The sequence below is a fragment of the Epinephelus moara genome, chromosome 2 (genome assembly GCF_006386435.1).
Source record: "Epinephelus moara isolate mb chromosome 2, YSFRI_EMoa_1.0, whole genome shotgun sequence".
Classification (NCBI taxonomy): Eukaryota; Metazoa; Chordata; class Actinopteri; order Perciformes; family Serranidae; genus Epinephelus; species Epinephelus moara.
Window position 1 is genome coordinate 11,759,925 of NC_065507.1, and position 72,089 is coordinate 11,832,013.

At 40.8% G+C, this 72,089-nt stretch overlaps 1 protein-coding gene across 1 annotated transcript; it reads left to right on the plus strand.

The window, feature by feature from the left end:
• Positions 1 to 1,567: 1,567 nt before the first annotated feature.
• Positions 1,568 to 48,593, plus strand: pcp4b (Purkinje cell protein 4b). Its single transcript, XM_050072252.1, has 3 exons — positions 1,568 to 1,725; positions 32,872 to 32,923; positions 47,872 to 48,593. Exons 1-3 carry the CDS (start codon positions 1,717 to 1,719, stop codon positions 48,000 to 48,002), a joined length of 192 nt encoding a protein of 63 aa, XP_049928209.1. The 5' UTR covers positions 1,568 to 1,716; the 3' UTR covers positions 48,003 to 48,593.
• Positions 48,594 to 72,089: the final 23,496 nt, after the last annotated feature.

Here is a 72,089-nt window from a genome sequence, read left to right on the forward strand (position 1 = left end):
TTACATGTGCATTTATCCACACATTTCCTGATACAGATTCTTTTGAACTGAAGCTGCTGATTGACAATATTTTGCACAATGTTCAATATCTTTAAACATGGTCACAGTAAGTATTCACTGTTATTTCAGAGAACTGTATTCTAGTCAAAAAGCCTCCAAAGCAGAATATGCATTGTTTAACTTGCTCCTGAAACCTAGCACCTCTTAGTCAAGTCATCAAGTGGGCCAGATTGGACCCTTTGGCGGGCTGGTTCTAGCCCATGGGCCGTATGTTTGACATCCCTGATCTAGCTTGACAAATAGCACTACAGGTAAGAGAAAAAAAAGTGTTTTTAATTTGGGGGTGGACTGTCCCTTTAAGCAGAGGAATAGGACTGTTTTTGCAGAACAAGGACCCCAAAGCCATTCTTCAGTGCAAATCCACTCCAGCTTGTCAGGCGCATTGACAGTTACCCAGAGACACACAGGTCAGGTCAGAGCGACAGAGATGTTAGGCTTCATTTGTAATCGGTTCCCTATTCTCCCATCCATCAAGACTCCATCGGGACCTTACTGGTGCTCCAGTGACGGTCTGTAAGGAGGCTGAACAGCCTTCACGTTGCATCCACATCAGAGCTTTGTGAATATTGGTCCTGCTTCTCTTTGTCTGAAACCATTTCCATTTAGATGTGCATTAACCAGATAGAAGTTTCTCTGGATTTTGGATTGGCGTTGCTGCTTGCCATTTGAATGCTCAATCTAACAAACACAGCCTGTATTGACTTTTACAAATGGATGTATGGATTTAGGACAAATGATAATTACCCCCCTCAGTTTGTGAAATTGATGTTGAAGGGGATGAAAAGGAGGGAATGGAAGGAGCTGGGTGCCATTAGATTGATGCAAAAGGATTATACAAGCCCGCTGGAAATAGGCACTGTTCTGTCTGGGAAAATCCCAATTACTTTTTATTTCAACTAAGAAATTTAATAAAGTTAAAACGAAAAGCTCGGTCTCTCTGATGCAATAAATTCAACATGCTGTTGTTTGGGAATTCACCAGAGAAAATCTAATTAGCTTATTATACCGCTGTAAACCTTTACTAGATATAATTAATCCTACAATAAATGTGAGGGGAGTGCCTGACAACACATTTCATAAAATATAATAACTATAAAATGTAATGTAGAGACATTATATAAACATTATAGTGGATTAAAAGGAACACATTTTGTTACAGTGAAGCACCAGAGGCAAACGGTAAACACCCGTTTTTGAAAAGGGAGGATAAAAAGCCAGAACATAATTTTACTTTAGAGCTTTTGTTATGAAGCTCACACCCACGCACTAGTGCACACACTCAGGTGGGAGTCACTATGGCACATGTAGCCCAGTGAAATAACAATTTCCACTGATGACATGATGACTGGTGCATGAAAATGCCTCCCAACGCTCACATTTGTTGTTCATCAACAGGAGGCAGAAGCTCCGTTTGGCTGATTCTGATGAAAAGGGCTTACACAGCGTATGAATATTTGAAGGAGTTGGGTGGTGACTTGGGAGACACATTTGCCCACGGCATTCCTATTGGTTTATTGGTGACGTGATGACACGGAGGAGTTGGGCTTAACACTTTATAAAGCTTCTCTGTCCGCGGCGAGCCACTCTGTTAAAGACCACTGCTGAAACTTCTCACGTACTGGAAGCTGCCGAGAAACCTCGACGTTACCGGCCATCATGAGCGAGGTAGGACTATTTTATGTTTTAAAACAAAGACGCGTCGGGATTAACCCAATTACGCACGATACGCGCGCGCTAATGCGCAGAGGGAAGCACCATTAATGAGAGATTTTACAGCCAGGCGAGCTGTCGCTGTCTACGGATTTCTGTTAACTGATGAGATTTCTGATCCGACATTTACTGATGCAGCGCGGATACAATTCATTACAGTGTGTCAGATGCTGCACAGCTGCTCCGTCAAAGTGTAAGGAACACCAGGGCGCATCAATGTGCTGTGTACTACTACCCCTGGAGCAACACTGGGGATTTACGATAGATAACGGTGTTTATTTTTTACTACAATAGTTCAGACCTACTTTACGCACAGTCCTTATTTAATACTGTGTGTTTTGACAACAAATGTGGCTAAAATTGAGCGCAATATGAACAGATTCTACTTGGAAAGCATAGTAATGTAAAGTCTCATGTATTGTAGGGACACAGAGAAGCGTCTGTGGATGATAGTACATAGTGGGAGCGCAGGTGGTTACACACGCACCAACTACACTGTATATCACTGTAGGTTTATCTCTCAGTATAAATAACCCAGCAGTCTCGGGTATCAGAGATCTGTAGGGGGGTTACAGCTTGCAATGGAAAACTGCTGTAAGGTTTTCCCACAGCTCGCTCCCCTCTGACTCCATACAGTCACAGATGTTCCTGCTCCATGCATTTAAAAGTGGATGGAGGAGGATATTAATAGCTCCCTATAATGGATAGTTTTTACTCTGCAGCAGCTCTAAAGTTCAATGCCCTGGAGTATTCTGCTAATGTCACTACTAGTATTTTATGTTTTCTTTGGAGGGTACTTGGGTACTAATTTGGGAAATATCATGCAAAATGTCAGCAGAGTGTTTATTTTACAAAATATCATGATAATGTTGTATCACTGACATGAGTACCCGAAAACGCTGATGATGTCTGGCTGATGCTGTGATCTTTTCTCCACAGACTCATTGTTTTTCATTTGCTTGTCAGTTGAGTGACACAGTCATAAGACTTATCTGCGTCCATGTGGCACCTAGTTGTCAGCGTTTGAAATATTCAGGACACGTCAGCAGGTTGTGGGACATCAAAGATGTTCAGCAAACACCTCTCAGTTGTAAGCAGCAGGGACGGGGGCTAGTCGCGTTCAAGTTCAGTCAGTCAATGCAAATTGTGAATTACAAATCAGCTCACAGAAGTCAAGTTTGATCTATTTTTGAGAAAATCTTTATAATTGCGGTTCTCACTCTCACTGATGCGCCCCATTGTTGTGACACTTGGAAAGATGGAATGACTTTGACTTGCGATTCTGCTCTGAAATTCTGCTTTGACATTTTATCAGACAAGCACAGTATAGCGTACCCTGCTCCATGTTAGTATTGACAGAAGCTAAGTGCATTTCTGGGAGTATTCTTGTTTGCGCACTTATATGTGGGTAAATATTTGCTTTTTAACAGTGTATATGCTTACATGCAAATTGGTGTTTGTGTATCCCTGTGCATGGAAAAACACAGGCGGATATGTATGCACAAAGGGTAATTTAGGAGCCTGAGATGTTGAGAGTCATTTGGCTCCACGGAGTGAGTAACAGCAGCAGTAAACCTCCTCAGACCTGGCACTTCAAACTCAGAGGTATAAAAAAAAAAAAAAAGAAAAAAAGTCCACATGCCTTCAGGTAAAGAAGGCAGAGTTATTTGAGTTCAATCCTGCAGTCTGGCGGGTATACAGTCTGTCATTCCCTCAAATGGATCGGTGGCAGACATTACCGTACTTCCCTGCGAGCTGTTTATAACAAGTCATTCACCGGCCGCCTCAATAAAAGATGAATTCAGGGAGCGCACACAACAGGAGCTATAACAGCTTTTAAATAATTGAATCCTTCGCTGGGAGCGAAATCACCTGAGCCTTTTGTTTGATTATAATGTGCAAAGTAAAGGGAAGCTGCCATCTCCTGTTGATTAAAAGATGTGTAATTTTAGGGAGAACATGGCCCTGGTGCAAATGTGAGGAGGAGGAGGCAGCGGAGAGGATGTGAATTTTTCTGCTTAGTAATAGCTTATGTTTTGTCAAGTTACTGCGCAGGGTGGAGTTGTTCTCAATCAAAGTCATGAATGTATTCGGTCGCCAAACTTGACTTGAAGCCAGAGTCTGAAGCAGAGCAGCTCAGCATGTTCTGGATGGATGAGTCTCGCAGTGGTCAGCACTGCAGCACCCTCCCTCATCCAACCAACCACACTCTCTGCCCTTGTTCTCTGCACCTCCCTTTTTTTTACTCCCTTATCTACACAAACCTGCTCAGAACAAGTACAATACTCTAAGGTAATGCTGTTACACAGTTTCACCCCCACATCTCAGACTTTTACCTCTTACTCCCTCTCTCTTTGCCTCTTGGCAAATGAACCAAAGCTTTCAAGGGAACAATCTAAGTCCCCAAAGCTTCTGACTTCTGTCAGTGTGTTCATGTCAAGGAGGAATGAACAAGCTGACAAGAGAGGCTGAAAAACTGTCAGGTGCTCCAGATGGTGGAAAATGGCTGACTCAGACACTTTAATACTTTTCTGTAATACTCAGAGTTTAGCCACTGACACGGTTACTAACTATCATCACAGCCAGTCTTAGTTATAACTTGCTGTTTGTGTTTGTTCCCTATCTGTGACATTTTTCGGATTATCCAGGATTACAGAGCAACATTGTGATATTTTAGAAATGTGACGCAAAGTCATTGAAATTAAATAAAGGCAGATGCTATGTGCACCCAGGTGTCTGTAGCCAATAATGCTATATGCACCCAGGGTGGAATAGCCATTGTAGCTATTTACACCCTGGTGTATATTCCTGGGTGTCCTAGCAGGGTCAAAATATGACGTTAACACAAACGGGTCTATTCAGGTATTCTGTGTAAGTGCATTCAGCAGCTTTATACATCCTATAAACTGAATTTCATTGGTCAACTAAATCTAAAATTTATAAGCCAACATTGACTCACATGGGACTTAATTCTAGTCTCCTGTGTGAAAGTCCTGTGCTTAACCCACTCACCCACCGTGGACCGTGTGGCTCTTTATACTACGTCACCTGACTTTCGGACAGTAAATCTGAGTATCTGAGACTAACTAGTAGCCCCCCTGTGACCCTGAAAAGGATAAGCAGACACAGGTAATGAATGAATGAATGAGATTGGCTTGTACAAGCCCAAACCATGACCCCTTTTGCCCTAATCCTAACTGCTTCTGACCTTGGGGTGTTAATTTGACAAGTACGAACCTATCATAGCACGCAATGGGATTTATAATAATACATTGTAGGGTTGGGTATAAATAGTTGAACAGCTGCAGTGTGACGATTCTCACTCAGGTGCAAATAGACACTCAGTTATAGAAAACTCCACAACCCCTCTCAGAATAGGCCATTTCACAACAGACAGTTTGACTTGTCCTAATAGGAAAAGGACAGGTGTTACCAGGCCAGCCGTTGGGAAATATGGGCAGGGGGGCTACATTTTCCAAAGTGGGCCCCTCTTCGACAACCATCAGCAAATCACTACACATATCACGATGCAAAATGTTATGCTTTCTGCAATGACAATTCAATTTATCATATTTCCACATGTATTTTATTATTATTTTTTGCCAAAAAAATGCCCTCCAATGAATGATTAGAGAAACGTAAACTCAAACACTGACTTAAGAAATTACTACAAGGTTAACGTCATATAATCAAATCATGATCTGACCCTTCTGTCAGATGGACCGCACCATTTCACAATGCCTGCAGGGGGTGGGAGCATCAGATGGCATGTTGAAATGTGTTTTAGTGATAGAAATACATTTATCATGTAGATACATATAAACTGTATTGTCGGTGATATAAGTCAGTAAGTAAATTGTTGTACTTGATCCAATTTAAATGTCAACCACAGACCATTTTATGGGCTCCCCATTGGCCTTGGGCAGGCATCATCTGTATCACCCTTTGACCCCCCCCCCCCGACGGCAGGCCTGGGTGTTATTAATAACCTTTATATTCCATCCACACAATGTTGACAGAATGAGAAGAACAGAGGAACCTGTAGGAAACACTCACTGGGAATGCATTCGTCCAAGATGTTCAAGATTAGCAGCTTTTGCGGGGTGATGCATTAGCAGCAGTTTGTTAACATGTGCAGCCAGATATAAACGGTTTATAGATCCTTTTTAATTTAGCTGAATCAATTCATATTGGACTTAATCTACACATAACTGCCAGCAATGGTGGCTTTGCGGCCAAGTTGCCAATCGTTGTTGACCCTCCCTGTACCTCTTTCCATTAAGTGAGAGATGCTGTCACTGTCCCTCTGACTCTGATTTCCAAGTCAGAGGCTGACTAATGTGTTTTTCCAACTTGGTTGCTCGTAATTACAGTCTAAATGATTTGAACGCAGCACCAGTGAGACAACACTGGAAGTGGGCATGGCACACCTGAATGCAATGCACTCATACTTGATGATATTGCTTGCACCTGTGCTTCTCCTGCTATGACAGCTGTTAAAAGGTCCCATTGCACTCAGAAAGGTTTTCTAAAAAGCACTCAAAAACAATTAAAATCAAACCCAAACTCTACGGAAACATCCGCCCTTTGCAGCAAAACATTTGCTCAAGACACTAAAGATGGATGTAAAGATGGCATGACTAGCAGTAAGTTTCCTGTAGGTGGTCAGTGTGTTTCTGTAGGTTAGGTAACTTTGCACTGAAAAAGCCACTGTAAAGAATTACAGCACATTTCATGGAACATTTTTCCAAGTATGCTTGAACTCATGTTGACTCACAGGTATTTTTGGACAAAAAAATGCACTCTGTTATTTTCCAGCAGTCACTGACTCACAACAAAGCCATCTTCAAGCCCACAAAACTCATACGACAGCAGCCAATCTTGAGTTTCTGCAGCGTCCTGTAAGAATTAGTTTGTCTGTCACTGTCACATCACCTCCGTCAGTGTTGGTGAGTGCAAGAAAAAGAAGTTTAGCCTTTGGAGACAGTGTCAAATTAAGTCAAAGATATTCTTAGATCTTATTGATCTTACCTCGACACCTCCCATCCATATTCTGCTCTGTGCCAATTAACATCAAAGGAGCGTTGTTACGTACTGCTGTAACTTAATGCACCATCACAGATGTGGTGGGTGTGTTTATGAGCAAGTATAGGGAAAGTTGTATGTATGTGTATGTGCATTTGGGAGCTGATAGGTTTTTTTTGCTTCCAACATTAATTTTATGACTTGTAACATTTTTGAACAAGTTTGCCCAGCTGGGAATGGACAGAAATGCTAATTAGCTTGATTAAAAAATTAGCATAAACTTAGCCTTGATTGGCTGCCAGATCATTACTACAAGTACCAGCTTCTTTGGGAGACTTCTTAATGATGATAAAAAAAAGCCTTTGGTTATGTCGGTGACTGCAGTGGGGAATCGTACACGGTATTCAAGCTACGCTGAATAAGCTCTGCCCTGCTTTAAAATCCAACAGCCCATGGACAGGAAACATACATTTGACAGAAAAAAGCTGCTAATCCACTTTAAGCAGAGATTGAAATTTCTCTAAGTACTTAGACTGAAATAACCCCGACCGGGGATGTAACGATGAGGTCATCACATTAATAGTCAGCACAAATCAGGCACTTCTGAATAGCTTTTTAAGACCTTTGCTTACTGAGCAAAGTGAGCCTATTGTACTGCGCTGCACTCTATGGTAAATGGAGAGGCTTCAGTTTCATTTTGTTGCTGAACTTGTCTCCAGTAGATCTCCCTTTAGCTTCAGCATTCTTCAGCAAATGACTTTCTCCTCACACGACACTGTGCAAACACCATCACATAATTCAAGGCAATGACTCTCCATCCTCTAGTCGTCTCCTTTAATGCAGGACTGACACCCTCACACATCTTCACCCCCACAGACCTCAGATTGGATTGTTTTATGTAAGTCAACACTAAGCTTTGGATAGGAACTGCACCAGGAGGTGTATTAAATCCACTATTGTAATGTCTCCACCAGAGATGGTGACTCAAGTCAGACTCAAGTAGCAAATTTGAGGACTTAGGACGTGATTGACGAAAACTAATGGAAGACTTAACTTGACTTTGACTTGGGTATTCATGACTTGAGACTTAAGACAGATGACTCAAAATGACTTGACTTTTTTAAGTCTTTCTAGATACTGAGAATTTAGCCTACATTTTACTTTTGAAACATGATTGGGTGATTTCCAGAGACTGAAACCCTAACCCTATAGAATAATGGACGTAGCTACCGTGACATCAACCATTGATCTCTGGACTCCTGTTGTTACTCCTCAGTTTGGACAAGAGGGTCAAACTGTGGAGGAGCAAGGGGTGGGACTGAGAACCAGACACTATCCACAGACAACCTGTCACACAAAGTGGCCACACCCTTGGTCATGCATAACATGGGGGTCTGTAGGGATAAACCTGCTTCTGGAGCCAGCCTCAAGTGGCCATTCAAAGAACTGCAGTTTTTGACACTTCTGCGTTGGCTTCATTTTTAGCCCTAGAGATTGCTGCTTGACAATTTTTAGAGCAATGCGTGCAAACCTGGCAACCTTCTTGGATGCAGCAGACCAGCCGAGCCCATCACATGAAGCAGGTATCATGGAGTGGGCTTTCGTCCAAAAATAATAGCATTTGAAATAAAATACAGGAATGTCTTTTTTTTTTTTCTAACTTATTAGCTAATTGGCTGGTCAAACATTAGAAAGTTAATGTTCGACCAGATCATCAGAATTTCATTACTTGACTTGTGACTTGCTTGACTTATAGCAGGGATACAACTTGACTTTCTTGATTCCTACCACAGTAACTTGTGACTTGCACATGTGTGACTTACTCTCCAAACAAAATTGGATGCATTTTCCACTACAGTTTGATGCCTCATGTTTAATAACCTAAAGTGAGACTAATGGCATCCATTTTTATTCGGGGTCATTATCTGGGGTAGCTGTGGGGATGTAATTTAGAGAGTGATTTTTTTCTCCCCCCCCCCTCTTTGGTCGCTCTCAACACTTTTCATCAGCATTTGTTCCCAATCCCATTTAAAAACTGAGCTCAGCAGGTTTCACCATGAGTAGCATGAGGTGCTCAATCCTTGAAATGCACGCTGCGTCGCTGTGGGGAGAAATCAGCATTTACTGTATACTTAGCAAAAGCCAAATGATAGGTCTGTCCTAGTCTCTCCAGATTGGCGAACCTACAACAGGAAGTCGTCTGTCCCTACGTTCAAATATTAAGCAGCTTTAGAGCATGTACTGCTGGATTAGGGGACTTTTGTGGATTGTGTAGATCTGCTGTGTCGCGGCCTCCAATGTTGTCGGCCAGATTCTTGTTAGCTGTCCAACAGACAGATGGAGCTCACTTGGAGAGATTGTTTTTCACCCTAATGGTACACGGGGTTAAATTGGCTTGGCTTTCTAAATGGACTAAAATTTACAGAAATAAATACATACTCAGTTGTGATGATTTATTGCTGTCAGTCTGTCATTGTTGTAATGGACTGTCTGCACCAGCAGTGAAAGCATTTTGATGACATTTTGCCTCTACAGATGTTTGTATTGTAAAAGTAGTTTTAATGTCATGGAGAGCTACATCTGTTTGGTGAGTACCACATGGCTGTTGGTTGGTTCATCACTTTTGTCCAAACTGAAACATAAAAACAACTCTGTACATGTATTCATAGTCCCCAGAGGATGAATGCTACTGACTTCGGAGATCTCCTCCTTTAGCGCCACCATGGCATTGACATTTGTTTTTGAATAACATGCCTCTATCCAACTATTGCCAGAAAATCTGGTACACACCTTTATATCACCCTCAGGATGATTGTAATAACTCCAGTGACTCCTTTAACTTTTTCTATAGCTGCATCATCATGTTAAATGTATTGTATGTGTTAATAACTGATGACCAGTACTTTGGTTCGAGACCAGATACCTGCTAAATAAAGACATTCCCATCAGCCTCAGCTGTACTTTGTGTTTAGTGCTAATTAGCAAATGTTAGCCTGGTAATACTTTAAAATAAGAGAGTGAACATGGTAAAATTATATCTGCTGATGTTAGCATTTAAACCCAGTTCAGACCAATGATTCAGGACGAGACAAAACCATTTCAGAACGTTGCAAAGAAAAGCTGCAGCAGTGTGAACTGACCGGTCTGAGCTCAACTCAAGCCGGATGATGATGTCCCCTGCAACTTAGCTGGTCAAATTGCCAGCGACTGGTTTTAAAAAGTAAAGCACATCACCTGTTTCAACAGCCAATCGGCTTGTAGTGAAGTCCACTGGTCAAAACAAAATGACCGTAGACAGCTTTGCCAAGCCATCTGTAGCCAGCATCTCCAGTATTTTAAGAAGCTACAAATTATATTCAGCAACAAAATAAGCTTGAAATGCTGGAAATTAGAACGGAAGTACAGAGAGTTGTTGCATAGAGATGATAAACCATCTCATCTAGTTGTATTGGTGTGAACTGGCAGGTTTATAGAACGTTGCAGAATGGCACATTGCAAGTAGTTGCTAGTTTCAACTCATCTCGTTGCGAATCTTTGGTCTGAACTGGGCTTTAGCTGACCTGTAGACTCTAAGTCTTGTCCAGCAGAAAATAAAGTTAAAATCCATTTAAAGAAAGAGAAGCAAAAGTACTCAGAGCTTAAAAAGTACTTTCTCATAATGTCAGGCTGTACTCTTTTTCTAAAAAGTGCTGGTAATGTAACCATTTACAAACGACAGTCACTTTGCAAGTATTTTCTAAATAAGAGCTTTAATCTTTAAATGGTTTAAATAACTCTATTATTTCCACTTCAAAACAATCCACAACCTAATAGTATTAGCGTATTTATTATCTTCATGTTGATTCATATCAGGTTTCCCTCGTGAGTCTAATCAACAAACACTCCATCAACTAACACGATCTTTATCAACAGCAAAGAAGATATAAATGGCAATTTACTCAACCGCAGCATCATAAATCACTTGGATTGCTGCCGAACGCACGATGAAACTATTACACTCTGGGTGGTTAAGTGACTTGGATGAAAGCAGTTTTTGTTATGCATGTGTGGCTGTTGTCTGATTATTATGCAGCCATAAATTCACAAGCTGTGTACACAAGGCTGACGGGCTCCTGTTCCTCAGATTCACAGATTGTAATGTAAAGTGAATCAATAAAATAAATTGACATCTTTATTAAGCCTGTTGCTTTAGTGAAGTGCTTTGGAAGGTGTTTACCAAGCTTGTTTCATCCTGCCGCTGATGGATGTGCTGCTGTCAGAGTAAACCACATGTATGCAAGAGAAAAAAATCTTCTTTAAGTTTCTACATTTCATGTGGATGAAAAATTATAATGAAAAATGAACACTAAAGTATGTTGTTGAAAATTACTCTACATCAGCATCCAAACTGTAACACAGCAGATCGGGATGTGAAAGGACAGTTTGACAACTATAAAATGTGTTAATGTATGATAACAGGTGTCATCTCTGTGTAAAACAAAACACATCCTCTCATCTTTGCTCCGTGCGTACACCCACAGTCATGAAAATCACACATTCCAGTGATGTCAGCAACAGCGTGCCATGTGTGCGTGCTGGTGTGTATGTTTCAGTCATTCACCTTACGAGTGGAGTGGGTGGGGAATGGCTGAATTAGCAGAGCGACATTACTGCTGCACGCTGCAAATTTACCTCCCACAAAATCATTACAACATCACACTCCACAGATTTGAGGCTGAAAATATCACTTCAGGGACTGCGGGGCTCTGCAGGCCAATCTAATAAGTAAGGAGGTTACAGAAACAGGTTTGTGACTGCAGGGTCCCCAGTATAGATATATATGGATGAATTGAAAAATCTTGCTAGAGGCACATGAATGTCCCTCAGTCATCACTATCAATGTGATCTTGAGCATTGAAACCTCAATTACAAATGAGTAAATATGTGTTACTTTGCCCTCCCCATCCTCTCCCTCAGGCTCTAAATTAGACTGTGTTCTTGTTGTTAATTTGCTTTGGTTAAATAGGATTTTACAAATTGTATTAATAATATTAGATGTTCCCACAACAGTGATTAAGATATCAAGTAATACAATATACAATATAATACAATAAGGTGTTATCCTTCAGCTGTTTTCCTAAAATGTAAAACCGATACCAATTATTTGTAATCAAGGAGACCCATAAGTGATATTTGGGAATGATATAGTATTAAAAATGAAAATCAGTAATTCTGTTCATTCACTCTAGGCATTTAGTTCTAGTCCAGTTGTTTGGGCAGTTTTGGCGTTTGTCAGCCTGCACCATCACATAGGGAAATCAGATTCCTGTGATTAATATTAGTTTACGCAGCACTTTTATGCTTCTGATGTGTATATTTATGTTCTTTGGTGTCACAAGGAGCTCACAAAAAATAAAAGATTCTAATCACTATTGGTACTATTAGACTGCGAATCAACTGCATGTCGTGAATAATGACTAACGGGGGGAGACAGGGAGAAAAGAGGGCTTCTTGTACAGCTATGATTTGGGGCTTATTACTGCGGGATCACTGTCACACACTTTTTAATAGACTTAATGAACTGACAACTGAGTCGGATACAAGCACAGCAGTTTTAACAGCTTTTTAATCAGGGAAAATACCCATGCTGATGAGCATACATGTTGCCATGGTTACCAAATGATGAGCATAAATAGGTTGGCCTCATACAGATCACTTATAAGACTGTGGACACATCTCTGAGCAGCAGATGTTATTTATTGATAGTAAAGCTTTTGAAATTATGCTAAAATCACATAACTGCAATCGTAAAATTTTGTGGTTGGGTTTGTTTACTTTCACACAACAAACAAACTGCACCAGAGTCCGCTTGATGGCAGACTGAGAACAACTATTAACATGCTCTTGGTTCGGTTGTTTGGTCCACACCAAGGTTTAAGTGACAGCTTTCACACCAGGTCAAATGAGCCATAGTAACCGGGAAAATGGACCCGAGTTTGTTCTCAACTGAATAAAAATGATGAAGTGTAAAAGCCCCCTTAGAGACAAAATTTAGAATAACACAAACTCCATCACGTAACTTTGTTAAAATGCCTTTCAGTACATTTTTAATCAAATGCTGCCAAAGAGCTTTTCAACATTATCTTGAAACCCCCCCCCCAAAAAACAAAAAACAGATGGTGATCTTTGATCTAATCTTAATGTGCAGTTCTCTGGTTTATCAGTTAAATGTATGAACTACACTACAGACTTAAGTCTCTACTTTTTCCAGAACAAAATGTCTACACAAGCCACTGAGTTGTGAACAGGTGAACTTGTTCCAGATGCGTGTTCTGGGCTAAAAATAAACCAATGTCCAGTGCGCTTAATCTGTCTGGATTTGTTGATCCATTTATTCTCAATTCAATATACACACTCTCACTATAACACACTACATTATGGCTCCAACATTACTCACAGTGACAAACAGAGTGAAGGCCAGGTCAACAATCGGTTGACTCTTATTGTAGATACCACTTGAAGCTCAATGAGACTACGTCTATGCAAGTCTATGCAATCTTACAGGACGAGCATAAGGTGTTGACAGATTTTCAAATTTTCGCTTTCTTAAATGTTTTTTTGTCTGATATGGTAGATGACGCATGAACAAGACATTAAATGTGGGTGAAAATACTTCTATGCACATTGTACAACCATGAATCACAGTGTTAAGAGTTCATACTTAGATTTGTGTGTTCAAGAAGAAGAATTAAAGTTTGAATGGTTCCCATTTGTCTTTATGGAGACTTGATACAGCAGCTTAGATTTAGAGCCCAATTGTATGGTTTTATGATAATGTTAAGGCTCAAGTCATGAAGACAATTTTATGTTTGATTTCCAGGGTCAATCTTTTTTTTTTTCGGGACATTTAATACCTAAACAGAGGTCATGACTCGTTTGTTGTTATTGTGATAGAAGCCTGTTTGAGTGTCTACCATGGTACCCTTGGTAATGGTAAAACGCAGATCAGTAAGTGTATATATTCTACGTGGAGGAGGTTGGGGTGGCTGCTCATCCTGTTTACATTTACTCCAGTTAACTTTTTTCTTCAGCAGGACTCCTCTGTTAAATTAGCAAAATACCTTTGACTCCACAGAACATTTTTAACATTTTACCCGACAGATTTTGGTGCTTAATATCCTGTGTTTTTATTGTCATGAGCTGTGGAGCACAGAATTGGAAGAAGCTGCAATAGATAGAAGCCGAAATACACTTATTTGTCTCCATTTTAAGTTGATACTACTTAAAATTCTTGACTTTGCTGAACTAAAGAATTGATTTTAGTGCAAGTATGTTTCCCTCATTTGGTGGTGGGTTGAATGTCTTTATATGACGACTTAAAAAGAAGGTCAGGACAGCTGCATTAGACTGGTTAGGCCCAAAAGCATTAGTTTTATTGATGCTATTCTGTGCTCTTCCCATTATGGACTAAATGGAGCCTAACTGCTGTGCTCATTTCTAAAGGAGCTCATGTGGAAAAGAAAACCTGCTGCTCACAGTTAACATTGTGTCTCTGTGGATGTTGGAGTAAGAGACAAAGATGAGACAAACTGGCAACATGGATGGAGATTTGTAGCAGTTGGCAGTGAGGTGAGACATGGATTTACTTGACAAGCGGACATAAATCATGAGCTGACAGTGAACGTCTGTCATCGCATCTCGACACTCGATTAATTTGGGACTGACCTGCCTCCTGAGAGCACAGTAGATCCATATGCTACTGTTTATGCTCCTGGATATTGATGCCAAAATATAGAAACCTCTTCTGGGTCCATTCCTGATAAACACTAAGGCACAAACAGTGAAATAAACAACACAAAATCAGTTCACTGCTCATTCTTAATGAAGTTTAACTGTGTTTTTGGACAGATGTTGAACTAATATTTAACATGTTATCACTCTGAGAAAGTATCAGATGGAATCAGCCACACTCTTTCTTTCCCCATAAATCCTGCAGGACCCTCATGTCCCGCAGGTCTTTTCTATCACCGTCTTTCCTCAAAGCGACTCTGTCACAAACCCCTCTCGTCTGAGCAGGCACACGCCAGAAGCCAACACATGCCCTCTGCAGATGTCACTAGAAATTCACTGCAACTTTTGAGGAACTGCTTTATAAGACACTGCCTCAGAACCACATTTAAACACGAGAGGCAAATCGTGTCTGATGGTCTCATTACTTTGAAGAAATTTGGAGCAGTCGGTCTGGTTTCCTGCAGGTTTTTTTTTTTAGCTTGTTTCCTTCGCACAGAAATTAGCTGGAGTGAACCCTTGATGTCCTGTGCGTGATCCTGAGCAGGTGGTTACTCAACAGATTCTCCCCTCACCGGAAGACCAGCAACTCATTTTTTTCTCTTGCCTACGCTTGAAGAACAAAAAGAAGAAGAAGAGGCTGTTTGGCCTTATGTTCTTTCTGCTTGAATTGTCTCTGGCCTACTTCTGCTTTTTTAAATTCTTAATGGCCATTGAGTGTGGCAGGGAACTCTTGGACTCTGCAAGCTGCCAAGTCTTAAAATAACCCCAGAGATGAACGAACAGCATTATTAAATTATTTCCCCGATTCCTCACCCTGCATTTTCCCCCACCACTTTACTTTGATTGAAGTTACTAAGCTCTACACTAAAAAATTTTGTTTTGATTAGGACCTCACTAAGCATGGAGAAAGCATCTAAACTATGAGTCGATCCTGATTTCTTACATTATTACGACATCAAATACCTGGCTATCTCTTCCCTGGGAGGTTGTTATAGAAGATGTTTCCACTCGACAGTCTCTGGTGGGACAGCTCAAGCAGAGGACAGATTCATCATTCCTCATAATTAGGGTCTTAATTTGAACACCTTGCTCTTTTCAGTTCATTGCAAAGCTACTCTCCTGCTGCTTGGCCCACAAAAGCAGACTGGAGAGTTATCTGGGTCGCCTGGTTACGTATAGCGAACGCTCTCTGTGTCACGTGGACCCCCCTCGCAGCTGATGGGCGCTTGGCAATGGATGGAAGCAACAGAGTCGTCCGCCAACAAGCTGGCCTTCCTCTAAACAAGCCAGTCTCTCCGGGTCTCAGCTCCCGAGCCCAAAATGGTCAGTGTTGCTGAGCCAGATGAAGTAGCGGAAGCCAAAACATCAATCATCGCATTATGCCAGCCATGCTTATGAATCAGCTACTACAGATTAACAAAGTAAGAAGCTTTCGGGATCCACAATATTGATTTTCTCATTCTAATCTGCTACGAATAGTGAGATGCTTCAATGTCCCACGCATTAGAATGAAGCCAAGAAGCTACAGGAAGCTGCCATCTGACAACAACTTCAGCCTTAAAATATAACTTCTCTGGAGGAAGAAGAACCAACACAGTTTTTTGAAGCAGCAAACAGAAGCGAGAGAGAGTGGTGATGAGCACAAAGGCCAGGTAGGGCTGAATTCAAATCCAGGATGCCACAATGTGATGCAGTAGATACTAATGGACTCAATAGAAGAAGTACTGGTACTAAATCTCAGGCAGCCTGTACGTATACCTACCAAAAGTAATACACCGCAATTCATATATAATGTACATAACTATGAGCCAGGAATGAGCCACATAATCTGGAAGGCTGTTATCATGTGACCAATGCACTGACAGGAGTAAAGAAACAAGTCCTATTACGACCAAAAGCTCGTGTAGGGACGCAGGTTGCGTTGATAGATGGATCAAAATACACAGGACTTTCCCCACAGGAGGCTGGTGTTCGGAAATGTGTGAAACCAAGTAAACTTTGAGTTATTTTAAGGTACATCCATACCATGTTTCTTTTTCTAAAACTACCTGTGCAACTTTACGTTAAGTATGTAGCTTTACAGTAAGTAACGTCATTCATAGGGTGCTAATTTGTTAGATATCATACGCCTGTTGTATGAGGATACGTTGAGGCAATAAAGGTGGTTGTTTTTTCGCTGGACAATAACTTTAAGAAATTTAAAAAGATGATATACTTTTACACTTTGAATATGGCGTTTTCAAACATGTTAAACAAGCAAGATATCACATTTAATTAATTAGCTTTAGAGGTGCTGGTAGGCGGATTTTGTAACCTTTGGACACTGCTAAGCTAGCTGGTCTGGGCTAGCTAAAGGAGGCTAGCTAAAGAAAGCGAATTGCTAGCTAAAAGGAGATAATGGCTGCCTCTCATTTCACTCTCAGCAAAAAAGAGAAGACTGCAATCTGTTGTACCAGGACCTCGTAAAAAACCTACCCGTGACATAGGAAAATGGAACAGACATTCAAGTCAGAACTCCAAGTTGGTAACGAGATCCATCTAGCCCGAGTTCTCCGACATAATCAAACCTGATGTCACAGCAAAAATGGTGGCGCACACAGTAAACTTCTTATGTAGTGCCTGTGTTGTGAAACAGGCTATAGCAGCAAAAATGGATGCACACAAGTGCTCCAACTTCAGGCTGTACACAGTAATATACTTCATTTGCACAATTTTGCACAATTTTGAGCTGTTGAGAGAGAGCTGCCTTATTTTATACGCCATTTCTCTTCGATAATGTGCCATGGTAATTGGTAAAAGGTCCTCTGTAGATGCTTGTGAATCTCAGAAACTTGCCATACAAACATCAATTTGCTGTGAGTGTCCATGTTTCCCGAGCAGATCCAGTGGGACGCATATAGATTAGAAGTTGGGAATACCCACTCAGAATTATCAACTTCCAATTTGCAATGGATTGCAGCATCTGTGTATCTTCCAAAATGTCGATCTGTTCCTTCGAATCAACTGAAATCCTGATGTCTGTTGAGTCCATCTCATTTCTGTACATTCTTGAACTTGCTCTGAAAACAAGTGTTGCTGTTTCGACTCACTGGCAAACTGTTTTTATTGTGATTTAATTGAAAAACAGATTCTCGCCCTCACCACACGATTAAATGCGTTGCAGAGAGGAGCACTTTAACCCACTGCACAGCTTCTGTAAATCAGCTGGCTGATTGAACCAAAACCCCGGATGATCACAGGGAACTCCCTCATCTATTTACTGGCCTGCTGGTTAGTTTGTTGCTCCTTTCATCACTGCAACACGCTCTGTGGCAGCACGCTTTATAATCCCAAAGTGAGGAAACCAATCCCCAGAGATTGGCGACACCCCCACTAATGAAAGGAACGCCGAAAAATGTAATCTCGCCAATTTCAAGGCTCATTAAGTTGTGTAACAGACGGGAGTTTGAAGAAATAATTCGAAGAGGAGCTGCAATGTGTTTCTTCCCCCTCCCCTCCTCTCTCTCTTCTCCTTTTTGCTTTTTCTTCACTGGAAATTGCTGTTAATCAAAGTATTTTTTAACCACAGCACCAGCTGTATTAAGATGAAAATAAATGATTTTTATTCTAGAGGTCCTTTATAGTTTTGTGATTTCAGGCTTTTCTGGGGCATGACGGCATTAGTACTTATTGGCTTGGTGTCGACTGCATTATGTGAGCAGAGAGTTTTACTGCTGCACTGCAAAAATCCCCCCCAAATAAAATGTTAGGTTTAACAAAAAAAAAAAAAAAAAGTTTGTGAGTCAGTGTGAGTGGTTTGATCACAGCTTTTCTGGGGACGGCTCCTTGGTTGCATGACAGCTGGCCTGCTTTTTGCTTAGACTCATAATTTTACCAAAAAGCTCAGAGGAATACAAAAGAAGCAAAAACAACTAAATGCGTGTCTCAAACACTGACAGGCGCATGCAGCGTGTGGAGGTGGCTTGACAACGGCTGCAGAAAGAGAACGGTGGAGAAGCTGCGACTGCTTTGGAAGGAATACAGCTAATATGAAAACAGAAGTGTTCGTATCATCTTCAACGTCAGGGCCTGACAGCTGTTCACCTCAGCAGAGTGTCACCTCAGGAGTCCTGGCTGCCACAGAGGAAATGGAAAGTGTGCAGCTGAGTTTCTGTGCCTTGTGGTTCGCCAGGCAAGACCGTGCCAAGGTCCCAGCGTCGCCAGTCACAGTCAAACAGCTGATGTTTATGACAAGCAAATCAGCTGCTCTTCCTCTCCCCCTGCTGACTCGCTGTACTTGTCCCCAAGGCTCCGCTGAGGAGAAAAAAAACCATCTCCGCACTCGACTTGTAGATAGTAAAAGATACCAACCCACCTTCATCTCAGTGTCATTTCCACACCTACGCTCAGCGTGGGGATTAACACGAGCCCTTGTGTTGAAAATGTCATTATTTCTGTAAAAGGCAAAGTAGGTGTATTTCCTGAACAGACTGTGGAAAGGATGTGAGAGCATTTAAGGATATCAACTGTTATAAAAATGATTTAATGAGAAAAATCAAATGACATGAACGGTATCGTCATTTAAATGTCATTTTCTCAGTTTCAAAGGCTGCAGAATTTTTGAGGCGCATCTTTGGACTGGGAGTTAAGATACATTTCGACCTTAATTCATGCTTCTATTTGCCTTTCAATTGGCTTTCTTTATGTTCTAATTACTGTGGTCAAACTACTATCTGCCTTTTCAGAGAAAAAACGTCCCAGGGAATGTCACTAATTATGTTTCATGGTAATTACTGACCTCTCTGTTGCACTGCAACAATACGAACCCACCCACTTCCTCTTCATTTTTACCCAGACGTGGACTGGCTGCCCAACAAAGAAAAGAAAATCCAAAAAAATTCTGCAGCAGGGAGTTATTGACCCAGCACTGATTTGGCAGTGTTTCAGTATGCCCTGTAGCCTTTATGACAGTATGGTTTATGTAACTGCCAATGGAGCTCATACAGATGAGTGGTCTGTAGCACACAACCATGTGCACACACACACACACACACACACACACGAAAGCCCTCGTAGTAAAGAGCACACACACACTCCCACTGCCTGCACTGTGAGGATGAGCAGGCTGATTTCTGAAGAGCTGAAGAGGCAGGAGGAGAGTGAGGTTAGAGGATCAAAAGGGAAACAGTGTTTTACTGTGCAGGCTTTCAGCTGAGCAGCGTCCTCCATACGCTGAACGTCGCCAGAGTTACATCCCGTTATGAATGATACCTACACAGATAGATTGATCGGTAGTTTATTTGCCCCCTCGGAGGGAATCCTCTTCCACAGTAGGTGCATACGCAGACATACAGGCTTGTAAAAAATATATATGTATACAAAGAAACAAAGACATGGAAACACGTACATGTATCTCTTCATATCAGTGTGTTAAATCAACAGTGCTGATATGTTGCTATGCAGCAGTGCAACCAGGACATTAAATCAACATGGTGACTTTGATTGTGAGGATGTCTCACAGGATCAATGTAAAGCTCTTCCTTGATTTACGCTCTGTTAGCTTAGCATAAAGACTGAGAGCAGAGGGAAACATAATTTGCCTATGAGCACCTCTAAAAATCAGAAATCAACACACTAGATCTTGTCTGTTTAATTGGTACCACTGACCGTAAAAATAATGGATGTAGCTTCCGTGATGTCACTCGTTGGTTTGTGGACTCCAGTTTTGAAGCCATTTTGACTGTTGCTATCTTGTTTTTTTTGTTTTTTTTTAAAGCGACTACATTTAGGCAAGAGGGTGGCGCTGTGGAAGAGTGAGGGGTGAACCTGACTGAGTAGCCGGGGTCACTATTGCCACTCAGAGTGGTCCCGCCCTTAATTATGCATAACTGTAAGCCTTAATAAAATGTAAACAGGTGAGTTATATAAAAAGTCCCCCCCCCCCACCCTATCAGTTGTCATGACGGAGGAAATTAGCTACAGAGCCCAAATCCGTTTTTTTGTACCAGGCTGTAAACATGTAAGTTGGGCGTTTTAACATGGGGGTCTGTGGGAACTCACTGACTTTTGGAACCAGCCTCAAGTGGCCATTCAAAGAACTGCAGTTTTTGGCACTTTGGTGTGGACTTCATTTTTCAGCCCCACAGGTTGCTGATTGATCTGTACTAAACCCAAAGTGTAAAAGTGACATGTTGTGTGGTCACCATGAGTTTCCAAGGAAAGTGGTGGAGACTGCAGTAAGTCACTCTGTATCACCAAAGAAGGGAGAATTCACCACCTTTAATGTGGATGTCCAATCTGTGCGGATGGTACATGTAGTCGATTGAAGCAGTGGTTCCTCGGCATGTGCTATACTGATGGAAAAAGCTGAGTTTGCAGCTGCAACATCGTGTTCCTCCTGCATTCAGTGCTGTCATTTGACATGACAATGATGTGGTTGGACACAGGAGGAACTACAGGCTATTTCAGCTTGGTTTTTGCCTCTGGTAGCTGGAGGGGGGCTCTAGATGCTGCCCAAACACAGATCTTCCATATTGTCTTTGCTTGTACTGCAAACTGACAATGTATACAAGAGTGAAAATGACATCTGAAACATGAGTGCAGAGGATGTTTTAGACACAAATAAATTTGAAAGCATTTTGGCTGACTTGGATTCAGCCATATTTATTTGAGCCAGAGTTTTTGGGCAAAGAAATACAGGTTAGAGAGGCTGAAGTTCACAAGAGATGCATTCTGGTACATGTAGGTGCTGCCAACACAGCTCAACGAGCAGGAGAACTAAGCTTTCTCTATCAGTACAGAATGCACTGAGGAATTTATTGCTTCAATTAAATGCATTTGCCATCAGCACTGACTGGACACCCACATAAGAGATAGTGAATTTTCTCTTTAAAGGATAACTTCGGTATTTTTCAACCTGGGCCCTATTTCCCCATGTGTATGTGTGCGTATGATTCATNCAGTGTCTGGACAGGAGTGTTAGCATCCATTTGTAGCACAACTAGCCACAACTTCAGCATCTCACCATCCAACAAAAGCAGCCTATGAAAGCTGTACGGGGTGTTGCGTGACATCCTGTTCTTGCAATTCGGATAAGCACAAACACGAACCATTGTTTTCAATCGATGCAGTAAAACTCTCAAGTGTACTCCGGGACAACCAGCGCCACTCGGAGCGGCGCTCAGCATGGCTCCTGTGTTTTCTTCCTGCAACAAGCAAAGCTCTCGCGAGATGACGTCACAGCCCAGAGCAAGTGAAGGGTAAGAGAAACGCTTAGTATGCTATTTACAGAGATAACACTGGTGATCTGAACCGGTCAGTGGCGAAAAAAAGCACTTTTAATGCGCAAACTTATGCGGGACGCATTTGCCCCGTTACGGTTTTAGCTCATTTCACGGCTCTCGACTCCCTCAATACTGAACCAATTTTAGAACGAGTTGTACCTTTAAAACCTTACGCACACATACACATGGGGAAATAGGGCCCAGGTTGAAAAATACCGAAGTTATCCTTTAAGAGGTGAAGGTAGGAGTACAGATCCAGGCTAGCTTTTTTCCAGTTTCCTAAGCTAAGCTAACTTGCTGTAGCTTCATATTTCCCGTATACATGTAGACATAAGGCTGGTATTAATCTTTTCGTCAATGCTAATAATCCTGTTTCTGAAAATGGTGAACCTTTCCTTTAAAGTGTCTTTTTATTAAAACATGAACTCTTCAAATTGGTTGTTAATTGTAGCATGACATTAGTACATACTGTTGAATGAATGAATCATGGTGATTTTGTGCAAAACAATAAACACAATGCAAACAGCAGGAGAGATAATATAAAGCAGAAAAAATTACAATACAAAATACGAAAAAATGTATAAAAATATATCTGTTTTTGAAGTGAAAGAGCAGCATAAGGCTCCATGTCCGCGTGGATCCATCTGCTTTATTAAGGCGTAACCGCATGAAGATTAAATTTAAGAGTGCAGGCTTGATTTTTGGGCTTGAATGCACATTAATCTCCACATCCATTGAAATAGAAAGGGGAGCTTAATCAAAGTCGTTTTCACTCATATTGACCACACAAAAACTGAAAACGCTTGCCTCCAGCATCCTATTCTGCTGGGCAGATAACTGTGTTTGGCTCGGAGTGAAGAACATAAAGGCTCGCTCTCGGCAGAATGAAAGGAGGTGGATGTTTTGAAAGGATTCTCTGTGAAAACCTCCACATACTCTCTCTCCTCTCCGTGCCCTGATGAATGTGCCCAATCGGAGATAAAACATATTTACATTTCTCTGATTTGCAATGCGCTTACAGTATATGCTCACTGAATCTTCTGTTATTCTGCTTCACTGTCCCTATGGTTATGTGTATGTGAGCCTGTATTCTTGTCTGCATGAATGTGTTTGTGTGTGTGTTTATTTTTTCTCCTTGAAGTATCCTAATTGAAAGCCTGAAGGCAGAAATTCTGATGCAGCCATGGAGTTTGCCGGCAGTGTGCTACAGTAGCTCTGCTGTTTGTGTGTGTGTGTGTGTGTGTATTCCACCTAAAGGCACACAAAAACACACACATCAAAACACTGTTTGTTGACCTTGTGTCCCTCAGAGTCTATTAATGATTAATGAGAGGTACAATATGTATCTCTCTGCTCTGTATCTCCCTTGTCAGCGTGACATAATTACTGTTTCTCTTCTCTGCTTTTTTGGTTTCTGCTTGTCTCTCCTTCTCCCAGTGTGTCTCTGTGCAATTGTGTATGTCCTGATGTCTCCACAGGTGTGCGCATTTGTTTGCCAGTGTTAGCGTGTGTGTTTTCATATGCGGGTTTATCTGCAGAGCGAGGATAGCCCCCTTTTCCCCCTCAGTAATCTCACTCATCGAGCTGCTGTTATTGCAGTTTACATTTGGCTCGGCCCCAGAGCGGCTCAGCTGTAATGGTTCCTCCTCCCTCCACTGCCCTCGGCAGTGTGTTATAGTTTCTCATCACCTCTGCACCGAGCTGAGCTCTCTCGTCATAAACAGAATGACCTCAAGTCATGTCTTGTATTCAGGCCAAGTTGTGACCTGTGAAGCCCCGCAGAGCGTGTTCTGAGTGTAACATCGTGATCGTCCTGGCCGAGCAGCGCCCACATCAACAGTGTTTCTATCTCAGAGGAGAGATTCAAAGCTTTGTATTGGTGTGGACATGGTAAAACCAATAATTCTGAACTATTCTGAAATGAAGATCATGAAAACATTTCAAGAATTATCTAGGGGTGTTCAGTATAAGAACATAACACCACAGAAATTAAGGTTTTACACTTGGGGGAGGTGGAACAGTTGGCAAATCGATAGAAGGTTAATGTGACTAAGTGCAATGGAGATTGATTCAGTGAAAAGAATGATGACAGTCAGGATGTACCTTCATTGCAAATGCCATTGCAACCTCTCTTTGCAGTCTTTGGATGACTATAACACACTCATGCACACAGGGCTGTTACCACAACTCTTCCCAGAACACATAGCTGTAATATTACTTGCTCAAAACTCTATTTCCATTGTTGAGTGTGCTCTCCGTTTTTATACATCCACTGCTTTCCTTCATTTGAAGTTAGACTGGTGCTCTTTTAATTACGCCATCTCATTGTGCCTTTTTCATCTGCACTGGCAACTGCCTGACTTGAGACTCTGCACCACTTCCTGCTTGTCTCGTTCATTCAGCTCCCAATATTCCTATAACATTAGTGGATGGAAAAGCACATACATTTGTATTTTCTTTTGCCAATTTTCTGAAAATTCAGTGAAATTTGTGCTACCTTGTCCTCATTAACAGTGACATAGAAACTTGAGCGTTTCAAAGACAGACTGTCTTTAATGTTAATGCACATTTGATGTGGTTTTCGTATGTTTTTTTTAATGTTTGTGCAAACCAAAATGCTGCTAATTTTATTTGTGGTTTTCAGATCTTGTTGAAAATTATTTCAGTGTGTGCATCACTACTTTTGGACATTTCTAACACATGTAACAATACCACAATAATACTGATAACCGTGATAATTTTGGTCAGTATAATCATGATATGAAATTTCCATGCCATTGCATCTCCACATACAGAGCTGGAATGAATAGTCAATTAACAGAAAAATAACTAGCAACTATTTTGATAATCCATTAATCATCTCAGGAATTTTTTTAATCAAACGTGACTGTTTGAAATTGTGAGAATGCTGCTTTTCTCTGTCGCATGTAAAACTGAACTGAATATCTTTAGGTTTCAGAGCTTTAGTTGGACAAAACAAGCAATTTCATGACATCATTTTGGGCTTTAGGAAACTGGAATTGGCAATCTCACTATTTTTCTGACATTTTAAAGACTGAACTATTTATTGACCGAGAAAATAAGCAGATTCATTGTTAAAGAATTGTTAGTTACAACCCTATTTGTTAGTGGATTGATGTCATGAAGTAGAATCACTGACAAGAGCTGAAACTATAAGTTGATTAATCGATGAGTTGATCTGAAGAAAATAAATCACCACCTATTTTGAGAATTGATTGTTTCAAGCAAAAATGTCAAACATTTGCCTGTCCGGGGCGCTGGTGGCTTAGTGGTAGAGCAGGCGCCCCATGTACAAGGCTGTTGCTGCAGCGGCCCGGGTTCGACTCCAGCCTGTGGCCCTTTGCTGCATGTCACTCCCTCTCTCTCTCCCCTTCACGCTTACCTGTCCTATCCATTAAAGGCTAAAAATATCTTTAAAAAAAACAAAAAAAAAACAAAAAACATTTGCCTGTCCCAGTTTTTGAAATGGGAGATTTTGCTGCTTTCATTTGTCATTTATGATAGTAAATGAAGAATCTTTGGGTTTTGGACTCTTGGTTGGACAAACACAACAAACCGAAGATGTCAGTAGCTATGTTTCCATCCAAAAGTGATTCGAATCATTGGGAAATGCGCATTACAAGAAATACGAATCCTGTGTGTTTCCATTAAATGTACGGACTTTGGTGAAAACTATGAACTTGTGCGAGTTTTCTGCAGAACCGGAAACAAAACAAGTCTTGCATTCTTCTTCTTCTTCTACGTTTTCTGGCGGTTGGATATCACCACGGAGAGAGGTGCGCTACGTCAGACTTAATTCGAACATAACTGTTTCCATCCCCCGTTTTGCAAATCAACATTTTTTCAAATCAACCAAAACCCGGTTAAAGCGAGCATGTTTTAGTTTGTGCGAATCAGGGGATTTTAATTCAAATTTTGGCGTTTCCATCATAATTTTCCGATGCGATACTTCTAGATGCGCATCTAAACAGGCTGATGGAAATACAGCTGGGTAATTGTGATCAGCATTTTTCACATGTTCTTGACATTTTATAGACTAAGCAAGTAGTCGATTAATTGTGAAAATAATCAGCAGATTCGTCGACAATGAAAATCATGAGATGCAGCCCTGTTGCTGACTAATATCTGTTTGAAACATAATGGCACTGAAGGCTAAAAAAGAAGAGGAAATAAACAACATCATCAGCAAATTGTCCCTCCACCTCTATGCACACTGAGGTATAAACTGTGAAGAAATGATTAGTTAATTTATTTTTTTAGGATTAAGAGATTTTCACCAAACACCTGAATTAAGACCTGATGTATAACAGTCAAACTAAAATGAGAGGAAGGTGATTCAGGTTTGAATGTATCGTTTGTTACAGACATACAGTGTCTCAAATGGATTACAAGAATCAGAACATGAAGAACATTTGTCCATAAGTTATGAACCAAGCTGGTTTCTCGTGCCTTTGAATCTCCTTATAGGCCTATGGGACTGTTTAAATGATGCAAAAGCCTATACAGCCCTTGCAGCTGGCCTGTGTGTAATACAATATTAATCTTATTGCAACAGTGCTGCAATATTACATCAACATTATATCTCTAAAAGCAAACACAAGTAACTCAACTAGATGAGCTTGAGGGCAGTTTTGTTTGCAGAGAGCATCGATGCAGTAAAACGTTGGGTTTCCTCTCTCACACCCAGCTGGTGCTGTAGTAGTTTTTGGGCGCCACATTAGCGTGTTGTGAAGGAGCGGCTGCAGCAGCTCCAACGCAGGCACCAGTTCATTTCATGGCCATTACGAGAGGCTGATGGAGAGACTCAGCTCCTCTCTTTGAACTGGGATTAGTAACAGGGAAGAACAAAACTGTGCTCTTATCTGGCTCTGATATTTGTTTGGAGCTGCAGGGGGGCCGGAAGAGAGCTCAGCTGTGAGACGGTAATGTGAAACACCACAAAGCAATTCGATAAGTCGTTTCACTTCGGGTTTTTTTCCTGACAGACAAATGGAAACAGAGGGCAGGAATCATTCTGATTAGCTTCACAGGTAAACATAAACTGTAGTGTTGTAAGCCCGTATCGCACACTTCAAGTTTTCTTTCTTTTTTTTTAAACAAAAATTCAGAATTTCATCAAAGACCAGCCTCAAATTAGACATTTCTTCCCAAAAGGGATGGATATGTTGTGCTCTGAGCTCGCACCCCTCACCACCCATCCCTCCCCCCAGCATCAAAGCACAGCACACGCTGTTTGAAATTCATTGAAAGCATTGGATTAATAATGCAGAAAGAGAAGCTCAGAAAAGAGGACACATTGCACGATGCCTTCTCGACTCCTCAGCTATTAAAGCATGGAAACCCTTCTGACATGACCAAATGGGAAACCTTTGAACGAGCGAGGGAATAGCTGTGAAAAGGTTGCGGTGAAAGTAGCTGGAGCTAAATCTCCCAGGAGGCAGCCAGATACACGCTACCTAAATGAAACCATTTCCGTGCTCTGTTTTGTTACTGTGCCGACTCCCCCGTGCCTTCCCTCCGAATGTGTTCAAGATGGAATAAAAGAATCAGTCTATATGAAATGCTTGATTGAAATACAGTTATAATAAATCTTATTAATACAGCAATTTTCTTACACAGGTTTTGCAAAAACAAAACAATGCTTTAAAAAGACAACTTAAATATGAACAGTATAGGAAGTATTAGGGTGCTTTCAGACCTAGAGTTCACTTGCTCTGGGGTGACTAATTTTGTTACGAAGCTGCATAATTGCCTAGAGTTGGTTCGTGTTTTCATGGCAGCATTTAAGTGGACCAGATAAAATGCCTTGTGTGAGAAAGCTGCTCTTGATTGGTCAGAATTTCCATGTGGGAAAAATCCAGGAAGTAAACAAAACGTTGAAGAAGAGTACACTTGCAAGATAAATGTGACACTTTCTAATGTCACAATGGAGGGACAACTACGCAGGTTGATTTTAGCGCTGCTCATCGTGGACTATATTGCTGTCATTGTTCATTTTAGTCAAACCATACAGTTTGAAAACGAGGCGCGGCTCCAACTAGAAAACAATGTTTTGATGCATTGGATGTGCTGAATGTGCATATTAAGGCAGTACAGGAGGAGGTGCACATTAATAATCCTCCAGGACTGTAACATGCTCATGTTTAACCCAAACAATGTGTCATGTGACTGCAGTTGGTTCAGATTGAGGTCGAAACACGTTCTCACCACAAATGAACCGCACCGTTTGTTTGTAATCAGACCAAAACCACCTCTTCAAGAAGGTCTCGGTCAGGTTGTTTTGGTGTACACCTAAGTGTGATTACTGTGTTCACACCTGCCCAAACGAACTGCTCTTAGAGGGCAAACTAACTTGAGTTTGATTGAACCGAATCAAACAGGGCAGGAGTGAAAGCACCCTTAAAGTGTGTATTTCACGTCCAATTATTTGCGCGAATACGGCCACTGGAGTATTTTGCAATTAGCAAATATTTACCCTTAACAGCTGTGCTAAGATTTTTGCTTATAACTAAGCAGTAACTATGGTAGCAAAGGGCTAACTTGGTTTGAAGTAACATACTACCAATAGCTGTCATGAAGTGTTGTAAACATGGTGAACACAGAGGCTCTTTGCTCTGAAGCCGGCAGCACTCTATTATTTTTCACACTGTCACAGCAACATGCTACCGCTTCACTCCTTCCGTTCTTTATTTTACGCAATAGAAAAACAAATTAAACTACTCACAGCATTTTGCTAAGCAGCAAGTCAGCAAATCAGCTTACACAAGTCCCAAATACATATTATCAGAACTTACAATGTAGCCCTGTGGCTTCTCTAACTAATCCACGAGCCCTCTCCTTGTTTGCTCTGTCTCTGTATAGTACTGAAGTTGAGTCGTAGAGCTCCAGGTGACCACAGACACATCCTCCATTTCTGGTTCTCGGTAAAATCAGGAGAATCTCTATTAGAGCCCAACACTGATAGGCTGTCCCAATGGCGTCACATGAATTTCTCGCCAAAGTTGAAAAACTGCAACTCCCGTAGACAGCATGAATTTTTTGTCTTTGCGTCATTCACATCGTCATGTCTGCGCTTTGACTTTGTGTTGAAGGCATTTGAAGGTATGATAATTCGTCTCTGGTCATTACCAGGCTCCAGGACTTATTTGACTGCAGAGACCAGAAGCCTAACTACTGCAGTCCTAACTCTCCCTCCCTATTTTCTTTTTTTCCTGCAGACAAGAGCAGGCAGTCAGAGAGTTGATTCTGGTCATTTATCTTCCAAATGCCAATGTTGGTAGAAGTACGTGTTAACTGCAGAGGGAGGTATTGATCCAGCTCTTCTCTCTTCATCCTCTGTTACTTCTTCACTACAGGAAAAAAAAAATCCCATCATCACAGCCCCCACCCAGGCTGTGCATATGAACACACAAGCTGACAACTTGTCTCCCAGCTGGCAATAGACTGTGCAAGTTAATGATAAGAAGAGCGACACTGTAAATGGTGCCATGATTTCATATGACGGTTTTTTGCCCTGCACAAACATGCCCAGGTTCAAATTGACACACATTAATTTATTGGACTCTCAAGACAGACAGAAATCAAACATGACAAAACACATTATTAACGACATCATTTTTAACTCACTATCTGGTCTTAACAGTTTCTGGGAGTTTCCATCAGGGAGTGTTTCCTCCACAGTGTCCGATTTTAAATTTATGTACATACTGAATGTTTTTGTGAAGTTTGTGACAGTGACAGAGTGTTGGACTTTGGAGTTTTTGCACTCCTCTCAACTGAATCCCACCTGCTCTTTAGTGGTGGCTGTGAAGATAAATGGGCCACCAAGGCGGCCCAAACACTGCACCAGGGACATCAATTATAACAGGCAGAGCTAATGCTGAATTAATTAGCAATGGGCTGATATGGAGGGGCAGCAAACAAGAGGATCATTTGATGTCAGATTTTTAGTTGCATTAGCACTGAGGTGGATGGTCCGCGACGTATACGTATTTACCTCTCAGTAGTTATTTTACTTGTTCCATCCATCTAATCATCTGACTTTCTGCAAGTGAGCAATAGTTAAGTTCACAAAATATCAAACTATTCCATCAAGAATCGCTATGAGGTGTAGTTTAAAGATTATTTTTCTGACTACAGCATGAAGTTTCTATTCAAAATCTGCATTCAAAACCATTCAAAAATTTTGTTGCAGGCACTAAACCTCTCACCACAGCCCATTCCTCCTCCTTCCCTTTCCTCAGTCTTTCCTTGCTCTCTCTTTGCCACACTTGCTCTGGCTCCTTTATCATTTCCTGTGATACCCCCTCTCACTCTTGTCCTGATGCAAGTTAAAAGCAGGATTATAATACGCTTCTAAGAATAGCTTCCCCTAATCTGCTCTTTGTGATGGAGTGTCACCCCTCTCTAACACGATATCTGCTTTTCCCTTTTCACGCCTCTAATGCTGTCGGCACCTGCCCGAACCCTGCAGACCTCAGCGTAGAAGTACTGAGGAAGGATTTATGTAGCCTTTTTCTACTTCAACTTTTGAATTAATCCCCTAACATAAAAAAAAACAAAAACATATATAGATGACCAATTATTTTTATTTCCACCATCATTTTGACATTTATATCAGCAGTCAGGCAGCGGACATCTCGTTATGAAGCGAAACTCTTTCAGCTCTCTTGTGTTAACTCTGTTTTTAAGTGTACATTGACAAACTCACACATCACGTCAGAGGAAATGGGGGAGACCTACATTAACACAGCCACTCTGTGTGTTATTTCTCTGGAGATCACTGCCTATTTGCAGTTTAACATGAGGAAAGAGTGTGTTTGGAATACAGGAGTAATATTGCAGTGGGAATGAATGGCTGCAGGATAATGAAAGCTGACATTTAGATAAATGTTACTGCATTAGTATGTAAGAGTATAATGATTATGTTATATTGGCTAAGTGTGGCCGTGTACCGTTATGCAGCATCGCATCTGAAAGTAATTTGTCGAGTGAGAGAGAGTGTACAGTACCTGGTGAGACTTTGTGCTTCAGGCTGTGTAGAGATGTTTGGTTCTACAGTAGGTGGTTTTCTCATTTGCATCCATCAATCTGCCCGTTTCTTACACTTGTGAGTCTTGTGGTGTGGACTGACTTTAAATGAGAGTGTGAATGTGATTATGACCATATGGCCAAGAACAAACACCGTATAATCAGTATGAATTCTCACAGTTGGGTAGTTTGAGATGTGTTTTTCTCTCTCCTTCTTTATAATGACTATAGACTGGTATATGGAGAGTTTCATTCAACAGTCTATAGTCCTGTCAGCTACCAAGGAAACTATAAAAGAAGGAATGGCCATGACGACAGTGACAGCGTTCGAGGAGCTAGACTTTAGCGTCAATTACATTGGAGTCAATGGGGCAGGCACTGCAAATCACACTTTAACCCAGAGGTTTCCAACTGGTAGGGTCATGGGCCCATCCTGAATGGACCACAAGTGACTTGCAAATATGTCAAGTTTTTAAAATACACACTTTATTTTGACGTCTAGTGAAGTCTAGTCTAGAGTGAATGACTAACGGACAGCTACTTGACAGAGACAGCAAACTAGCTTGACGACATGGCCAAATGCAAGTATGATGCTGAATGTATTAAACTGTGTGGACCTTTAACTAATGACTAAGGAGAAATCTGGACCCCGTGGCTGGACCAGTTGGGAACCACTGCTTTAACCAATGATATCCATGTTGTTTCAACTTTGACTGAAAAATCCTTCCACCAGATTAAAAAACACACAGCACGTGATGTTGACTGACATTTTATATCTAAATATCCACGTTACTTTCATTGTGATTGGTCCCCAAACGGATCATAGCTCTGTCCAGCAGAGGCTGAAACACAGGCGCTGGACAGAGCTATGATCTGTTTGGGGACCAATAACAAGGACTGTTCTTTCTTTTGTATTTTCCTTATCTGCTACCGAGGTAACTGTAAAAGAAGGAAAGGTCATTACGTCAGCGACAGCATTCAAATTTTACATTAGTGCCAGACTTTGGTACCACTTTTATTGAAGTTATTGGGGCAGGCATGGCAAGTAAAGAGACAGACATTACGTTGTTGTTTACGTTTTATGTTGTTTGGAATGGTCTAAATGCTGAATCTAATTATTAGATCAATGTGTAATATATATTTTAAGCAGTATATATCAATGCCACTGCATTATTTTGTAAAATTAGATTTAATTTAGAGGCACTTTACACTCAATAAAGTACACTCTCGTATGTATTATTAGGGCTGGCACAATATCAGATTCTGATTGCACAGTTATCATGTATCAGTAGTCAATATTTTAATTATCACGGTTGTCGTCAATTCTGGTATATTGCAATATACCCACCTGACACAAATTAATCTCAATTTGTGTAATGGAAAAACACATAATGATGCATTTGACATCTAACAGAACTCTCTGCTTTTGGATCTTTTAAGCTTTCTTTGCTTGAAATAAGCACAATAAAACATAAATATGGGAACAGTGGCAACGAGGTCATTTTCTCTGTTTCATATTAACATGTTTCTGACCTCTGTGGTGTCACAGTGCCAAACTGTAGAAAACAGCAACACCTCTGGCATCGTTTCACTCGTGGTCATACCGTATATTGTCCTCAGGCCTTTATACTGTCACAGGGCCCTCCGCCTGCCGGGTCTCCTCTGCCTGGCTCATGTGGTCAGAACAAGGGGAACCCACTGGCTAAAATACTCCCGAGTGGAAGCTTTAGAGAGCGTGCTAGCAGATTAGGTGGCAGCTTAGCCCCCAGTAGATGTCAGAACAATCATGAGGACGGGGCTTAATTAGTAAAGGGCACGGAGCAGTGGCTTGTATTCAACTCATTTGGATATGATGACAAGATTGTGGGGAATTCTCTATCGTTTTGCTGAAGTCCGGTGGATTTCATGGAAAACTGCAGTTTGACAGAAATGTACTGTGAAAAGAAACGTCCATCTGATTAGTTTTTTCTTTCTTGTTGTTTTTGCATCGCAGAGACAAGGATCCGGAGCAGCTGCTGGCAACAACAAGACATCTGGAGCACAAGGTAAGGAAAAAAAGGCATTTATTTTCAAGACATCCATCCGCAGCATTAAGTTTAAGATAAACTCTAACAGCCCCAAAATTAAGCTTTTAAAAATGTGGGCTTTTGCACCATTTTTCAAAATAAAACCACCAACTGGATTTACAGTATGTTCGGGGAGACAGAAAGCGAGTCAGAGGATGATTGAAGTGACGACAGGATGAGGGGGAGGGAGGGTAAGTGGGCCACAGTTTACAGTACACGTGGGCCCATGTATCTAAGATCTTTAAAAGGCACGTCACATCATTGACAGTAACGGGGTCTGAAGGACAGCTGCCATCAGAGTCTACACACACACAACCTCACCTCAGGGCTTTGCGTCAGATCTCATCATGATCTGACATGAGTTTAGGGTGCCATGTCATCGTTTATATGACATGGAGAAGCTTTTATAACGAGCATTTGAATTAGTTAATTTGTCATTTCTTATCAATTTCCTTCATCTCGGTCATGTTATGTGATGCCCTCGAGTCAGGACTGCACTTATTCTGAATTTATACATGATTGTTCATCAGTAATGACTCACTTTCCAGAACAGGAAACTGAACTGAATCAGCGGATCAGCTTTGCTAATAGTTTGGCGTTTCACAGAGGTTTTATACCACACCACTCTACAGTTTCCCTATAAATCTCTTGACAAAGCTGAGGATCGCTCTCAGCTTTAACGTCCTGACTCAGCTGGGTAAAATAATACAGACACCGGGAGACAAAACTGAGATGACCATCAGCTCCTGTAAATCCAACTCTCTGATGATTGCCTCCCTGAGCAGAGATAGACTGCCTGCATCATTTCTGTCCTGGGGGAAATAAAGATCAGCTCCACGCACCAAGTGCATTACAAATCATGTTTATTGTTGAGCTTTCGGTCATTAAACCTATCATAGCGAAGCAAATAAAAGCTTCAACGAGAAAACTAATATCTTCCCTGCTTTCACCTCGTCTAAATCATGGCAGTGATTTGGTGCGTTGCCCTGACTCAGCACCACTTCAGTTTGAGATGGCTGCAAGAAGAATGAGGCTTGTGGTCTATCTGCCTTCCTGACTTACTGTATTCCCCCTTTTAGCCTATAGATCAACAGGAGATCAATGTTGGCACTGCACCTTCAGAAACTTCACAGACTCTCAGTCTGAAGAGGTCAAAAAAGGCACAGCTGACCCTCCCATGGCCGTGTTGGTTTTACATGCAAGTGACAGGCAGGCCGCTGTGACATCAGAAATATGACTATAAAAATGTGATAAAGAAGGGAATAAGCATTAAAGGAGTACTTCAGCTACAAAATGATTACTTGCAAATCAGTTAGTTGTGCCGTGTTGCCTTGAATTCCTGAAGGAAACTTTATTTTCTCACATGCCTCCATGGCAAACAGATTGGGGATCATGCTTAACAAGAGCAAAACTTTAAAAGAACATCCATTTACAAACTCTCACACAACTTGAACAGTATAATCCAAGTCTCATTTGGTAAGTACTGACTGTACGAGTAGGTTAAATGAGACTTTGATTATACGGTACGAGTACAGATGTTTTGATTAAGGGTGCTTTCAGACCTACAGTTGTCTTGCTTTGGTCCAAATCCAGGACTAATTTTGTTATTAAGTTGTATAATTGTCTAGAGTCAGTTCGTGTTCTCACGGCAGCATTTACAAGCGGACCAGATAAAATGCTTTGCACGAGAAAGCTGCTCATGATTGGTCAGAATTTCCATGTGGGAAAAATCCAGGAAGTAAACAAAATGTTGAAGAAGAGTACACATGGCATGGTCAAGGCATGAGAGCAAAACAAAGTTTACTTCACAAATTCAAGGTAACTAACTAACTGACTTACAGACTGTCATTTTGTGGATGAAATATTCCTTTAAGAATAACCTCAAATAATCTTGGTTGATTTTTCTATTTCTTAAAACAGTCCATCTCAAAGGGTGAGGAATAATCCTCTATCTTTATAAATAGCCAGTAACCACCTGAAATGCATGTTAGATAAATGCCACGTTATTCATGATTGAAGGAAGATTTAAACCCGGCTTAGACCCTGTTTGAAAAAAAGAAAATAAATCACCCTGTTAAAAAGTGTCACCTTTCAGCAGTATTATTCACCAACACCAATTAATGGGATCCAGATTACTTGGAGCAGTTGGCTGAGTTGAAGCACTGTGCTGCAGGAGTCTAATTTTTCACTGCCTGTAGGATTCAGGTCCACCTTTCTGTTCACTTAATAAAAAGAGTGAGGGGAAGTACACAGCCTACAGTACACACACACACACACACACACACACACACACACACACACACACACACACACACACAAAGCACTCCTTTGTTGTCTGACCTTGACAATTAATTTGATGCCTGGAAAAACTGCTTTCCCAGCGTGTCTGAAGCGTGCCTCTCAATGTGGAGAGAGATTGGGAGAGAGAGAGCTCTTAGAGTGGGCGAGGAGGGAGTAACGCTGCTATTGACTCTCGCCCACTCTGCATACCCCCAGCACACAGTCTGTAGAGACAACCTCTCACAGGCTCAAGGACAGCCACACAGAGATGTATTCATATTCACTCAAACTCTTTGGTAAAGTACAAGTACATGCAACCGTGATGCACCTGAGTGATGCTGCACAGGCTGTTTACCTGACAACAGCACTAACAGGGCAGCTGGACAATGGCAGTGTTTATTGTAAAGATAACGGCACAAGATTGAATGTTTATCAAGTGGAAACAATTGAATCAAACTTTTTACGCTCTGCTGCATCTTGCTGTTTATTTCCAGACACAAAATACAAACCGCACTGGGGACATTCAAAGTCAGGGGACATTCAGCGTTCATGTTGATGATGTTTATTTTGTAATTAAGAAAACTTGGATCATTAAGATCCTTTACTTTAGAAGCAATACTGAAGTGTAAAAATAAACAAGTGTGTTGTTTCAAAGAGGAAAAGTACAGAAGAATTAACAGCAACAAAATAAAGGTGCTTAAAATGCAGAACAGCCTCTGTTACTGTGTTTTATTGTGTTTAATTATTGGATCACTACTACCGATGCATTGATGTATTGAGGTACTTTAATGTCAGAGCTGGTTGAGGTGGACTTAATAAAATATTACTTTAGTGTAAATTCTTTATTAGTTAGTGCAGAGACAACCAGACCTTTATTTGAAACTGGTATATATAAGGGACAGACCTCTATTTCTGATTTCCTGTGTTTTCTAATCATATTTTATCATATTTTGAATAGAAGCCTCCCTGTTTTTTTATCTGCTTGTTATAATTTGTTACTAAGGCAATCTCAAAACTTCCTGTGTTTATCTGTATAATGTACATTTCCAATGACAACACCGATTCCATCAACAACAACAACAACAACAACAACAGGCATGTCGGAGTTTCTCTTCACCAACACTACCATTCTGAATTATTTACTCAATTCTTGCGCATTAATTTTGCCGTTTTTCATCAGTGGTCACATTTCCATGTAATTGTCAAGTGAAATTTAAGTGAACTTTTTAATGCCGCAAAAAAGAAATGCGATTAAAGACCCTTTCCATCAACTGGTTTGGGGCAGATAAACATAAGAAGCTGGTGGTATAGACTACACTACACATGGCTATATTCTGCCAGTAAACAGGGTCGAAGAAGTAGAGGTTGTGAATTGGAGACAAAGCAAGTTGCCTTACCTATCTGCGGGAGAAAAAAAAGTGCGTATTTTCATTGCTCCTTCATGTCAGCTATTACTGGCCCGGTTTCAAGCTGCCTGGAGACAAAGACAAATCATGTCGTTATGGGAATATCCAGGAAGACGAGATAGCTGATCAGTTAAATGTTTGCTACATCAGAACTTAGTTGCTAAAGGTGTTTTCATATCAGATTTCGTGCATCAACTCGTTTGCAACAAAATGCAATAAAACCACCCCACTGAGGAGGTTTTATTGCATTTTTCCATTTCCATACAGCTTTTCTAACATGATACTTTAAAATGTGCATAAGAACACATGTATGAAAAACACAGCTAGTTAAGCTCAATGCAGGAAGGAATATAATGTTTAACATTAAAAGTTTTCCAGCAGCTCAAAGGGTATAAACCCTTTCATTCCTTGGAGAAATTTAATTTGGAAAATCTGAAGGATGTGTGGAGCTTTATCGACAGTAACTTAACAGCTCTCAAGGAAAAAAAAAAAAAAAGAAATACTCGATGCAACAGTGAATCTAGCTGAATAAGTGAGTGGGTGGTGGCTGTATTTGAGTTATAAACAGAAACTCGTGGCAGCAGATTGGTGATTATGGAATGACTCTATGTTGTTTTGATCGAGTTAGTGCTGGGGCAATGAACATAAAGTTAAATATAACATGAGTTATCAGAGTGCTGGTAATTCCATCTCTCTGCACACCAACAACACAGTCTCACTCCGAAGTTGTTGAAATCCGGCGCTTCGTCAGTGACTTGCGGCATCAGACACCAACAAAAAAAAAGCCATCCTTTCATGCCTGGCTGGTAGCATCAGGGGGAAACGCGGCAGGACAAAACAAAATTTAAGGCAGTGACAGTCCAAGTAGGGTAGGTGGGACTTTCACCTACTTTCACTTGGTAGGTCGGTGTTTGCTACCCGTAAGATTGTAAAACCAAACTCTGTTCTATTTTTCCTAAACCCAACCATGTGCTTTTGTTGCCCAAACATAACCATGTGCGTTTTTTGTTGAAGGAAACAACGTCAATTTGCGGTCTTGTACCGACATAGTGCATTTATTTTGAAAGAGACAGATGCAAACGGTACATTTCCTGTGAAAATGGAAGTATATTTTGAAAAACTACAATGCATGTAACAGACAGAACTTGACATGCAGCCCAGAACATCAACGGGAACTGCCCATTGGTCCGACATCCCATTGTTCCGACCATATTAAACCCATTGTTCCGAAAGTCCCGTTGTTCCGAAATCATCATGATGCCCTGTGGTTAAGGTCTGGTTAGGTTTAGGTACAAAAACCACTTGGTTAGGGTTAGGAAAAGATCATGGTGTGGGTTAAAATGAAAAAGAAAGTGACAAACACATAAGCCGTGAGCCTGCTTCGCCTCAAGCTTTTCCCAGCTGACCCAGAGCCGGTCACGGAGCCGCCGGGAGCCGTTCAGCACCGCGGAGAGCTCCCCACACAACCCCGACCCCAGAGTTAATAACAGGAGGTTATGGTGTTTCACTCTCTTCTCTCTATGGCACTTGTATCTCGACCAGTAGCCTACTTTTGTTGCGTTTGCTGATCCTCTGTGGTACACAAATACAGTATAGCCTAGTATAATCACATAACGGAACAACGGGACATCGGACTAATGGGATGTCGGACCAATGACATGGACCCAACGTTAACAACCAGCGCACCCAGGGTACCTTGCACGTCAGATCTAGATGTGGAAAGTCCACGATCAAACGTTGATATGTGACGAGGTTGGAGTGAGAATGTGTTGCACACAAATACAGTCATATACCGTATACCTGGGTGAAATAATAGGAAGATATGAAAAAATATATAGTACCCAGGTCTAACTGAATAAAGTTATTTAAAAAGAATAAATAAATAAATACAAAAATAGAGTTAATGTCCTTTGTCACATTCCACCACTGATTGCAACATGCTCAAAGGCTCAGTCCCTGCCCCTTAAAAGTCGTCTTATATGACATTGGTCCACATGGTTGGAGTCCAGATGTTGTGTATTTGGGCCATACACTCCATATGTTAACTGACCTTTTGAATCTGACCACAACACAGACTGTCCCGGTCATGTCAACAGCCAGGGCAGCATCAGCTTACTACAGCTTTACATCAGACTGTATAAACAAACCACACTGACAGGAACGTTAAGGCATAGCACTCAGTAATCCTTTGGTATGATGTTATCATATGTGAAATAACCATCTGCCTGCTCATAGATTAAAAATGCTCCATTTCCTTATGTTAATGTTAAGCCTGAACAGTATTGTCAAAGAACAATGTGGAAACTGCTACGCCAACAGCACCTCCCCCCTCGATTCAAACAGGCACAGGCGTAATTTCAAATTGGCTCACCTTAGAGATCAAAGTCATCCTTTTATAATTAGCTGGCGACAAGCTCTCAAAAGTGAAGATGACCCATTTTCGACACACTTTTTTAATTAGCTTTACTGTACTCAATTATAGCCATAATGAATTTGTCTTATTCTGTCAGATATTGTTAGTAAATCACACCATATTGCTGTTTCAGAAGCATTCAGTGCTAGAAAGAGCTGAAACCACACATTTCCTCTGTAGGTCTTTGAACAACCCACGTTTTTTTTTTTTTTTTTAGAATGCATGATCACATCCAAGTAGGTTACACAGACACTCCCTCGGCAGAGCAAAATAAAAGTCGACACACACAATGGAAAAACCGAGCACACAGTAGCAATCAATAAAGAACCAGTCCTTCATGAGCATTTGTGTATTGATCGCCGTGGTCCCTCTCACGCTTTGCTACCCCTCTGGTGTGTGAAGGCCTGAGGGGTCGCTGATACTTTCCTTTCAACTTTCACACACTGACTTTCAGCCACAGACGGACACAGTGTGCACATACACACACATTCCTAGGCACATAAATACATACACTTTTACACCACACACACACACACACACACACACACACACACACACACACCGGACCGGACTTTCAGCTTTGAATGATGTCTTTTTACATGTTTACATTCTTCTTACATGTTTTGACCACTCCAGTTACAGCAGTGCCTCAATCAATATGGCTTCAGTAGCTTTTTTAGAAGTTACATGAATGACAAGATGGAAGGCAATTATAATGAAATTTAAAACAGTGATGAGAAACATAATTAGTTTGGAAACCTGTGAGTCCAAACAACAGATTACAATATCCACCAATTCCCCCCAAAAATCAGGCAATCAGAACTTGGGTTTCTCAAAACCTCCCTGGGATAGAGTAATTTAAAATGCAAATGCAGTGCGTGTGTCTGTGTCACATNCGGGATCATGGGGAGTACCACCATACATATATATATATATATAGTATATATATACACACACACACACACACACACACACACACACATATATATATATATATATATATATATATATGTTAGGGATGCATAATTTTGTATTTTTTTTGCTGATATGCCATATGCTGATATATAACATCTTATTTAGCCGATAACCCATACCACCATCGATATATCCACTTTTTTCCCCTCCTCCACCAATTTTAGTGATCATGAAGTCCCTTCTGTAGTGGAATTACTATCATATTATGCCTGCATGCTCGTATTGTGATGGCCCACAAGCAGATGGAGACATGAAATAGAATGTTTTTCAATGTATGTAGTATTCATTTATTGTGCAAAATAAAAAAAGCATGTTGTCGGATTCATTTTAAAGCCAATATCGGCATGACACAGGTGACGTCCCGATATTATCGTGCATCCCCAATACATATATATATGTATATGTTGTTTGGAAGGCAGTTCAGGCTACAACTAATTTAATTATCATAACTGTATACAATATTAACAGTTAAAAAAAAAAATCATTTTTTTGAAGACTTAATAATAGTTGATTAAATGTCAACAGTGACAGATACCCGCCACAAGAGACCAAAGTAATGCCTTGAAAGTGCTTCTAGGATAAACAGTAAAAACACACAAGCAAAACTAAAAACAGAACTTAATTTAGCTCTAAATTTACCTGTAGAGCTGCAACTAACACTTTTTTCATTGTTGATTAGTCTGTTGATTATTTGCTCGATTCAGTCTAGCTCTATAAAATGTGAAGAAAAATGGTGAAAAGATGACGTCCTCAAATGTCTGGTTTTGTCGACAGCCCAAAGATAGTCAGTGTACTGTCAATGAGTTAAAAAAGAAGAGGAAAACATTCACATTCAAGAAACTGGAAACAGAAAATTCTGACTTATTTTTCTTACAAAACTACCCAAATTGTTTAATCGATTATCAAAATTTTGAGTTTGAAAACTCAACTGGAGTCAGTGATGACTGATGAGTTTTAGAATAAGGTTACAGTGCTAACGTTAGATAGTAGCGTTAACGTAACTAGTAAGTGGAAACACACAAGGAAGATTACGTTAATGTTTCAGAGGCTACGTTACAGTAGGCTCATGTCAGCCATTAGCAACTGGATGCTGTGTTGTCATATAATGTTATATGTTATATTAGAAGCAAACTAGGTGGGAGAGAGATGTCATGCAAGCGGTTACGTCAGTCGGAGGCCTCCACGTGGGGAAGACAGACAGGATGCTCGGCCAATTATTGCACTCGGTCTGAATGCAATGTTTGGTCAGAGTTTTTTTAGAACCATATGAGAAAGGTATAATTATGAGTTTTTATCTAAACAAAGAAAAGCGTAAAATTTCCAGAAAGGTAAGTGTCGCTTTAATAGATGCCAACTAGTTACTTTATCGATTAATTATTGCAGCCCTTTTAGCTTTGTAACCGACAAACTGACAACAGTAAATGTTTTACTTTTTAGTTGATAAATAACTGATGTGATTCCTCGATAATGAAGATAGTCATCTACAATTTTTAAGCTTAAACTAAATATTTTTTCCACCTATAATTACATTTCATACTGCTAAAACAGTAGCTTTCCAAAAATCCAGTGCATAGAATGGATAATACATATTACCTTAATTCACTTTTTTCTGACTAGCAGCTTAGGAAAAAGTGCAAAGTTCAAATATGCAGCCAGGAACATTTAAGTGACAAGTGCAGCATCTTAAGCCCGAACAGATGTCCACACACTGCATACAACACTCTAATACCAAGTCTAACTTTACTTTCTACAATCTGTCCCTCTTGTCTCAAGGTCTAAAAGTCCGTCTTTAATGCCTCCCGTCCTCCGCTTCCACAAATCCCTCTCATGGCTCAACTGGTTTTAAGCAGTGAAATCAATAAGACGTCCCAGCCTTCACTGGGCTTCGGAGCAGCTTTTAAAAGACATTTTGAAAGACAGCCAACCAGGAGTGGTCTTATCATGTCACTCATGATCCCATTCCATCTAAACTATAGATAAAGTTGGCAACATGCAGGAAAGTCATGTCTGGAGAAAGTAAATCCATTGAGCCTCAAACCTAGAAGCATGTAAGCCTCTATTCCAGTCGTTGCCACACACCAACACCATAAATAAAAACATTTTTCTCCCCCTTGCTGAAAGCGCAGTCAAGATGATCCAAACTGGCACTCTGACAGCAGATATAACACTCCCATTAGGTGAAGACAGGGACACTGAAAGTGCTGCCAGAGGTAATAGGTTTGATAATCCGTTGTGTGTGTATGTGTGTTGAGGAGGAGATGAATCCTCAAACGGAGACGAATGATCCGTCATTGTCACATTCAGCCACTGCCTCCTGTCTTATAAAAATTTATGAAAATCTGCCCTCAGGACTCGAAGCCTTCATCAAGATGATGATGGTTCTCTTTAGATAAATGATTCCTCTTAAATATTAAACTGGACTTGATTAGTTTGCGCTGTTACAAAAACGTGTATAGCACATGCATGACTGAGAGCTTCATTGAATTGGCTGACACTCATATTGATACACAACGTAGAGAAAATGTTGCTCTGAAGTGATCGCTCTCAAAGGCTGTTTATATGAGTATCAAAAACTAGATGGATGCCAACTAGGGTTGTCCATCGTCAACGGTTGTCAGTCATCGACTACTAAGACTGGAATTGACCTATGGCTAAGCCACGCCCCCCCTCCACTCACTCGGACAAACTATCAACATTCAGTGACCGGCGCTATGGCAGGTGTCAGTACGTGGCATTTCGCAGGAGGCAATTGATGATTTTTGGGGACATAACGATCAGATGTCATTGAGAAGTAACCAAAAGGGCCTAAACTACGCATTGGAGGGATATATTCATCATTTTATTGTTGAGAAGGTCGATGAAAAGCTTAAATTACAAGCCAAAATTTACAGGTCACAGTGTACGCTTGTGAACCGCATCTGGTTGCCGTCACCATCAAAGACAACAAGTTAAAGTGCCACTGAAGTTAAGGTTTTTGGCTCAGAATATGAGAAAAGGATAACGGCCTTTTTACCATCTTTACCAAGAGTGTCTCTCCGTTAGTTTGGTGCTACAGTATTTACACTGAATCATTCAGCATAACGTTTGCCAACCTTTGTTATCTCTGCCATTACAGATAAGTTAATGAAGCTAAGCTCCAGAAGTTAACGTTAGCTTAACTAGAGCCCTTTGGACAACAGCTAACAATGATGTACGATCACCAAAGTACAAAACTAGAACAAAATAGGCTAATGAACTCCCAGCATAGGCTAATGAACTCCCAGCAAACAAGGTGACATGATGAACAACGCAGCTAAGAGCTAACGTTAGCTAGAGATGTTAAAGATAACTTTATATTTCTTTCCAGCAAAGTGACAATATGTTGCCTCAAACACAATGTTGACTTACCTTAGAACAGATATAGACATCTTTGTTAATCTTATTCATGTTGAGTTGATGTTGTGGTCTAACGTTACCGCACAACTTTATCCAAAGGAGACACTTTTCTCTGTTGAGATGTGGTTTAAAGTGTAAAAAATACACCTCGTCGCCCAGCCTCTCAGGATACCTTGTGTCGGAGTTGCATGTACCCCATGCACACCGTTTGACCATTTTCAAACTTCAAATCTCCGAAAAAGCTCATAAAACTGAACAAAAGTGACTTTCTGTAATGCATTTCAATGAACGTCCAGGCAGAGAATGTCCGAGTGTATGGGAATGGCTATACGCACTGTGATTGGCTCATCGCGTTTGAGGGCGGGACTTAGCCATAGGTCAATTGTGATTTAAAAGCCCATGTCCCCCATCCCGGTACCATTTTGGTCATCTGGTTTTGCCTGATGAAAGTCTAATCACGAAACGTTGCAGCATTAAAGTCATTATTTTTGCAATTTAGACAGTGTGCAGGAGTTTCTTCTACAAGTTGTGTTCTGCTCCTCCCTCTCCTACGCACCTGTTTGGAAATAGATGTGCAACTTTTTCCTTTGTTCTGACCATTTTTGTCCAGACAGCCCTGACAACTGTGCCACTGTAATGCATAAAGAGTTAAAGAGTAAAAAGTTGTAACATAACTATCCCCCCATAAACATGATGTCATCGTCGTTTGGGATGTTTGTTTCACAGCGTCATATGCCATTCAGGTAGACATTTCCTATCCCTGATACCAATATAACACATATTTTCACTGACTCATGATTGCATATTAAAAAAACATTACTATGTGCTGTATTGTCGGACTGAACGAAGAAAATTACATCACCAAACTAAAAGATATTTTGAAAATAAGCCATGTAAAGTTATTTTTCTTTAAAAAAAAAAAAAAAAAAAGCATTTTTCATTAGTGCTGATGAAACCTAATTTTCCCCTCCAGATGAAAATACAAAGCACACAGAGGTGAACGTTCAGGCAGAGCACTGAAGTCGCGCTTGCATTAGCTGATTGCCGTTTATGTTTCACAATCACTGGCTCCTTCATAGCCGTGTGGTTATCAGCTGACTAGTAATGCAAGTGCACAGAGTGATCATATCAACTGCTAATGCCAATGATGACACAGCTCCCTCCACCACCCCAAACTCCACTTATATTCTGCATTTCTGGTATAAAACCTTTATTACGGGGGAATTCGTGCTCCCAGCAGTATCCTTGTTGCTACTTGGATTCTGACTTCCCTAAAAGAGCTGAACCTTTTTTTTTTTATTCTCAAACCAAACGAGTTTTTAGGAGTCGGCCATTATTAGTAATCAAGGAGTTAACGTACATCCAGTAAATACTATTTCTCTCTTGTGATTATTTTTTGCTCCTGTGGCAGATGGTTACCAGCAGAAGCACTGGGTGTTCCTGCAACGTTAGCATAGAGGGTTGTGATGTTTATTACAACTTCAGTAATATCTGCTGCCTGATGTTTGACACTCAGCTCGGCTCGCTCATGGGAGCAGCTCCAGTCTGTGTTTGTCTTTGCCTGTCAGAGCTACAGTAGCCATCAGTAATGCTGATAGGCTATTACTCATGATGTGTAACCAATCAGGACTACAGATGCTTTGATGATCTAATAGGCACTTTCACTGAAGCATATATGTATAACCATTTGCCATAAGTCACAAGTGTCTCTGACTAGAACAAAAAAACACTTGACTTCTTCAATTACTTTTTTGAGCCACACATTCTCTGTTGTCACAATTATAATATTCCTTCCAACACTTAAAGGCAGCGCTGGATCACATCCTGCGTGCGCCTCGACTCCGATGATCCAGACATCTTTAAAAAAAAATGTCACCGGCTTGTCTTACAAAGATTATGAACATGTCTGGTGTTGACACGGAGGAGGGCACAGCTCGATAGCTAATGCTGCTGGGGCGAAAGCAGCAGGCATTAGAGCGTTGGAAAATTCAATATCAATTAATGCAGGATTCGGCTTGAAACAGCAGTTAGTGTTTCCTCCTTGAGCAGCAAGAGAGAGGTACTCAAGCTCAGCCCAGAGGGAACCCGAGGATTAGCTGCACAGTCAATACACGAGTCGCCTCTCTGCTTTTCTGCCTTCAGTTCTCCTCTATCACCCATCTCTCCTCTTCTTCCTCACTGTCTGACATGTGTGTTTATCTACACTATAGGCTCTGCTGATCAAACTCAAGCAGGTCAGTGCCTTGCAGGAGTGTTGTAAGGCAGAGAAGAGGAACAGCCCCCATGCTGAGCTTTGGAGAGAAACAATTAGTTCCTCTGAAATATTAAAAGGTTAAAACAGCTAACTGATGATTACGTTTCATCTCAACGTGAGAATCATTAATGTCAGTCAGTGCCGACTGGTAAATGGCCAAACAGGGACTGATAAAACGAAGCTTACATTAGCGACACTTTATATAAACAAAGTAAGTCAGTCATAATCATCCTGTATATTGCAGAACAAGGATCATGATTTCACAGAGCCTGAGAAAGACATATTTCCTGATTGTTATTCTTGGTAAAATAAGCTGTCGCAGACAAACGTCGGAGTCACAGTGAAACCTGCTTCGGTAAATGTTAGCCTGTCGTGGCCTTTCCAGGTCCTGAATATCCCCGCTTCATTATAGCCTCCAGCTCAGCTGCTCTCCCTTCAGCAGCACGTTCATGCACATGCACATCACACATTTTAGTCAATAGAAGACAAATAACTGCTGTTTTTATCGTATGTGTAAATGATTACATGGTGCTGTGCATTTTAAAATACTTGCCGTACATTGTACATTTCCTGTTTAAAACCAGGTCCAGTCACAACATAATCACAGCGTGTCCAGGTTGAGTCAAACATACATTTCCGTGGATTAATTCAGGAATAAATTGTCTTTCTAATCCGTTCAATAGTCTTCTTTACGTCTACGTTCTTTACGTCTTCATTCACCAGGAGATAAAAATACTCTCCTAATGCCTGCTGAAACCAGTTTTTACTGGGATTACAGTTGTGCCCTCTTGGTCAGTGTTGGCTGAGCTCCAGAGGGGATTAAGAACTGGAGATCAATTCATGCTTTGGCCTTTGACCACTGAAACAACTGCTCGGGCTCCCTCATAGGAACTCTGCTCCACTGTTATAATGAGGGATGGGGTTTAGGAACACCAGTGGAAATTCACTGTGCAACACTACATTATATTACACTCACAAATGAACAGCTGGCATTTCACTGTGTCAGTATTAATGTCGAGATAGACTTTCTGAGAGTATCAGCTAATGAGTCCTTGTAAGTTTTTTAATCAGTGTCATTTAAGACTGGTAGAAATGGTACAAACCTTATATAGAAGAACATTGTAGTAGTTGAAATCATATCCCTGTTTTCCAAGCTCACTGTTCTTGCACAGCATGTATAGTCCACAGCGATGACGGTGCCAGATTTAAATCTTGAAATTCATGGTTACTTTCAATTGATTTCAGAGAGAGGTAACCAAAAAGCTTTTCATTTCCAACCAGCAATTATCCCTTTTGTCTCTTGAAATGACAGCTGTAACTGGCAGATTGTATTAGCTGGGTAGCTAATTGAGTTAACCTTAGCTCCACAAATTAGTTGAAAACGCCATTTTCGGTGGACTCAATGTTCTAAGCTGACTCATTTTAAAACAAAAACCCTGTAAGAGGGGCCTTGACTATGCAATCGATGACTACGTACATGATGTAAAAGACAGAGGCTAAAGCTGCATGTTTCAGGCAAAAAGTCACCCTTCTCACCAGCTGATGATCCATGTGAAAGACATGAAAATAAATATGTATATTTTTTATTGCAGTGTAGAGCTAGTTAGCCCTTTACATGTGATAACAAAAATTTGGGTTCAGACTGCGATTTGGTTCCAAAATAACCCTGTTTGGCTACATACTTGGTTATATTTTTAAACGTGACAAGGGGGTTTTTGCAAACATAAACCTGATATAGTACCATCCAGGACCTGCTACCATGCATTGGAGGAATATTACACAGTGGATGTGTCAGTTAAGATCGACAGCTTTTTATAACATTACCGGAAACCACAAAAACGAATGTAATTAGAAAATGACGTGCTCCTTAGCCTTACGAGTAATGGTAGAAAGCCAGTTAGCTGGACATGCTAACAAGTGCGGCATACATTAGAGAACACAAACACACAGTTTAATCCATTCCCTTCACTTTTGCTGTTCTGTTTTTGACAGATGACACCCTCCAAAGTTTTTATTGACTATTTATTTATTATGACTCTTATTAGAACCCAAAATCTACACGACTGTAGCATTTAGAGAAATCCAAAGATTGAGAGACCTGCCTTGTTACAGTTGCTAAGCTATGATGCACAGTGCTGTCCAAGGGCGGGGACATGGCCATGTGATTCAGACCGCTCTTTGTTCTCTGCTGTTAATAAAACCAGTAATTTCCTTTCTCTTCCAGATGCATCCAAGACGGACCTCCCAGAGGACTTTGACATCGACATGGAAAACCCGGAGACCGAGAAGGCGGCTGTCGCCATCCAGTCCCAGTTCAGGAAGTTCCAGAAGAAGAAGCGCGATGAGAAGTCCTAGTGAGCACCACGCTGCTCTGCCACTGTGTGTAGAGACGGCAGGTGGAAGCGACGGCACAGTGACGATGGTGTGATATTTGCATGTAAACAAATTCATACCTGTTGGAACTCCAGGGGTTATGATGGGGTTGGGGGGGAGCGAATGCAATAGCCTGTTTATCATATGACATGTCTGTGAATTTTCATTATCCTATTATTATAATTACTATAATTTATTATTTGACTGCTGTATCAAGAATTAAGCAACAGGAGGAGTTAGAAAGAAAATCTGGTTTCTGTCCTGTTCCATGTATCATGAAGTCTAGCTGGTGTTTGTGTTAGAATATGTTTTTGTACTTATCCCAGCCTCAGTAGTTAAACCTGCAACATCCCTTTCTGTACAGCTTCGGACTACGTTTCCCAAAAAACACCTGAGTATGTGTGAGTAGATGGAGCAAAAGCTGATGTTAGAGTGATGGTTGTTTTTAGGAAACTTAGCCTTGAGCTTTCAATCTTGAACAGAATATTTCACCCAGAGGCAGTTTTCTTACCCGCATGGTACTATCAAGGTGTGTATCAATGTACATTGAATAAATAAAGAGTCTGTGTGGAACTTGTGTACGTCTATGTAAATACAACAACAAGACAAACACCTCAATCTACATATCAAAAGTGGCTGCTGCAGAATGGCTAATACATTGCATTATTATACACTCTGCAGGGATAGCAGTGGGACTTATATTTTGATGACAAGCTATAAATAGAAACCTCTTCAGAATGAGCTCGGCTGAATCTATTCCCTTCCCAGCTTGATGACCTTCCCCATGTAGAGCCAGGCTAACTGATTGACTGATTCCCACTGAGCTGTTCTCAGCTGTGGGCACTTTAAAACCACCCAAAACAGCATACACCTCCATAAACACTGTATATTTTAGTCCAGAATAATAGGTTGATATTACATGGTGGAGTACAGAATAATTTGACAAGGCTATTTCTGTCTTTCTTTAGTTCTTGATAGAAGTTTGAGTTTAAAAAACTAATTTGAGAAAGCACTGGCATTTGATTCTTGTCTCAGTTGCCCAGCTTCTGCTCCATACTTTGTTTGACTTTCCTTCTGCTCTCTATAAATAACTGGACGGCCAAGACTTTGGCTGTGAGGCAGCTGTCACAAACAAGCCTTCCTCCTTTCAAAGTTTATCACAGAACCGCAGACAGTTTCCATCATTATACAGTATACTGCTCAGGCACATTATGTGGTCTCCCTCATTAGCTGCATGAGGAAAAATGGGAAAGCACACAAACACTGGCAAAAAATACCGCATGTGATACAGCCAGAAGATGAAGTCCTATATTTCAAAGGAATAGCGTATCATAACATAGATAGACATAATTTTACAGTTTTCTGGCATAAAATCGATCTTTATTTTATGGACTATTTTGAACAGCAGGGTTCATTTGCTGGCGGTGTGGCTTTATGGACGGCAGTGTTTGTCTGTTGGTCCACCACTTTGGTCCCAGTTGAAATGTCTCAGAAACAGTTCAATGGATTCAATGAAATTATGTGCAGAGTGTCATGGTGCCCAGAGGATGAATCTCTCTGCCTCTGGTGATCCTACGGCGAGGCATTATGGAGAAAAAAAAACAAAAAAACACTGACGATATCATGAACCTAAGATGATACCCAGTCGCATATCACCGTATCGATATAACACCGATATTGATTGCCCAAATTGATCCCCTAGCTTTTCCTCTGCTGTAGCATTACCAGCAGGTCAAAGTTCTCAACATTTACTGGATGACTTGGCAGAAAATATTGTACAGACATTCATGAATCCCAGACGATGAATCCTAATGACAATGGCGATGTCTGACCTTTCCTCTTAAGCCTCCATGAGGTTGACATTTGTGGTTTTGAGTGAAATGTCTTGGCAGTTACGGGACAGATTGCCATGAAATTTAGTTCAGACATTTATTTTCCCCACAGGGTGAAGTGAAATAACTTTTGTCATCCCTTAACTTTTCATCTTAGATCCATTGTCATGTCAAAGAGGAGAGGAGAGGAGAAGGCTCTGTCTTATCTCTTTAGAAACTAAGGTTATTTTGTGCGGTAGATGCTTCATATCCAGGGAAATTTACACACCTGTGAGTAAAGCATATAAACAAGAAACTTTGCGCTTACTTGATGATGTCAGCACAACAATTATAACAACAAGTAACGGGTAATGTCAACAATGAAGCCAGCAAAACTGATCAGCCCTGCAGCTTCAAGTGAATATTGCACTGCAACAGGAATAACCACAGAAACACATAACTGTGAAATAAAAATTTGAAAACTCCATCTACATACAAAAAAAGTAGGTATTTCAAATGCACCAATTGTATTCTTCCTGGAGGTGGGCCTTACTATGTGCAAGGACCACTGTGACGTACAAAAGCTGTCAATCTCAAAGTGAACTGACAGATTTCCTCACAGAGATATTAATGTTATATATTGTACGGGCCCCAGACCTTCTGGTGCCGAAAGGAGGGGCAAGGACACAAAAAAATTTGCACTGCTACAACTCCATCCTAGAGAAAACAATACAATTACCTGCAAAACTAAAGACTGTACCATCATCTTCTGCTGCACTTTGTGTTAAAGGCTAATTGGAAAAAGTTGGCATGCTAATATGCTGAACCAAGACAGTGAACATCGTAATCATTGCACCCAAAAAACATCAGGATGTTAGCATTGCCACTATGAGTAGGTTAGCATGTAGATGTTGCACATTAGCAAAGCAGGCTTGGCCCTGTTTCTACCAAACACTTTCAGTACGGTGCCTTTGAAACTAAAAGTAACCCTTCAGGCATGGTACCAAGAACCTAGGTCCACTTAGTGTTTCCACCACAAACAGTACCCTTAAATGTGGGCGGGGTTGTTGTCACTCACTGCTCCGTCCAGCACCTGCTGTATTTCCTTATCACTGGTGACACAGAGGGAAGTATGCACCTTGTTTATCGTCCACAGAACAGGGTTGCATGCTAACATTTTCAGAACAAAATAAAACATGCTGCAGTGAGAGTCTCTCTCAATAGGTTGTTTAAAAACAGTGGGTTTGCGCATTTAGTCCTTCTCAGGCAAGCTCAGGGGTTTAGTGTTGCCAGAGCCCACAGGAACGACGCTCCACAGCGCTTTTTTTTTTTTTTTCCTCCAAGTGAGGATTAGAATATACACAGTTCACATAACCTAGGCGAAATTAATATATGTAAACACTTAAAGATCCACTCATTACTAAAAGTGTATGTCATCCAAGAGAGAAAATAAAAAAAATTGAAATTTAAATTGTGATGGGGGATTCACGTTGTCACCTCATGCACTGAGTAACACTACAAGTTAACGTTCCACCTTAAAATTCGCCAGCAGTCCGCCCAGTGAAATTTTTTTTTTTTTAACTCCAGCTGCTGCGATAGGCAGCAAAACATCCTTTCATTTTATAGTAATATTTTACTTTTCTATGTAAAACTCTCCACGGTATGAACTGTGGTTACATGAGCCTCAAAACCAGCCACAACTCAGCCCTGAGCAGAGTGACCGTCCGCTATTGACCAATCAACAGACTGCAGTGTTCACAGCTCCACCTTTTAGTACCAGATCTGGTTGCTATGTACCCGAAAATGGGGACGGTACAGAATGGTTCCATTGGTACCATCCACAACTTTTCACAGTGGAACCAAAAAAATGTGCACCAAACTGAACTGAACTGCTTGGTGGAAACGGGGCTTTACAGAGCTGCTAGCATGGCTGCAGACGTTTGTCTTGTTTCTACACTAGCAGGATGGATGCAACACCTTAAAATCTTAGTCATAACTGTGGGTTTGATTTTGTAATAGATATCAGGGTTTTTAAAAATGCCCCAATGCATTATCTTAAAGAGTACTTGAATAATAAGGGGCTCCACTTTGCATTACAAGTTTAAATGTGGTGGGACATTTCTAATAACCAAGAGTCATTTAAGGTCTGTATACAGGATCAGTCTTAATAAGAATTCTGCTCTGATTAAATCTCCGAACCAGCAGTTAAACAATAAATACGTGACTATAATCTTTATCTATAAGAAGTGGTTTTACACTTTACAAGACAGGAATTTATACTGTCAAAGGTTAAGATTCTTTTACAGTCAGGATCAGGAAACTACACAAGGGTGGGTCGCTGAACTGTATGATATCAAGGTCAGTGATGACCTTTGCACCCCAGGGAATTGATCCTCACAGCAGATCAGCTGTGTAAGCCTGGGAGGATTAAACTATCATGACAAGCTCCCCCGATTCCTTGATATCCACAGCCAGATGGTTTATAGTGCAAAACAGCCAAATAAAATGTGTCCATTAGATTTTTATATAGTTGAAAAAATGCCAAATGTCTCATGTCTGATTTTCCTGCGAAGAAATCATTATAGGCAGGTTTGGTGTCACAGTTTTCTTCCATAAAAGGTTGCAGCACAATGACCTTTATGTTTCCAGTGAAGGTCATTGTCTCATGGAAATAAAAGACTCACTGCTGTTGTTTGTTTGTTTGCCTTTTTTATTTCCACCCAGATGACTACTAAAAAGGATCCTGCGAAGTCAACCAAAGGCCCACAGAGAATAACTGTCCTCCCGAGGCTCTGCTAGTCTCTTTCTTGTGTTTGTGAGAGTGTGTGGTAATAGAATTTAAATCATAATATTAACATATGGAGATTTTCTTCTGATCTTGCATAACAACAAGCCTCTCTCCTCTCCCCTCCTCTGCGCTGCTCCCAGCTGATGAAGAGAGCCAGACTGGGAGGCTGACAGTGAACTGTGTCATCACCTCTGGGTGCTTACTTCGTCCCTGGAGTGTGACTGGAAGGTGTACTTGTCTCACCTCGAAATTGGAGATAGATTACAGCACCACAGTCTCCAGGCAGAGGTGCACTATTTTGAAGTTATTGCTTGGAGTAGAGTGTTAAAGTCAACAGAGGCACCTTACCATGTGCTTTACACAAAAAAGCCCAGCACTCATTCATACAGTCTGAGTCTAGACCATGTTTGGGACCGAGATCAATCAATCATTCTGGGGATAATGATATGCTGATAAATGCACTGAAACTGAACTATGGTGAAAATTTTCACATACACTGAGAATGAGATTGTAAAATTCATCACATGCCATCTGTTCTGCCCGTAGAAGAATATCAGTCCTGCAGACGGCAGAATAAATCTTTAACATCCGGTGGTGGGCATTTTCCCCTGAGAGCCAGTAAAAGCAACATATAAGGCCAGCCTTACACTTATCGACTTCTCAAGCAGTTTCACTGCTGCAGACAAATTTCTGATCTCGGAATAAAATAATGAGAGTCTCTCTGGAGTTGAAGCACGCTCCCGTGATCTTGATCGTCTGGTGTATAGTAGTAGCACAAGCTGTCTTTTGAGTTTTCAGTCTTTTTCTTGTCTTGACGTTGTGATAAAATCTAACACATATGATACTATTGTGTTTTTAGTCTTGGTTCATGCAAATAATGAAGTTCAATGATGAAGCACCAAACAGGAAGCAGCACACTGGGTAGACACTTAATGTGCAGGGGACAGTGGGGAGACACAAGGGTATGAACAAGTCTTGGTGTTCTTGCACTTTGGAAAGGGAGGAGAAACTGGTGGAGTTGTGGAGTAAACAAGTTGGTTTTAAATTCAGCCTGTATCTGATCCACAAAACGGCCCTATTTTAGTGGGTCATCTTCATTTTTGAAACAGTTCACCTCTCATTCCCTCAGTCTTCTCCCACTAAATCATTGCAGCTAACCAATGAAAGCTGGTTGCCAGTTGAGGTAGAAAATCCAAAATGATAAGTTTGTAAGCAAATACAGTTTAAAGGAGCAATAAACGAAATTGATCATTTCTAGATTGAAGGAATTAAAAAATTGCTATGTGAAGAATAAGAGGTGTAATTTCATCTGGAGTATAGCATGACCTCACACACCCTCTCTCTGTGTTGATCTCCAGCCCATTGTTTACAAGCCGGTCCGGCTGCGCGTTCATGTACGTTCATGTGAAATCCCTGACTCTGGGAGCTAACGCTAACATTCCTCTCTTCTCCGTGAGCTGAGTTGAAACGTTAGCATTGCAGCCGACTAGTGCTAATGCTAACGTCCCCACGCTTAAGCAGGCTCCCGGAACGTTAGCATGGCAGCCGACTAGTGCTAACGCTAACGTCCCCACGCTAGAGCTCGCCAGAGCCGAGAAGCAGGCTCCTGGAACGTTAGCATGGCAGCCGACTAGTGCTAACGCCAACATCCCCACGCTTCTCGGCTCCGACTCACTGAGCCTGGCGGAGAAGCATGGGGACGTTAGCACTAATCGGCTGCCATGCTAACATTCCAACTCTTCTCCGTGAGACCGTGAGCCCGGCTCCCGGCTCAGTTGGAGTCGGAGCGTTAGCGTGGCAGCCGAGTAGTGCTAACGCTAACGTCCCCACGCTAGAGCTCGCCGGAGCCGAGAAGCAGGCTCCTGGAACGTTAGCATGGCAGCCAACTAGTGCTAACGCCAACGTCCCCACGCTTCTCAGCTCCGACTCACTGAGCCTGGCGGAAAAACGTGGGGACGTTAGCACTAATCGGCTGCCATGCTAATGTTCCAACTCTTCTCCGTGAGCAGTGTTGCCAACTTAGCGACTTTGTCGCTATATGTAGCGACTTTTCAGACCCCTCTAGCGACTCTTTTTCAAAAAAGCAACTAGCGACAAATCTAGCAACTTTTTCTGATNACTCAGTTTTTGTCTCTCCCATGACGTTATTCCTCTCTCCTACAGCAGCCATTACAATTACATGCATATGGACAATTATGCAAATTAGGCGATGACGTCATTTAGCGACTTCTAGTGACTTTTAGGACAGGCAATAGCTACTTTTCTTACTGAGGAGTTGGCAACAGTGTCCGTGAGACCGTGAGCCCGGCTCCCGGCTCAGTTGGAGTTGGAGCGTTAGCGTGGCAGCCGAGTAGTGCTAACGCTAACAGGAAAGCAGGGAAATAGCTAAACACAGCAGAGACCGAGAGTGAGTGAAAGACATCGCTAACTGCTAAACTTAGCCAAACTAAGTTGGCTGTTTAGGTTTTATTTCCTCGCCCCTGTGGCAAGTGAATCTGCCTGCAGTGAAAGCGGGGGCTAACCGGTGCTTCCTCCTCATGCTCCACTTCACTCAGCTGCCAACACAGCCAGTTAGCCTCCGCTAGGCTCTCCGTTTGGATCCAACCGGAGCACCGAGCCCTGGTTTGTTATTCAGGTTAATGTGAGAAGAAGCAGCGGGTATATCGGGCAGCTGAGTGAAGCTGAGTGAAGCGGAGCCTGCGGAAGAAACACCGGGACCGTCTGGATGTGATAGTCTGTGGAGATGCTGCGGTACTCGCCGGCACAGACGAGGCGAGGGGGGTGTGTTGGAGAGCAGAGGTAGAGTGAGGTGTGGCTCATGACACACTTTGTTTTGCTCTACAGGCAGTGCACAACAATTGCCCCTTTAAGTACTGATGCTGAATTGACAAGAATACTGTCAACTAGGGTTGGGTACCAAAACCAGACCGATACCTAGCGGACCAATTCACAGCTCACATTTTGGTGCCAGATTGTGTAAGTAGCACGTGTGCAGTCAAAAAAGAGAGAGCTTGTGTGTGATGGTGATGTATGACAGTGTGGCTGAGGTGATTGGAGCAGAGTGTGAAGTTAAACGTAGCAGTAATATGTGTGTACAGTTTAGGCTATTTGTCAGTGAATATCAAGATCAAGATTAACTCAATTGTCCAACAAAGTGGGAAATTTGTTTTGAGCTCTACATCCATGCTGGAGCCATAAAAATACATCATACAACACATGACATAAACAAATAAAACAAATATAAACATTATACACGTAGCAATAACAGAAAAACAAAAAAAGATAAATAAATACCTCTACAAAAATACAAATCAGCAAATCATGATAACCCAATGCGAGTTCTGGCTTTATCTGCCATTATTTAACAGATTTATAGACACAGGTCTATGTCTGCAACAAGTCACTTTAAATCTCTACCAGACGGCAGCAGCTCGTACTCTGTATGCAGACCATGAGAGGAGTCATTGATCATCTTATTGGCTTGACATAGAGTTGTCTGCTCAAAAATAGTCTGCATGGAAATGTGTTCTTTGACACCAATTATTTTCTATGCAGCATCGGAACAGTTTAAATTCTACAACTCCTCAAGACCTGAGATAATTTATCGTGTCTTGCTTGCTACCTGCTCATTAAAGTGAAGTGGGTTAGCTCAGAAATTAGCAAGTGAAATTAGCCTGACAAGGCTGCCTTAAGGTGGACTGTTAAGGTGGACCATCTGTTCTCCTTAATCTTAGCTCCACCTTAACAGATATTGTAATTAGTACTGTCAGTGTCATTACATGTTATTGTAGTTGGGTTAGATTTAAATATAATATATTTGAGTACTTTAAACCGTTCTTTGTTCAACTTTCCAGAGCAGTGGTTCCCAACTGGTCCAGCCCCAGGGTCCAGATTTCTCCTTAGTCATTAGTTCACGTTCCAAACACTTTAATACATCAGGCATTATACTTGCGTTTGGTGATATCGTCGAACTAGTTTGCTGTCTCTGTCAAGTAACTGTCCATTAGTCACTCAATCTACAACAGGAAATGACACTATTGAATAAAGGTTCTGTGCCAGAAATTCACTGTCCTTAAAAATGAAATGTGTTTTTTACAAACATCACACATTTTTGAGTCACTTGGGGTCAATTCAGAATGGACCCGCAAACCACTTTTGGATCGCGACCCACCAGTTGGGAACCACCATTTTAGAGTATCGCTGTAGCGCTGGTATTGAAAACAAATCCAAAAGATACCCAACCCTTCTATTGACAGGTGACATCTTTTGTCTTGTGTGTCTAGAGCTATGTGTTTTTGCTGACACGTAAGGAAGTGTTTATATGTCAAAGCTCTTAAAGGGAGTTTGGTGTAAATTTTTTCACCAGGAGCAGGATGGGAAATAATCTCTAAAGGAATCTACTTGTAATCTTGCAATTAGTGGTCCTGCAAGATCTCTAGTCTTTGCAAAATCTAATAGTCTGTGACTTAAGTCTTTTAGTGTATGGTTGGCATAACATGAAGGCAGTGTCAGATATATAGGCAATCAAATTATCTTACTTCACCACACTGTAGAGGGCAAAGAAGGTATTATTGTTTTCTTTGTTTATGTCAGGACAGCTACAGAAATCAATTTCACACTATGAGGTTATTGATAAAAATCATCCACATTTTCATGATTGGTTCACACACTGCTGCCTGCATCCACTTGTGCATGCACTGAACATATTTCTGTGGAAATAAAAAACAAATCTGGTCATATTGGATCTTTTCATGCGTATTAGTGTATCTATGGAAACCGACCATCTCATGCATTCTTCTGGCGTTATTTGATTTGTTTGACACTGTGGACTCACGGTCCCTGCAGATGGGGAGATGGATGACTTCACTAGGTTTGATTCATTAAATTTACATTAGTCATTAGTGGCCTGTCACACTAACAGTAACGTGAATTTGATCTAATCAGCGAGTGTGTGTGTCTGCAAGCATGGTGTGAGGAATTTCACTGCCAAAAATAGCAGCCTGCTGTGCATAGAAGTGACTGATGCGTCCACTGGAATTACATAAAAGATTTTCACTTTATCATACACAAGGTGTAAAAGGTGTTTCTATTCATTATAAGCGCATACCATCAGCAATTCCTTCCTCTCTCTGTTGGCTACATGCAGCATTTTGCCTCTATAGTTGAAGTCTTTGACGTTTGCACAATAAAGTTTTTCCACTGTTAAATCGACTGCAGTGAAAAGACAGGAAATTGAGTTTTGATGGATTAAATCAAAACTTACTTCTCACAATGAGGAACAAAACAAAAATCTTGCCGTCACGCTAGAAGCTGATTAGAAGTTCATATATACATGCTTGTTGTCAGAAACACAGACAGGTGCCCGAGGAGTTGGTTTTAATGTCTTCACATGAAACACACCTTTATGTTGTTCTTCCTGTCGTCAAACTTGAACAACAACTATTTACCGAGTTTACAGATCTAAAGTCATCCATAAAGCAACAGAAGCTTTATGAAACATCTGTCAGCTTTGACTGATTTTAAGTGAAGTGTAACAACAACAAGCTCTCGTTTAAACTTATTTTCAAACTATAGTATTTTCAGGACACAAAGTTCTTCTCAGTTTCTCTTGAGTGATTTGGCTGATCAAACTCTAGTGGTGATGATTAAAGGAAAAATCTAGTGGTTTCCAAGTTGCTGCAGAAGTAAATCCCTACACAGTTAGCTACATTAGCGAACTCATTTCTGTGTTTCTGTGTTCAATTCATCTGCTCACAACAAGGTCTGTGCATTATCTTGAGTAACCAGGTCAGAGACATTGCTGAAGAGTTTTTCAAATGTATTTTTTTTAGCACCACAACACCATCTAGTTCCATTATATTTACGAGAGGTAATGGCTATAATGACTATGTATCGATATAGTTTCGATCAAGATATAGATTTAGACAACACTGTTTATATCAATATATGGTAATCTGTCTGTTAATTAGTCTACAGTGAGACATTGGTCTATATGTTGCACATGCTACGCTAAATCAATCTGTGAGATGACTGAAATTATGAGTTACACACGTGCGATGCAGCACTGCGCTGCTAGTATGTGTGTGCGGTAGATCACAGACACAGACATTTCATCTTTAATATTTTCTTGTCTGTGCCTGTGTCATTCCAATTTTGCCATGTGAAGCACTTTGGGCTGCACGTTTGCATGAAAGGTGCTGTATAAATAATGTTGAGTTGAGCTGGGCTGAGTTGAGTTGAGTATATAACGCGGACAAAGTGTCTCTCGCTCCTTCCCTCCCTCGGCCTCTCTGTTGATGCTGTGTACAGAAATAAGATTATTAGCCTAAATAAATGAAGAATATTTAAATCATCTTCCAGCACTAGATTCATTTGAAAGGCCATGAATAACGACTTTTTAACTCCCCCCACAAGGATTTTTAAATGCTCCAAACTACAATGGATTTAGACCTACATTATACTTTTATATTCATGTTGTAGTTTTGTATCTGTGCTGTGTGCAAACGTTAACATACAGCCCTGCTATATATTTTATGTCATTTTTCGTTTACATTATGTGCAGCTGGAAAACAAAACATGTTTTGCATTTTCGTCTTCATCTTCCTGTATTTAAAATACATGGGCCAGACGTGGCCGTCAAAGGGGGTCTGGCACCGTGTAGTTCCTAGAGCACCTCCTCTTTTTGCATTCTTGATATGGGATGGAAATAAAGTAACTTTGGTTGAGCACACCGATCAAAGGTCGGTAGGTGTCTACGCAATTTATTTTGATCACAGTTTATAAAAGTGCTTGTGACATCTCAAATGTGGCTTTGACTTGCAATGGAACATGTAGCCCATTTTGTAGAAAATACAGAGATATATAGCGTGTATTGCTGTTCAGCCTTAAAATAAGGAGATATGAATATTTGTCCATGTCGCCAGCCCTATGAGAAGGTAGACATCTCTATGGCCAATATCTCCAACAATCTGCAACTCACACAGAAAGAGTCTAGATTCATAGATTGAGCACTACAGGTAAGAAGAAAAATATGTTTGTTTTTGGAGTGAACTGTCTCTTTAAAATTAGATCCAGGTTTCCTTTATCTTACTGCCAACTGTCTGATACCTGTATGTCATCCGGTCTGCTTTGTCTCAGGTGATTAACATAGTGAATATTAGACATTCAGTATCTAGGGTAAGGTTCACACGTTTGCTTTTTGTTGTATGACAGCTGAGTATCAACTCTGAACTTGTGATATGGAGTCATGGCTGAGGTGTTGTTATACTGCATCTAAGTTTCAGTTAACTGTCAGCAGCCTCAAACATGAGCTCTCTATTGAGAGCAGCGAGGTCCAGTCCAACAGAGCAGTTACCAGCTGATCCTGTCGAGGGTGATGTACAGAGACATAATTAAGTAAGTACACAGTCTATTAGTCATGTTATATAATGCAACGTGATAAGGATCAAGTGGCATTTTTATGACTACAGCAATACAATCGATCGCCGTACCTAATGGGACTACTCTTTGTTAATATTTTACCAACAGAGTTTGCTACATTAATACTTCATGAATGCAACTCTATTTACTGTGCAACACAGCTGTTAGTAGGGCTTCTTGTGTTAACTTTATACAGGTAGCAGTTACATTTGGCGGTATGACACAGAGAGCGAAGTTCCCAACACAAACTAAAGGCTATATACATGCAGTGTTCTTGAGCAAACACCTCAGTAAATAAACTGTTAGAGGCATATTTATTTATTACAATATTAGGCGAGTGATTAAACATGACATACTGTAGCTAGAGGATTACTAGCAGCAATTGCAGATGCATCTATATATTGTCTTTGCAAGATGTAAATCCTGCAAATGGCTCATGGCATTTTCATCAGTACGCATATCTTGAGCCTTAGGGCGAAGCAAACGTTCAGAATCAGCTGATGTCAAATGACCCATAGCTTTAAGCTTAGATACAGGGGTGATGGCTGCTGCAGCTGTAGCCGCTCCAGCATGTAATAAGTGAGCGGTATAAAGTCTAGGAGCCTGCAGGACAGGGAGATGACGATGATGAGAAGTCACTGGTTTCTTCTCCTTTGTGGCTCAGGCTGGCATGAGGATTTCATTTCAGATAGCGAACAGTGATCAGAATAACTTAATATTTCCTGTCACATTCTGCTTAAGGAAGATGTTGAAACAGTGTGAATATAAACATTTGTGCAGCAGTGTGGTGATGTGAGGGGTGAAAGAATCCTTAGCATTCAGTAAACCAATCACCTTTAACAACCAAATGAGAAGCTATAAAGAAAACTGCTTCAATTTCTGTGTTAAAACTAAAACATCCAATGTGGACCAGCGTCTGCACAAGTGAAAGATCATTTCTGCCCAAAATGATCCCTCTTTCTGTCTCTCCTATCTGCCATTTCACTCTATCTATGTGTGATGGAGTGTATTTTCTCATTTCATCTTTAGGTTCGAACAATGTCCTAGAAACCTTCCCCCCCAGCAGCACTCCTGCTCCACTGACCTTGTGATTGTGAATCAACCCCAGAAACCAGGTGCTATTTATACCTGGTTTTCTCCCTCGCTAATGAGACCTCACCTTCACAGCTGCAAATCCCTCTTCAGAGGACTATCTAATATATTTTCACAGGACTATACTGACTATATCTTTCACTAAAGATTTTTTCTTTTCTTTTCACTTAAATCAATAAAATTATATAAAATACAATTTCAGTGAGATGTAATGCTGCCAGTTCTTTCAACGTGTGCATTAAGAAAAGACTGTAATAATGAATATTAAACTGTGCAGTCTTAGGCAGTGTCTTCATTTAGGATCCTTGTGGCCTGAAGGTAGAAACTCTTCCAGCGCCTCTCAGTACTGACTTAGTGTAACTGGCACCTTCTTCCTGACCTCAACAGGGAGAAAAGGTCGTTATCTGGGGGTGGTTGGAATCTGGAATGACTTTCCTGGCCTTATTCTTGCAACGCCTGGTGTAACCATCCTTTAGGTGGAAAGCAGAGCTAGATGGTAAACAAACATGGCACCACACCGGTAAGGTAAGACAACACATTTACATGTCGTTTTCTATATGTTCTCTGACATTTATCCTAACGATATGAGGCGGTCTTTGTGGAAAAAAACTTGTTTAGTGGAGTAACTTTGCACTTGAAGTATGCCCGTTCACTTACGTTTTAACAGGTCTGACGCTACTATGCGCCCCGGCTGTATCTAGGCTAACGGCTAACATGCTAACTATTATTTTTATGTCACTAGTCACTTGAAACAAATTTAGGACGATAGGAGACAGGTTGAAATAAACCGAAATTTCCCTTTAAGGAAAGCGTAGTTCCTTCCCTGTGTCGTGTGTGTCTCATTTATTTTAACTGCATTACTTATGACACCAAGACTTTCACCTGCCATGTGTCATGCATGTAGATAATGGTGCTTCTAAGGAAAACATTCCAACCTGAGATGAATCTGCATTTTTTTGTGGCATTTTTCTTCTTTTGGATAGAGACAGTTGAGATACAGACAGGAAACAACATTCAACAAACACTACACAGCTGGATTAGGACCAGGGACGTAATATAATGGCGAAAATACATGGGACACAGTAACGACGCAACACATCAGCTGCAGTACACCCACAGCAGAGCGCATTCGTTATACTCAACTGAAGTTGCTACACTGACCACGGAAACCATGCTACTTATCGTTCTTTTTAGGTGTCTGGTCTATCTTTTTTTCTCTATGTGCAGCTACGTGGCCCTTCAACAGGTAACAACTTCATAGAACTTTGTAAAAAAAATGAGTACACTCTGTTTAAAAATTATGAAAATTAATACCTCATTGTACCAGAGGCAATGCGAAGCAGCAGAGCAACATTTCACACTAAAACAAATAAATCAGTGCATCCCGTAGTTAAAATGAGCCAGTTAATTACCTCAGTGCCAGTTAGTGTTGTGTATACTGCCAAACCTTCCACAAACAAAGTACATTATCAATTGGTAAACTCAATACACACACAGTGAAGCTGGCAGCAACCACATGCTGCAAAGACGTGTTAGTGTAGCAGGTGAAAAACACTGCTCCGCTCCACCTACGTGACACGACGCAACTCTGCTCCATGTATTNAACAAAGTACATTATCAATTGGTAAACTCAATACACACACAGTGAAGCTGGCAGCAACCACATGCTGCAAAGACGGTGTTAGTGTAGCAGGTGAAAAACACTGCTCCGCTCCACCTACGTGACACGACGCAATTCTGCTCCATGTATTTCAGCTGTAACATGGTACATGTCTCAGCCAAGCAGGCAACAAAGATGCCAACACCTGTACATCTGATAAAGGCAAAGACCCTCAGAGGTGGTTAATCAGATCTGATAATATATCAGAGGAGGACGGTCAGATTTGTTTGGGCCTAACAAAAGCTCAGGGGATCATTTTTGACTGCACAACCTTTTTAACCTCACAGCAGAAGGGTTAAAGCAGCAGGTCCGCTTCTATGTCCGTCAGCTGACAAAAAGACAACGAGGAAGTTCCATTAATCCCAAAGCGGTGTGATTGAAAACTGTAAAACATTATCAAGTCAAACTGATTGTCTTGATTCTGTTGTGCTGATGTCAGAATTTGCCTTAGATAGCGTGATTCCACGGATCCACTCTGCATTGTGTTCAACTCACTGCACAGGTTAATGGTTTTGGAGTAATATTTTTGGGAAGTGTTGCTCCCCCCGTCCTCCCTCCTCTGGAAACTTTAAGCGGATTAATACACCATGTCATCATCTCAGGACGGCGCCAGGACCACGTGGGTGCAGTTTACCCCGATGCCTGCACAGACCATAACCCAGCACAGCACCTCAGGCTAAAAAACTGCAGAAACTGCATGATGCCATTGAGTCACTGCGGACCAAAATCCCTGAGGAAAAGAACCAACAAACTGCTGATGTATCCTCAAAGAATACAGCCTTGATGCAAAATTGGGTCCTGCAGAGTGTACTGTATCATCTGGCAAATCTACCTGGAGGTGAATTCATACTTCTGTGGGGAAATTAGAATGTCACAAATATATAAACATTTATTTGAAGGAGTGCTGCATTTTGAGGACATTTCTCAGAGACTGTGGATTAACCTGAAGGTCAGGATATATTTCAGGATATAATCTCCAAATAATGTCCCATTTTTTCTCCATTATTGCTGAGAAAATAATACACACAGGCACAGTGGGACACAAAAGGTCAGAACAGTTTCATCTGTCTAGATAAATATGTGAAAATGACAAGACAATCTGCTTTAAATCGGGTTAAGTCACATCATTTTCTGTTGTTTTTATGGAAATAAAAACTCCCTTTTTGTGGAAATCAGCAGAGAGACTACATTAGGACGTGCAGTTGTAATGTATTATCTAACTGTGTGTAATACTGTACCTTGCTAGGTTAGAAGAAACTACAAAAGATACCAACATAGCACGAGTGGCAACTGAAAAAAATGTCCCAGTGTTAAGTAACTCGGGCAATCTATAGCACTCCTGGTATGCTGTAACTCTTGTGGCCTTGAAACGTTTTTATAGCGTGTCACCAATGGCATTAGACCGTCGGTGAAAGAAATCACTCTGACGAGCACGAGAAGGGAAATGAAAGTTCAGAAAGTGAACAAGCAACTCAAGTCAAGAGGGCGTAAGATCACAACAAACTTGTCTTATAAGGTAAGATTATCAAGCAGAGCATTTGTGTTACTTGTCCATTGGCTGTGGTCTTTGCGGTGTGTCCAAATGCAACTTTTTGGCCGAGACACAGGCGACGTGGGGCGACACAGTCAGCCATCTTCACCACTAGTTCCTTGATGCCAGCTTGGTGTGTCTGGGCCTTTAGGTTTTGGGTGGATGACATTTTTTTTCCTCTAGGTCTTTGGTTTATTTTCCAGCCTTCTTTCATCTCAGGAATATTGCCCACCTCCGTCCATCCCTCTCCTTTTCAGCTGCACAGACTCTCATCCACACATTCATCACTACCAGACTGGATTACTGCAATAGTCTCCTCTACGGTTTGTCAGCCAAAACACTCAAGAAACTATAGTATATCCAGAACTCTGCTGCTCGTCTTCTCACACACTCTCGCATCCGTGACCACATCACCCCCGTCCTTCATCACTTACAAAGCTCTCCACAACCTGGCTCCCCCCTACCTGTCTGAGCTCCTCCACCGGCACACTCCCTCCTGCACTCTCAGGTCTGCTGATGCAAACCTCCTGTCCCCTCCCACCAGGAATAACCACCACACCTGGGAGGACAGGGCCTTTTCCATTGCTGCTCCTACCCTCTGGAACTCACTCCCTAAAGACATCAGAGACTCCTCCTCACTCTACACCTTCAAGAAAACCCTCAGCCCTTGTTATTTTTGATGCTTGCCATTTGTGGGAGGCTTACACTTATTTTTTTTATATATATATTTTACATAATTAAAATATGTATTGCATGACTTCTGTTGTGTTTTAGAGTCTACTGCTAGAAAAATTGCTTCAGGTTGAAGTAAAGCGGTGTTATCCTTCTCAAGACACTGACTTAAGTTAAGCAAATGAGGAGACTCTCCAGACAAGTAGTGTGCAAACAAGCAAATCACTGAGCTGACAACACGCCTCTCTCGCAATCCATCATTGTTGAATGATGAAATAAGTCGGAGTACTCTGAAAGATTTACTCTTGTTTGGTTTGCCAGTGTTACAGTCCTACTGAAAAGTCCCTTTTTGAGAAACCAGCTGCGTACAGTAGGTCACTCTCTAAGTCCCTCTGTTGACAGCTTGAGCTCAAATCAGATCAGTTATGTGAGCAGTTGGTGGAAGCTTATCTCAAGCACATTACAATACCAAGAGTGAATGCAGCAGCGGCTCTACTGAGATTCAAACCCTTGGACGCTGGTGGTATTAGTGCCCTGCTCCGCACACAGCTTTATTAAAGATCAAAAGCTAACTCCTTATTATGTAGCACGCTACAATAGATTATCCGTCTGTGATACAATACATTCAACAGACTCGTGGTTCATGTCTAATTATCTATGACCAATTACAAGTATGATTAACAGCCCCTTTAGACATTGACGCCTCTTAATAAGACTCTCCATCATTTAATTGTGGTCATTAGCATGAGACACGTAAAGACCATAGCTGTCCATGCACATCTGTCCCTCAGACATATTGTCAAAACATTTAACATGTAATGTCTTACCCTACAGGATGTACAGAGAAAAGTAAGGTGGTTACTTTACCTTCACTGACCTGGAAGGGAAACCCATAATGTTTAAAAAAGCTGCAGCTTTTACACCAAGTAGAAGTTGACCTTGCTTATGACTTTGTTTCCTTGACCACCAATCTCAAATCAAAGTTCAGCAACAACAGTTCAATGTCAGATACTGCAAGATATGCATTCGCTTTAAGTCCACAGCCTTAATCCATGGGAGAAATACTGTAGGTGTGGTGGTGTAACCAGTTAGCTGCTGTGAACAGGTCACTTTGTCCTATCTGACAAAAGAACCTCATGGGAAATAATTTTCTTGTCAGAAACAACCTGTGCTCCTCAAGTCCTTCACTGAGGACAAGGACAGACGGACTGCCGGATCAATAGAGTAATCTGAGACGGAGAGAGGAGGAAGATGGAGGTCAAAACAGAGTAGAGAAGAAAAATAATGATTAGGGGAGTGTTGTGAGAAACACAGGGGGAAAGTCCTTCCGTTTCATGCTCTCTAATTTACCCCCCTGTCTCCTGCCAACTCTTCAGGCACCTCATTATGAAACCCAGCTGGGAGGACGCAGGTCTATTTCTAACCTGCTTCTGCACACTGACATTGCACGTCATGCTACGGTATCCTCTGTGGACAGTTAAAAGAAACTGACTCCCGGCGGTGCTTAGTTGACAGGGTTCGTGAAAAGTTTGTGAGACAACTCATTTGCATTTGATTTTGGTAAGATATTAACATATAAAATCAGCTGTTGCTACCAGCACCTACAGCAGGTGTGGCAGTGTAGAGTGCATAAACACTGAACGGATAAATGTATGAAACAGATAGTGACGCTAGATGTAACTAATAAACTGATGGTTTAGTTAAATATGCTGGACGGAAGGTAAAATAATTTCACTAAAATAAGTGGACCACTGGTTAAATAGATGGCTAACAGTATTTGGTAAATGTTTAAATAGTTGCCTAAAATATTGATGATTACAAAGGGGTTGCATCCAAATGTGTTATTTTCAGTCAAAAGCGGAGGTGATTTGAGGACACTGCAGACTTGACCAAGACCTCTGGTGGGTGGGTCTCGGGGGGAACAAGCTCTATTTTAATGATTTTTTAAAAGAAATGTATTCTGGCATCTTATTTATTTTTCAAATGTTATTTTCCAGATTAATTACGAACTGTGATATTAAAAATAGTAGTAATATTGAGTATAAACAGAGTACTTTGCATCTACTGTAATTAAAATTTAGATAAATTTGAGGTACTTATGAGTATTTCCATTATATGCTACTTTATACTTACTCAACTGCACTTATTTGTCTGCTTTAGTTGCTTTAAAGACTTTGATTAATAATACAAAATGTAATCAACAACTAAATGATGATATATAATTATAATTTAAACTACCCCGCAGTATATACAGCATTTAAAGTGAGCAACTTTTACATAAAAAAGTCAGGGCTGAAGCCTCGGACACCCAGATCTAACAACGCCAAAGTTCATATAGAATAAAATATTCATCCTGTTGCTTTGCTTCTATTCAGACATGCCTTCTTTTGGCACAGCCTATTCACAGACATGTTTTAGTTTCATTGCCCAGTTTAAAACATTTTCAGAAAGGTAATCAAAAAGTAAGTTATTAAAATACTTACATTATTGCATTTAACAGGGTAACTAGTAATCTGTAACCTATTATATCTTGAAAGTAACCTTCCCAACACCGCCTAAAAGGAATTGATTCAAAGAGTTATTTAAACATTGGCTATTGAATAGCCTGACACAGCCTAAAGTAATGGATAAATGATTGAAATAGCTTGAAAAATGCATAAGCAAGTGGCAGATAGCTAAAAGTGATGGATAAACAGTTACAAATTTTAGTTTAAAAACAAAGAGGAAACAGCTGAAATGGTTGTCTAACAGTAAAAGGTGGGCTAAATGGAGCTAGTTGTTGATAAATCAGTGGCATTGACAGAAAATAAGAAATGGGCAGGCCTGTAAATGGATAGGTCTAGGTGTTTTGATTTGTTTTTTTGGAGTCTACATGTTCCATGATCATTGTTTTGTCCCAAATTTACGTTGGTGATCCCCTCAACAATAAATAAATAAATAAATAAGCCATAAATATTTCTTACAATATTACTCCCTGATCATGAGCACAGGCTTGACATAGTGGCCTCTCACATTCACTGGACAAGTGTAACTGTGGTAAGTAAACTACAGCAGAGCCAAAGGAAAACCATCCAGACCTAAACAAAGACCATCAAACATCTTCCAATCTCACGTGTCCTCCTACAAACACAAAACAATGAACCACTCTCACAAGCAAAGCCAAAACAAAGTGACAAACAAACCATCTCAAGACTCCGGTGCATCTTCCGTGACCGCATCATATTCATTATTAATGACCTCAGTATGTATAGTCATGAGAACAGCCACGGCGGGCTCCACAGTAGATTTATCTTACCGTGACTACAGCCGGTGTACATCATGGAGCAGGCGGCGTGGTTTGGAGCTGAATATGGAGATGGTTTCAATATAATCCACACAATCTGCCAAGTTTTGGCAACAGGTTTCATTGATAGCCGCAGACGCGTTTAAATCCCGTTGGTTGTAGAAAACAGTCTCCTCACGCTGCAAGATGTCAGTGAAAGTTTGGCAATGACTCCATGAAGAGCAGGTGACATTTCCTGACTTTAGTTTGTGTTTCAGTGAACACTGGCCCCAAGTCTGCTGATTTAGCTGATAGGCAACTCCTCACGTGTTTCATTCACGTTTTACTCCTTCAACCATGGTTTCTTTAAATTTGTTGCTATGGATATTTGCTTTGACGTGTTTATTATATAACTAATAATAAGCAAAGTTGGAATACTCCTGCACCTAGCCCCGCGGCAGCACGTGAAAGCAGCCCATGTCAAAGGTTAACTCCGCCCACACCAGTACTCCAGGCTTGTAATTGGCCAGAATATACGGAAGCGTGATGTATTCACTTGAAAAATAATTTCTGCTGTATTTTTCTGAATGGTTCACTTTATACACCTATGTTCTGAAATAACGAGATTATTATTATCATTTTATCTTTATTTTATTTTATCTTATTTTATTTATTATGAGCAAAGTTTTCATGGAAAAAAAATCTGCTCATGTTTAGCTTGTTAATTTAGAAAAACAAGAATGTATGAGGTTATTATCTTATTAATTCTGAAAAACAAGACCAAAATTGTTTTTTCATTGAAATTTTTCTTTTAATTCTGCTATAATAATTTAATTTATTCAGAAAATAACACAGAAGATTTTTTTTTTTATTAAAACTTTTCCCATAATCCTGCTATAATAACCTAATTTATTTGGGAATTGAGCAATTCTTTTCATCAAATTTTTTCCAATAATTCTGACACAATATATTTTTTCAGAATAACAATGCAGAATTTTTTTCATCAAAATTTTTCCCATAATTCTGATGTAATAACTTTTTTCCCAGAGCAGAATTTTTTCATTTTTTCCCCCATAATTCTGATATAGTGATCTCATTAATTTTGTTTCTCAAGTGAATGCATTACGCTTCTGTAAGGATATACCAGTGACATCTCCAGACCACACATAATATTAAATAAATACATTTGACAATTCAGTTGTCAGAAAAAGAAATATTTTAACAATATCAACTTCTATATAAAAAAAAAAAAAAAAAAAAAAATTGGAGCACGGAGGGTGGTGTAGAATAAGGGACACCTAAGTTCCTCTGACAGGGCCGTGGGGGAACATCAGGCAAAAAAAGGGACCATTCTACAATCTTATTATATCTGAAACCTCCTTCTTCCATTTTCCTATCTCAGAGTTTCCCCTCTCTGGCTGCTGAGCGTGTTGGGAGGTGTGATAATAGCCTGCAGCCAGGAGGCGAGTCACACACTAACACTCAATCCTGTTCCTTCCTAATGTATGAGGGCAACTGCACAGCCATAAAGTCCTCTCAGTGTGTAGGTGGGCCATCTATCTTCATTATACTGCCTCACACCAGTGAGGGGAGTGCACAGATATAAAAAAAAATAAATAAAAAAAAACTGCAATTACTGTAATCCACCCACAGTAAATTTTATCTCTGGTGTGACCATTTTCTTGGAATCATTTGCATGAAGTTTTCCTGGTACATCAGCAGGCTCGGTATTCAAATATGCAGCAGATGTTTTTTGTTGTATGGCATTTGCTTCCTCTCTGACACAGACACACAGAAAACAGCAGATAATGTTTTTTTCATTTTCTGCTAAGCAACAGAAATACCTAATTCTACATCAGTGGGACTGATTTCCCTAAAGATTATTATGGCGTGCGTGTGTGTTTATATGCATATATAACTGTGTAGATGCAATCTTTCCCCTGCCACTGCTGTCTCATCCACACTCTCGGGCACAGTGGGGATCAGTGTGACAGTGTAAACCTGATCTAGGTTCCCGTGTCAGTGTTGGCATGAATAATTCACTCTGTTCAGGGTGGTGTGCTCCTGCAAATGGCAGACACACACTGGAACAGACTGCTGGGTTGCCCTTGATGTCTCTCTCCAGGTTGTCACAAATAGTTTTGGTGCTGAACCATCCTTTTTCCAATGCTCAGAGTCCTTATGCTCGCTCCCTGTGAGCAGCAAATGGACACAATTCAGTGACTGCACAGCGCCATCTGTTGATCAAAACCAAGACACAGCTGCAGCAATGCAAACTTGTCATATTTCCTTTTTTTAAGGGTGGTAGTTCATGTTTGTGATACGCCAGGGTTGTTCTTCACCTTTGTATGCTTCCTGCTGGAGAGTTGGAGAAATCACCTCTCACTGACTTTCCATTTGCTGCAATTCATTAATGCATGAAAACAACTTCTACACATGAATAATCCTACTCAGTAAATATGACAGGTTTGTTTTATTATTAGAATAATAATATATTTGTGTGCCAGAGCTCTGTTTATGTAGTACGTGGATGTGAAAGTATTTCCTATACTTACTGTCAAGTCTTCAAGGTAATCCCTTAAAAAAAAAAATCATCTTAAAAGCTTATTGCAGAATCTGTTTTTTTCACGACACCTTTTTGTTCATTTGAAACAGGCTTTAAATCCAAGTCTGCTATTTTTAAATGAATTGTTAAAAACATAAACAGCTTTCCAAGCTTTATTATCTGGGGAAAATGTAAATTATACGCGAACAGAAGTTTGTGTGTGTTAAGAGTACTTCCACAAGTAATCGTATCGCCCTGTCATAGAATTGGAAAAATTGTGACGCCAATTTTTTAAGTCAGTGTAGAAATGACTGATTCCCTGAAGCCCCAAAACACCAGATGCCACACTTCGCATCATGCAATTCAATGGTGTCTTCCATTAGACCCCTTCAAGCCCCAAGAATGTAACTGAGGCTTTCTGTTGTAAACAAGCACTGCAGGTTGCAAGCCCAGGCTGAAATAACCGTGATGACATCATGACTAATGAACTGACATAAATCATGGTAGTGACCCTTTAACCCTCCATACTGCAGCCAGATATTTGTCATCTAATAAGGTCACAAATTAAACAGAAGTATGACGCTTGTGAAGCTTAATCGATGACTGTTTGGTCACTGCTGTGTTGGGATATCAGGTTTTAAATGGATTGGATCTCTGCAGTGGTTTGACCCTCTGTTTGACCCCCTTTAGGCAAGAGGGTCACCAATGTTTGGCAGGTCAGACTAGAGAGTACTGTGCAATTCACATGACCTTAGTTTAGTCATTCCTCAAATAAATCAGTGTGGAGAAGATTGTGTTAAACTTAGAGATACAAAAACAACAAAGTGACTTGGCAAAAAAGAGAGGAAAGAGTGAGTGTAACAGAAAGGGAGAGAAACCAGCGCTGAAAGGAAAACCGATGCACTTTGACCCAAACTACTGCAGGAACAAAAAGGTCTAATCCTCAAAATTCATCAGTGGTTCACGTCACAAATCTGAGGGATCACGACATGATAAACCGGATAAAATACAATCAGTAATATATTCCGCAAAACCAAATTATGTTTATATCTTCAGGCTTTTCTTTGCTATTATCTTGTGTAATACTAAATTTTACCGGCCCCTCTTATATTTAACAATGTGGGGAAGGAAATTACTCGTACAAACAGTACACCCCATTAAACCTGTGACAATGGGAACACAAGCCATTAGGTGCCAAAGTTAATAACCACATGCCGGTTCTCAGCATAGTTCCTGATGTCACATTGAAGACGTAATTATCAGGCATAGATTTAAGGATGGTCCACTTC

Bases quoted from the DNA above. Each gene is read 5' to 3' on its own strand.
- pcp4b (XM_050072252.1), top strand. The intron at 32,924-47,871 runs GTAAGGAAAAAA...TTTCTCTTCCAG, and splicing joins CAAGACATCTGGAGCACAAG to ATGCATCCAAGACGGACCTC.